The sequence below is a fragment of the Pipra filicauda genome, unplaced genomic scaffold (assembly GCF_003945595.2).
Source record: "Pipra filicauda isolate LSUMZ 115617 unplaced genomic scaffold, ASM394559v2 scaffold616_size215100_pilon, whole genome shotgun sequence".
In the NCBI taxonomy this organism is placed as follows: domain Eukaryota; kingdom Metazoa; phylum Chordata; class Aves; order Passeriformes; family Pipridae; genus Pipra; species Pipra filicauda.
The window spans coordinates 148,744-215,094 of NW_024104772.1; the positions used below are offsets into that span (position 1 = coordinate 148,744).

At 41.7% G+C, this 66,351-nt stretch overlaps 1 protein-coding gene across 3 annotated transcripts; it reads right to left on the reverse strand.

Annotated features, from left to right (window-relative positions):
* Positions 1–11,093: 11,093 nt before the first annotated feature.
* Positions 11,094–36,677, reverse strand: PHF6 (PHD finger protein 6). 3 transcript variants are annotated; one of them, XM_027741473.2, is made up of 11 exons: positions 36,532–36,677; positions 31,471–31,650; positions 31,196–31,297; positions 28,229–28,362; positions 27,877–27,920; positions 18,628–18,791; positions 18,305–18,448; positions 16,990–17,094; positions 15,975–16,108; positions 15,374–15,503; positions 11,094–15,080 (listed from the first exon to the last, which is right to left on the reverse strand). In XM_027741473.2, the coding sequence occupies exons 2-10, from the start codon at positions 31,606–31,608 to the stop codon at positions 15,374–15,376; spliced, it is 1,095 nt and encodes a 364-aa protein (XP_027597274.1). In that variant the 5' UTR covers positions 31,609–31,650; positions 36,532–36,677; the 3' UTR covers positions 11,094–15,080. The 3 variants fall into 3 exon arrangements, with proteins under 3 accessions (XP_027597274.1, XP_027597196.1, XP_027597030.1); XM_027741395.2 differs by having other exon boundaries at positions 11,094–13,781; positions 18,628–18,794; XM_027741229.2 differs by having other exon boundaries at positions 18,628–18,794.
* Between the last annotated feature and the right edge of the window lie 29,674 nt (positions 36,678–66,351).

The following is a 66,351-nucleotide window of genomic DNA, read 5'->3' on the forward strand; positions in this document are numbered from 1 at the left end:
AAGAAATCCAGCTCCCCAGCAAAGGCAGCTGAGGGCATGAGGAAAGTACTTCTAAATACCCAACAGACTGTGGCACTGGTAGGTTCTGGGGTATTGGAGCAGTGCCAGCTGTCAGGGCCCTGGGCAGGGCAGGGCACTCAAACAAGCCGGCAGTGTTGTGTCAGGACAGTTGTGATAACCGTCATGCTCCAGGCCTCCAGCAGCTGATCATTTGCCAGGGTCAAATACACATAAGTCATATATTGTGGGATTTTTCTCCTCTGCTTCTCTTTGCAGGGTTAGTGTGCTCACAGCACATGGCTCTGACATGGTGCAGGGAACCCTTTGCAGAGGCCACTCCACATCTGACAGAGCAGGGAACTGACTTAAAAGTGAGCCTCAGTTGGTGAGAGCTGTGCCTTTTGACCAGGCAAAGACAGTAGTGACAGGTACCACTTTCCCACACACAATGGGACCTCCCTGCATGGGGTGGATAGAAGATCATTTTCCTTTTGCTGTAAGATAAGGCTGAACTGTGCCTGTAGATGCTGTCCATATCTGTAATTGTCTGAATGAAAAATCTGATCCTGAGGTAAAATAACAGGAAAGCATGGAAAGGCCTGGATAACTCCAGTGGTCTCAAATGGGAGAAAGAAAAAAAAAAAGCATTGACTTTTCCTGTAGGTCTGGAGTAAGGACAATGCAACAGTGCAAATGGAAATTCGTGGTTTCTTATACTATGTATCAGCTGAAGACTTTCCCCTTCTTTCTCTAATGGATGGAAACCAAGTTTTATTTTATGCTGCATAAAATCTTTGTGTCAAGAAAAGGATAATAATTCTTAAAATAACTTTATTTATAAAGAGCTGTAGCAATCACCCCAATACACACCTACCATTATTGCTGTTGGCTCAGAAAACACAATGCAATCAATTTAATTGCTCCTTTGTATGAAACAAACAATTTGAGCACATTTTAACTAAGCAAATGGGCATGATCCCTACTGAATGCTGCATTGTTGCAGCAAGGTGTCCAGCTACAGTCTGGGAGGGTTAACTCTGGAGTGGGAGGAAGGAGCCTTTATCAAATTGCCTGGAGCAGCAGAATGAAACGCCCTGCAGCTCAGGGATATCAGGAACACATCATAGCTGGATCATTTCCAGAAGGCCAGGAAGAACAGCAGCTGCCCTGTCAAGTCCAGGGAGAGCCTGACATTAGTGGGCAGTGGGCAGTATCTATCGAGAGACTGCAACCACAGAAGTGTTTCAGGATCCAATTTTATTTTAGTTACTGAAGACATTTCTCATTAATGATCAATATCAATTTCTGCTATTAAAAGTAGCATCCAACAGCATCTTTCTGATGGCAGGGAGGAGTTGTTGGCTTGCCTTCTGTGCAGTTTCTCCCCAGCAGACAAAACCATTAGTCCTGTTTTGCCCTTCTGAGTGAGCAATTTCTTTGTTCCTCCTGCCAAATAGCACATTCCTGGATCCAAAGCATTCCTGGTCTTGCTGGCACCCCGTTATGGAGAGAAAAACAGATTTACAAAAGCAGAAATATTTGCTGATATTACAGGAAGTTGGTTAGCTGAGATCAGCACCAGATTTAGTAGATGACCAGTTTTGTTCTTGCTGGTACAGGGCCACTGAGGTTTGCAGAGCAGGGTGAGGGGGCTCAGAGGTATCTGGGAGCTGCACATTTTCTGGCTAGATGATACATAAGGTGGGAAAGCCAGTGTTCTGATTTCTCTGGTATGCATAGCTTCTTACAAGGCAAAATAATTTAATAAATGTGTTTTGTGTCTGAGTAGATTCTTGATTTCATAATTATTTTGTTCTCTGTTGCCAGCCAGGCGTATCTCAGTGCTCAGGCCCAGTGAACCATGGCCTGTGTGAGCACCAGTTGTAAATAACTTTGTTAACAGACTTTTAGAAACCTTTCCTGGCAACCACATGTTCCCCCCCGTGGTGGGGTACCTGGGGGTAATAACTGAGCAGTCATTCTTTGGAAGCACCTGAAATAGTGTCCTCTGGGTCAGCTCTTCAGGTCAGTGCCCATTCACCAATCCCCCTCTTCCCCCCATTTTTCCCTACCAGCTTTGCCATTGTTGCTGGGTGACTCAGAGGGAATTAGCAGAATTTATCTGCTGTTTTTGTTTCACAAAACAAGTCTTCTAAAAAAGCAAAGAGCACAAAAAATCTTCAGCAGATTAACTACTGAGACCAGCATAACTCCCTTGTGACCAGAAAATTTGTCTGTGGAGACAGAACAGGGAAAAATGGAGAATTCCAGGCACATTAACCCAGTCCTGAGATGAGCACCACCATTTTTAGTCAAGAGGAAAACCAAGAAGGAATGTCTCATTAGATTATATAGAGAGCATTCTCCAAAATGTGAATTTAGCACACAAGCATCCCATCTACTGCATGGCTACAGAGAGATCTCTCCACTCTGACTAGTAATTATAATAGCCTATAATTATTTTTCTAGCCAAATGTTTCAAATGGGAGAGGAAGCCAGATGTACAAAAACATCATTTAAAAAGAGACACACCCTTCCTAAGAAATAGGGAATAGATGTTGTTTGTTGCAAAATACCTATTAAAATAATGTTATTCCTGTTCTCCGTCTTGTTGACTCTTGTAGAAATGTGTCATCAAAGTGATTCTCAGTGGTGACAGTCTCCATGGATTTTGGAAAGTGGTGCCTATCTACGTATTTGTTTCAAGACTGGGATTTCCTGGATGATGAGAGTTTACCAAGATTTCTCTCCCTGCTTGGCTAATAAATGACAATTTACTTACCAAAAGTAAAATAAGCAAAACCTCTGAACCAATGTACTTCTCTGTAGCTGTAGATAACTTCCTTTTTCACTAAAGAGGTTTTCATACTCCAGGACAGGGGTTGGGGGAATTACAGACATTTTGCTCTTTATTCAGTAGCGCAAGGAACGGTCAGTGGCACAAGAATTACACAGTTACTACAAAACACTCTGGTGGTTGCTTATCACAGAATCTCAAGCATCCTGAGAACCACCAGCCTGGATTGCTGCACTTTGGGGCCGGTATTTATGGCATTTATCAGCTTTGGTTTGCAAACATCCGTTGTTCAGAATTATCCCAGTGGTGCCGGCTCAGCAGGACCAGACACGCGACGGCGTCTGTCACAACACCGCGGCGAGGCCGGCGCTTGGCACTCCACACCACAGACACACGGGGTCCTGCCCGGCGGGATTCACCCGGTGCCAGCCGGCTGCTAAGGGCCAGCTCGCCTAAGGGCCTGCAGGAATTTAAACAAGGATTATCTTAAAATGGCAGAAAACAAGCAAAGGCAGATCCCGTCACTGAGGCAGAGCACGGCATAGGCTCAGTGCTGCCAACCCTGAAGCACAGTCCTGTGCCCATGATTTTTAGTAGCCCGAGCCCCATGGCTGTGACTGAGCATGTGGGGTGCCCACCTTCCCCTCAACAGCTCTGAGGTCTGCGCTTGCTCCTCTTCCTGCTCAGCAGGGACCTTGTTCCCTGGGCACAGGAGAGCTGTGGGAAGTGGCTTGGACGGAGAAGGCACACCTGAAATCCAGAGACCCACCCAAAGGACATTGTGTTTGTTTGAACCTGTCCCGACACAAAGGTTGAAGCCTGAGCAACATAACTACCAGAAAGGTATTAAGGTATTTTTCTTTTGGTTGTTTTTTTTTTTTTTTTTTTTGGAAATAGCAGTTTTTCAAGCTCCACTTGACTCACTGAACAATGTGGCCTGATGGAGTCACTGATTGAGTTGGTAAGAAAAGAGGGTTCTTTCAACAAGACCACAGCTCAGTTCCTGCTGCAGAGCTGCCTCCAGAGCTGCTGCACCAACCCTCTGCCGTGTGTGCACCATCCCTGCTGCCACACGAGGGGAACACCAGTGTTATCAGACGCTGTCACATGGTCCTGCAAACCCTGCATGAGGACACAGTAAAGCCCAGCCTGACCTCCTTTCACTCCTCCCACACCTCCATTGACTGCACGCATGGCCCTTCTCACCCCCAAGGAGTCACCTGAGGCCCCCAGCAAGCCCTTGAAACAGCAAAGCAGAACAAAAAGCAGGGCCGAGGCAGTTACAGCAGATTCCTCCCTTCCCTGTGCAGCAAGGAATAGTGAGAGGTACATTTTCTCCATGCCAGTAACAAGGAAACCTCTTCTGCTCCCCTCATTCAGCAATACTCACATCAACAAGATACCTGGGTGACCCAACAGCTTCTGTGTGACACATTTCAGTGCAAACCCCACCAAAATGAATGTGACTGATGGCAGCTACCCTATTGGCTTACTCAAAATTAAACAGCCTCTGGGAGAACAGTAGCAGACATTACCACATCACAACATCCACACGTAGCAAACTCCCAGGGCTACACAGGTGTGAAAGGACCTCTGGGAGATGGGTTGTGCATGGGAAGTTCTCTTGCTAAAGTCAAGCAGCTATTTTAGCTAAAAACTTAGTTAACACAGCCTCAATTTTTTCTGTCACTGCTTAGATGGAAGCTGCTAGTAAGAAACCAAGGGAATGCTGCAGCAGGACTTCAGCTCAGGATATCTGCACTGGAAGGCTGGACAACTCCAAATGCAGATGGTTGGTGCTCACAGGTCTTTCCATTAGGGAAGGGGGATGTGGCATTCCCCCCCTTTCTCAGTTGCTTTCTGAGGAATGAACAGGTTAATCTGCTTCCACCAGGCACCCAAGTGCAGGAGCTGTCTGGAAACCCCAGGAGCATTACTAAAAATATATAAAAGACTCTCTTTGTCACATATCTCAGAAGAGGTGTCTGTACAGATACACACAGGTGACCCAGACACAAGGATTGTTAAAAAAACCCAATAATCTGAGCCCGTTGACACCAGCACAGACAAAGGGACCAGAAGGTGTGAGGACAGAAACTCAAGAGAAGACAGGAGGTGGTGGCAGGGCTGTTTTAGCAACAGGGAGAAGAATGAGGAAGACCAGCAGGATCCCACAGCCAGCAGGCCGATCAGATAACTCCTGATAGAGAAGGCAGCGGATCCAGCTGGCACTGCCTCAATGCAGACTAAGCATCAGGTGTCAGAGCTCACATGCCAAGGCCCTGCCTCCCATGCAGACCCTGGCAGCCATTCAAGTATCTCAGAAATCTTCTCTAGACAGATTACAAGGGAAGCAGAGATGAGACACACACACACAAACCAGGAGGGAGCTGCACTTCAGGACTCCCCTGTCCTTTGCAAAGAAGTCAAGTTGTGTGATATGAGATTGGCAAGATTGTCATTCAGATCCTCAAATATGAAATGCTGTTATAGGAGTAACACTTGATCTGAATCTGGATTTGGGTTAAGGCTGCATGACTGGATGAGATGCCTGGCAAGGACAGAGTTCAGTTGAAGATTGCTTTTAGAACTCAGTTCATATTTAAAAGGGGAAATAAAATAATTTTTAGGGTCCCACGCTAAGAAACCAGGCAGCAGGGAGCTAGAATTCCTCTTTACTGCCTGTTACCCACCCAGAATCATGCTTGACCAAGTGGAAATCCCCTTCAGAAATCTGTCCTCAAAAAGTCCCACAAAACAGGGATGGGAAGGGGGAGAACTCAAAAGGACTCAAAAGGACTGCCAGACCCCATAGCAAGGGGAGAAAACCTTTCTTCTGGGACAGAGAAAACATGACCTCACCTGAACCCTCTCTCCAGATAGCTAGAAAGCTGAAGGTCCCAAAAGAAGAAATAAGCTTGATGCTTTTTAAACCTATCTGTCCGCAGGCACTGACCCGACTTAGCAAACAGTATGTTCAGTTGTTTGTGGAACAGAGTACCTGTAGCTGTAACTGCAGAAATGTAAGATACCATGACGTGCTCAACAGAGATGACAACAGGAGAATTTTGCTTCAAATAACACTTTTTTTGCCAAACCTCTGCTCTTAATTTTATCGCTTACCTGAAATCCACTCCTCAAATTGTAAATCCGTGATATCTGATGGGCTAACACAGGTTTTACACACTGATAGCATCAGGAGTTTTTAAATTTACTAAGGTTTATCAAAGTCTCAGGTTGCTTGGTTTCTTCAGAGCCTGGAAAAGTTTTCCAAAACTCAGTTCCCTGCTGGTGTAAATATTGTTTGGCAGCATCAGAAAGGCTTTCCAAGGGGAAGTGAGACAGACTAGAGCTCCTGTCTCTTTGAACCCCCGCCAAGTGCATCTTAAATTACAAACTTACAGACTAGTGTGGTCCTGCTATTGATGAGAGTTTAAAGAGAATGTAAAGCACAATGACACTGATCTTCTGTTTAATTCCCACACAAACCAGACAATTGGATACAGAAGATTCAAATAAAAACTGAATATTTGACAATACAAAAATGAGAGGGGAAAAAAGCATCTATGCAAAATTACTGCATTCTCAGTGATTCCTGTGAAATAGCTGAAAATTACCCAGAGATTTAATTAGTTTTGGAAAACACACTTCCCGTAAAATCATGATAAGGGAAAATGTGAATCTTGTTATGTCTAAACAATCAACAACTATTGAAACAAAGAAGGAGGAAGCTTGATAGTTACACTGAAACATCAGTCTTCATAGTCAAAGCGTACAAAAGAATGTGGTAATTTATTTTAGGGTGAAACGTCAGCACTAATAAGTAGGTAAAAACACTGGAAACTATGGCAAACCCAAACAACTCACAGGCTTCAAGGCCTGAATGAATCACCTCTGTCATTCAATCCAACTGCCCAGACTCTTGTGTCTTGTGTTTATTCTTTTTTTAAAGTAGTCTCATTTAAGAAACTGACTTTTCAATTTCCATATCGCCACATCAGGATTTAAGATCGTTTAGTTAACAGCCATTTGGAGAGTTTTAAAACCTACTGCAGTTCTTACTCCGCAGGAAAGCACTTTTTGGACGCATCACCTGAGCATTTCAGTTTTAGATTAAAGGCCTCCTCCCTGCTTTGAACTTTGCAGACTTCAGGGATTGCCAGTGCCAGTCTCAACCATGGCTTAGGTGAAAAAATTTGACCTTAGATCCCAAATAAGCTACCTGCACTCTGGAAGAAGCTGAAATTGAGACAACGCAGCAGGGAGTAATAAGATTAAAAGCGTTGCTAACTGTGCTTAACTTCAGTGACTCTTTGTTTTGGAGAGGTATCTGGGCTTAAAACGCTCGGGCAGCTGCACTGGCTGCCTGCCAGAGGGAAGTTCACGGCAAAGCTGTTTGCACAGCATCAGCCTATTTTTAGTCTATGGTTCGGGAGGGAGTTTCTTCCTCCCTCTGCCCCAAGCCTCTGAAATGCTCTCCACTGGCAGGCAGGAGCCTGATGGGAGTCTTTGCACGGGAATATGGAATTTCTTTAGGCCAGCAGTGTGAAATTGGGTCTTGCACGTGTGCCAAGCAACCTGCACGTCTACCCAGGGAATGAAAAGCTGGGCAGCACTAGCCCTGGTTGCTCTCTTCTCAGTTGGAATGTTGTTTTAGGAAAAATAAAAGCAGAGAACTCGGTTTAAACAGAGTAAGATATCATCTCTGGCAAAAATTCAGATAAAGGTTTAAGATTCCTGCCACAGTAATTGGGTAAGAGATCAGGCACTCCAAACTCTCTATCATCCCAGCGCACATACACACACAATTAAGAAGCATCAAGGAGCTGTCTCTATAAAGTACTGCTGTCACTTCGCTTATTCTTACACAACAAAAATGTACATTTAAGGTGTGGGACACATTCTCTTGAAAAGCTGGAATGCTGAAGTCCTCCCAAAAGTTTGAAATGGAAGAGTGGAGAGTGCCTTATGCTGGGCAGTGTCGGAAAGTCCGTACTAACTATGCAGACATGGGCCACTCCACAAGAACGTGCCAGTGTGCCCACATGTTATTACCATAAGTGCTATTTTAAAAGAAGGGATGAAAAAGAAACACATGGCTGTGAGCCTCGAGGCAGCACAGCTTTGCCAGCGCAGTGTTTGCTCCAGAGCAGTTGCGACTCCCTCACAGGCCTTTGTGTGAGAGTGTAAGAGGGCAGGGTATGAGATACGAGCTGGGAGGCACCTGCAGTTGGCCTTATCCTCTGCACCTCCAACCCTCATCTGCACTAGCCCCATATCATGCCCACTGACTCTTCCTTTAAAATCTCAAATTCCAGAGATTACACGAACTGCCAAGGAAGGGTAATCCAGAGCTTCCCTGTTCCTGCTGTCAAGGCCAGCCACCCATTCGGATGTCTCAGCTCAATGTCTCTCTGCTGCAATAGAATCTATTTCTCTCGTTCTACCTGTATCAGAGGGAGAAAATGTTTATTTCCTCCCTTGCAATTATCTCTAACTGGTTTGAAAATGCTTCTACCATTATCTTGAAACAAGCCTGTCACTCCTCTCATTGCTCTTCTCTTGTTATCTTCAGCTGCTCCACATTTTCCACAAAGCCCAATAGATACAGTTGGATACCATGTTCCAAGAAAGGCCTTCTTTCTCCTACTACATAAGGAAGAAGGACCATGCTGTGTATCTTACAGACTACATTCCTGTTCATACATTCCACAACAACATTTGGGTTTTTTTCAGGAACAGGATGCTGTTGAATCATGTTCAGCTGGTGAGTGTCTGTAACCCCAGGAGAACCCCTCTGTCCAACTGCTACCGTAGCAGCCTGTCCTGTCCCATCCTGTATTTGTTCAGGTGATCGTGGCTTCTGCTGAAATGTACAAATATGCATTTGTCAAATCCATTTTAGCTGGATTTACTGAATCACATGCTAACTCTTGAATTTGTCAAGTACACTTTGAATTGTATTTGTCCTCTGCTCAGTCAGTACTTAGCTCAAGACTGGTGCTCTCTAAAATTTAATCACCATAGGCCATCTCTACATTGTTAATGAAAATACCAAATAATCTCCTATCAGAGCGAGACTGCAGAGAATCTCACTCAATATATCCTTGCACTCTGTGAATTACTAATAATTACTCTGAGTAGGGTTTTCCAAATGGGCTTATAACCTCACTTTTAAATTGGTGTCAGTACACATTTCCCCGCTTTCTTATGGAGAGTCACTTAAAGTAAAGCTGTGCCCACTGCTTCTCCTCTGCTCAAGCAGCTTGTTACCTTGCAGTAGACTGACAAGATTTAATCTTTCTTTTAGAAGCTCACCAATAGTTTCCCTCTTCTATTAATTTTCTGGTTTAAACTACTGACCCTGAGTTCTGAGCAGGTGGGAGGAAGCAGGGACAAGCTGAACCTTCAGAGGTTATAGCAACCCCCTCTGGCTCTAATGTTTGGAAGTAATTTAGTAATATGGGGTGATTCATTTAGGCACAGGGACAACTACAGTTGTTGTGCTTGTGCTGCAACCCCTTACACACAGCAGAGTAAGCTGAGCTTGTCTAAGTGAGGACATGAGAGCCCTCAAAGCATTCACTGCTCTGCCCTGATGTCACACAACGCAAGGACAATGAAAGTCTTTTGCTCTTGTGCCTGTGGGTCCTCCCTCCATTGCTTCAAGATTTCAGTGACCAGCTATTCCATCAAACCAGAAGGCTCCTTCACAATATTCCTTCAAAGATCTCAGCTGACTGAATTAAAACACAAAAAACATTCAGCACATAAAGTAAGTATGTGTAATGATTTTCATGGCATCAAAAGTCGTTTGGTCAAACTGCTCCCAGCATCAACTTTGATAATAAAAGTCTTAAATTAACCTCTTCAGGAAATGTTTGCAAAGATGGCTGTGGAATGACAGCATCAATAATTACACTCTGGGGTTGTTCTGTGCAAGGCCAGGAGCCGGACTCAATGATCCTTGTGGGTCCTTTCCAACTCAGGATATTCTGTAATTCTCTAACTTAATCAATAAGACCTGATCATTTGGGAACTTCCTAACTGAACACGATAACTGACAATTTTTTCCTGACACCTAAGTCTGTGCTGACTGCGGAGATGATTGTTCTCAGGTCAGAGTAATTACCTACTATGCTCATTAAATCAAATCCTTGTTTCAGGTGATGACATAATAATAAAATATTCATCGATAGGCCAGTAGTGCCCTTCCTCCTTTGGGGTTTTCCCAGTTCATTTCTTGATACTTTAAAATCACTGAAAGGTATTGCTGTCTACTCAAGGCAGTTACATACTTGGAAAAATTCAGCAATTTCCAAGTGATCCTTTGTTTTGTTAATCTCTTATGCTACATTTCTGTGGTTCTAAAGTGCATCTGGATGCAGCTGTTTGTCTGCAGTGTGACTATTTACACTGTCGTTGAACCCCAGCCAGCAGCTCAGCCCCACACAGCTGCTCACTCACTCCTTTTCCTGGTGGGATGGAGGAGAGAACTAGAAGAGTTAAAGTGAGCAAACTCATGGGTTGAGATAAGGACAGTTCGATGGGGCAGAAAAAGAAGAAAATAATAGTGATGGTGATTATAATGATAAAATAATTACAATACACAAAACAAGTGATGCACAATGCAACTCTCACCACTCGCTGATGGATGCCCAGCCCGTTCCCGAGCAGCGCCCCGGCCACCTCTCCCCCCAGTTTATGCACTGAGCATATGCCATATAGTATGGAATATCCCTTTGGGTCAGCTGTCCTGGCTCCTTGCCCTCCAAGCTTCTTGTATCCTCCAGCTGAAAAGTCCTTGACTTAGTCTAAACACTACTTAGCAACAACCAAACCATCAGCGTTATCGACTGTATTCTTATACTAAATCCAAACCACAGCACTGTGCCAGCTACTACAAGAAAATTAACTCTATCCCAGCTGAAACCAGGACATATGACATACCCTGCATTCCCTTGGTGCCTTAGGTCACTCTTGAAAAAGAAAAAAAAAGGAAAAAAAAAAGAAAAAAGAAAAGAGTTCTTGAAAGGTGAGAAAAGGAACCTTCAGTGAGTCAGTCACTTTGCATTATTAAGCAGTGGTAAATCCAAAGCAGCTTCCCCAGGGCACAGAGTCAGGAACACAAACAGCAGTTACCTCTAAGTTCCATACTGCAAGCATGATGCCTTCTCACCTCTCTCCTGGTAACATCTTCCTGGGCCTGTAACTTCAACAGGAAACGCTGCATTTATGCATTAAAGTGGCAGTTTTAAAAAATTGTACTTTCGGAAAAAGGACAGATATGCAAATATGAAATTCATAACTCATTTATTGAATATATATATGCAAGGATACCAATAAAAAGAAACTAATACTGCAAACTACAACTTTGGAAGTAAAGCCAATATAACAGGAACAAAATATACATAACATTGTAGATAGGAATGCATTTACCCTCTTCCATACATTCCTTGTCTTTACACCTACTGTAAATGTATGCTACAGCAAAATCTGCAAACGTTGGCCTAACCTGAGTGCTTTCTGACAAGTAATAGCTCTCCAGGATTCATTAAGGGCTGAGATGTCACTGCTGACTAATGGCTGTGCATACATATGCATGTATAGGAACTGCTTCACCAAGTATATAAATCAAGGGCTGTGTTCTGTTTTTTCACCTCCATCATTAACACAGTGGAATCTGATTCTGGTGACATGGAAGAAGAGCTACTAATTGCTATCATGTACTTTCAGTTCTCTTCAGATTAATTTCATCTAATGAGGAATAATTTTCTTGTCAATCTGATTCAGCATATTAATATTTCTGGAATGCACTGATTATCACCTGACAGATAAGTCTGATATTTCAAATAGATTATCACCTCTTCATTTTTCACTCTGGTTTAGCATGAAGTTATTTTTCCTATAAGGCAGCAAAAAGAGGCAAACTCTCTTCTATTATACTTTAGGGCCAGATCTGGCAGATTCAATTCACTGTAGATCAGCACAGCTCTTTCTGCCTCAAGATCTGACTTTGTGGAGTGTAGGTGTGACTCCTACTAGAACCTTATCACTGAACCTCCCGTGGATCAACACCTGCTGAAGGAGCAGATGTTTCGATCACCTGATCGATTTCACTGACACCGAACCAGCCTCTCGCCCTTCCCTGGAGTGACAGCACAGCCCACTGCTACAGGGGTTGGGGTGCCTTGGGACTCTGGCATTACACCAGCTGTATCCTTAAGTTACTTGGACAATATCCTTGTGAGGCCTGTCCTTCCTTGGTACAGTCCTTTCCTGGAATAGCACAACCACAGATCTGTTAACAGAGACACAGTGAGTTGGGGAGATCTCCTAATGTAGAGATACAGGGAGCTGGGGAGAAACCTCCCTTCTCAGAGGGTTCCAGGCATCTTAAACAGCACACACTCCTCTTGTGAGCAAAAGAAATGCCCAAAGGCAAAAAATAATAATAACAATAATAAAAAAAATTAAATAAAGTGAAACCAGTTTCGTAAGACAAGTTTTGTTGAATTCACGAGTTCTCTGATTGTGAGATGAAAGCAGAAGGTGCCTATTAAAAAAATTCTCAGTAATTAATTAACTGTATTAATTTAACTAGCTAATTTAAACATACCTAGTTCACCTATAGAGCACTTTCATTACTTCTAACATTTCTGGGAAGGCAGTAGATGCTCCAGAATAATCTTCAATATATGCTTGCAAAGATTACATTGCTTTACCAAAAAAAAAAAACCAAACCCCCAAAAATTCAGACAGACTGTCTGAAATTCCAAGCTAAAATACACATAAAAAGACAGTAATGGCAGTATTTTGTCTTTTTAAAAAATGATGTAAATGTTGTATACTATGATACATTGTCATGCTTTTTAAAACTACAATTAAGGACGTAAGAGATGTACAGTAAATACACTGCTGAGGTACATTTCTTCTAAATATTAACACCACGACAGAATTACTCCCCAGCAGGTGATGCTACTTGGGAACATATAAATACAATTTTTACATTGTAAGGCACTTTTACCCAGCATACATGAGTTGAAGTCAGTTATGACAAAATTGAGGCTTGTAAGAAAAGGTTTTTGCTTTTGACTTTGTTTCCATGAATTCTGAGTTGATGACAGTTCAGTCAGGCCACCTCAGCACACAGAGGTAACAGGGAAACCAGCCACTCGCTTTTCTGCTACCCGAAGGTAAAGTGCTGTTCTGGTTCTTCCAGGCATGGAATGGGGTCATTTATTTCATAGCAGGTGAGTTATTGGACTGAATATTATACTAAGCCACTGACACACAATGAATTAGAGCTCAGTCTCAAGTACAGTCAGTATGCTGGCAGATCTACCCCATGCAAACTTAGTTAAATACAGTAGCTGCAAACAAAGTGCCTTTTTTCCATGGAAGGGCCATGTCCGAGGCACAAATTGAAGTAATTTAAATATTGAAGGATGCTATTTTGCATTCTAAAACTGTTCTGAGTGGCTGAAAAATGTTCATATTCCAGGAGAAACAAAACACCTTGATAGACAATTTCAATAATCGATCTGTCATTGCAATTCAAGTCACGCTTTTAATTTTGAAAGTTACAAATACAAAATAAAAATGATCAATGGCATCATGTTTAGAGCAGTAACTGAATATTTTCTGTACACAGCAATATTTCTTTCCAAATGGCATTATTCTCCAGGAAAGCAAACAGAATTGATTGAATTCTAACAGGTAAAATGTTAGAAATTCCAATATACAGTAATTGAGTCCCTCAAGACATTAAGGGAATGCATAAGAAGACAAATGACACACGTTAAATCTTTTAAAAATACAAGTAAAAAATGCTACAGAAACTCATGTTACAAATAAACTGTTTTTGCAATACCAATCACAGAAGAACTGTAGCAGTTTATAGTCAAATCAGTGTCTTTTGCTTGTTTCCTTCCTTCAAATCCAGAAGTTTTGTTGGGAGTTCAGAGTGAAACAAGTCAAAACCCTAAACAAACAATAAGGTGATGCGGTAGTAACAGACAAACATGTGGACTAGATTCAGCTTTTTGGTTTTATTTAAGTCTGAGGATGTGCTTTACCAGACCAATTGAAGAAGCCAGTACCCATTAGAAATGACAAGGTGTTTTGAAAGCAGTCAGAGGACTGTTCTGTTAGGTTTGGTATAGCCTAGATCTGATCATTCCTTAAAGGAACATCAAATTCTAGCAAGTAGAATTCCATGATGTGATTGTTGACTTGACAGAGAAAGGAAAAATAATGACTAAAACAATAAGGATGATACGCAAAGTTTCTCATATAGTGGTCATAAGATTAAAAAATAAATACCAATCTAGCCAAAAAGGTTGTTTCCTCAATCTTCTTACAGAATATGGGACCTTTATGCATATTCTTGACAAAACATGAAGTGTTCCACACAACAGAGAACACCTGAGGTATGGACGTCAGATATGGTGGCTAAATTCCATAGTGAGTTAAGAGTTGTAACTCTCTGAAATGGTAGAGATTGGGCTGCAAAGTCCAAACATTTGTAAGGTTTTAATCACACTTGGTGAAGTGTTCTTTGTAAATCAGGACACAGAAAGAGGTGGGTCGTTGGGGAAAGAACGAACTACAGCCCTTTGGCATGAGTTCTAAAGCTCACAGCTCAGAACCAACAGCTGCTCAAGTAAATCTCCCGCGAACAATGCCGGGCAGAATGAGCAATCCCAACAGGAACAACCTGAAATGTTCAAGCGTGCCTCGTGTACACCGAGTCCTTTCCTACTGTGCTTCGCAAGCAAAAACAGAGCGCGGCTTTCCCAGGTACGGCCTCCGTAACTTGTGCAGGAAGAAAATGCAAAATCACAAAGTACCAGCTCGTTGCCACCACCAACTTGTCCGTGTTGTTAATTAAACTAGCTAAGACCTTCCCTCATTGCGTGAATCCACTAAACAACTTACACATTCCAAATCTTAAGGTTTTTATTCAGTCCAGAAATATAGATCTTACTTCATTTCAATGTCTGCCTTAACTTTTGACACTGTACATGTTACATATCATTTATATAGTGTTTCATTTTTTTCCAGACACTGCAGACTACAAACTACATAATATTGACATGTAAAACTCTGCCACTTACTGAAGGCTCACACACATGAACGTTTCAGGCAGTTCAATGAAATTTCTAACAGAGTCGGGTAGTAAAAAGTTACTAACCCTTTTCTGATTTTAGAAAACAATTTAAAAGAATTAGTAGTTATGATGTCTTAGCCATTCCCAGTTCTATAACTCTGTCCCTTGAACCTGTTTAAAAAATGATGAAAACAATAGTAAATTTAAAATCGTACAGAAAAGCATTTAGCAGCTCTGACAATACATCTACATTTAGCAATAGAAATGAGGGCCTCCCTTCTTACACTGTTACAAAGTCAGCTGGATTTAAAAAAACAACAAATCCTCCCCATTCTTCTACAGTATGCCAATAAAAAGTACTTCTTTGCATACACTAGATTTAAATACTTCACTGCAATAAACTACATTAAATGTATATTGCGTTTTAGTCTTGGTAACAGATCTGTCAGGAGTAACTTCCATACCTAGTTTCCATTGAGCTGCTGCTGAGGAATGTCATTATGGTCAGTGCCTGATTTGCCACGGCTTTTGCTTTCTCTTTCTTCATCCTCTTCGTCTCTTTCATCATTTCCACTATGGTTTTTACAATAGAGTCTGGCACAATAAAAGAAACAGTGAGGACTTTCACTGAAAATATCCATCAAAACCTGACTTTCCTCTCAATTAGTTTTGAGATGTGCTACAAGTCAGTTGCTAAGTCTTAAGTCATTCATGGTTTTCAGTCAAGCATCAGTTAAACTGAGAACGAAAACAAGGTTCAAGACCAGCCAATAAACTGTGATCAATCCTAGTTTTTCAGAACTGCCACTGCACTGCTCAACGAATGCCCTCTCGTGGGCACAGCATGACAACTCAGCTGCAGTCAACTCAGCACTTCAGAAAGTAGGGGAAGTTAGGGGGTCCAAAAAACGGCCAAAAGTAAGCTACAAACATATCAAGATGGAGGAATCATGCCATAAATTTTCTTGATACAAATTACAGATTAATCAAGGAGGAAAACATACTACAGGTCAATTTTCATATTACAACCCTACTCATAGAGTCAAGAATTACATAGGTCCTTACTTATAAATTCCTCGTGACATATTCTCAATGTATTTAGCTTTGTCTTCTACTCCACAGTGGTAATGGTATGTTTTTATGCAGGCTTTGATTTCACACCCAATAGTAGCACCAGGCTGGCTGCAGAGTGTGCATTTCTGTGCAGGGGAAAGAAGAGAACAGCACTGTTCAGCCCCTCAGTCTCTTGACTCTTAGTATTCAGTTTAGTGTTCTTCATATTTATGGCTACCATTTGGAAACAGAGTAATACCTCTGGCAGATCATCCTTCCAATGAAAAGTTAATCAAAGACATTGTAAACCAGAAACTATAAAATACCAACTTATTAAAATATGAACAGCAAGATTTACCTGCTCATTGCACTGAAAATTGCTACATGATTGCACATGTTTTTGCATTTCCAAGATCATTTTATTGCCACTGAAGTTAATATATTCATATATGAAGAGTCTTAAATTATCTTTTTCAAGGAATAACATTGCTGTTTTTCTCCCTGACACCCCATAAATTTCTTAGCACTTTAAAAACACCCTGAATTTTAATAAAATACAATGTGACATTTTACCAACATCCCCACCTGTAAGACCTTAATAAGTTTTCCTATTAAAACACTCAAACAACTGGAAACACTGTTTTGGTTCCAGTATGTTAGAGAATATGTTCACTGTGAGAACTGCATATTCTCTAAGATTATTTGTAGCTTCACAAGGCACGTTTTCATTAACACGGGTACAAAGCCGTTACTCTCTTATAATTACAGTAAGGTTAACATGAATCATATGATTCTATGGTAATAATTACTATGTACATTGTAATAAAGAACCCCAAATACCACATGCCCAAACACCACTAATTTTAAGGTGATTCCTATCTGGTTGCTCATCCCACAAGTAAAAATATATTTAAATATATTTTTATAAATAAGAAGATGGAAAAGACTGCCTCCTTCCTTTTGTGGAACAGTTACACACACCTTAGCAGAATCACTAACACGTTCATCACATTCTGCAGATACATACCATTCTTTTTCCTCTCTTGATTTCTTGAAGTACAGTTTTGATATCAAAATCACCAAACTCTGCCCGTGAAGTTGTTGTCAGCTGGACAGTGCCAGAAGAGAACAACTGTAAAACAAGCAAGTCAAAATAATTTCAGGTCACCAACATGGCTGAAAATTTTTTTCTGTGCTGGAGTAACATCCTGTTCCATGATCTCAGACAGTATGTGCTTTACCAACAAAGTAGGAAAAAGCCCGTGCTGAGTAATTAGCGTGATGAGGATTCCTTCCGATCTGCGCCTGACTGCTTTAATTTGCCTTGGAGAAATGTATTTTAAAAGACAAAGAAGTAGACAAGCAATAATGACAGGATAAAAACACAAAGTAATAAATGGGCAACATTACCAATTACACTACTCAACTTCCTAGGAATATTCCATTTCCTTCCCCGTGACACATTTATAATTGAGCTTCATGACACGCTGATGACAACATAACTGTCAATATCAGAAAGCCCTGAGGGATGACAATGGAGCACAGAAGCACCACCCCTTCTATCATCACCCTGGCATATTCAGCTAAACTGTCTTAAAACTATAGATCAGGTACACAAATCAGCAAAGAATCCTGTAAGACTCAAGGCTGCTGGCACACACCAGCTCTCTGTTTAGTGAGCCTGGGGATAGGAAGACAATTAATACTCCACAGATTGCCTGTATTATTTATTCATTTTGAGGTATAACAGGAACCACTGAGGTTTGTTACCCAAAGCCCTACATCATTCATACAACAAGTTATAAGAAAGATTGCACTGTCTGCTCACGTTCATTGAAATTAGGTTCTATTCAGGCTGACAGCTCTATAAACATGACCATCTAAGATCAAGGGTTTTCTAGAACCTCCATATCCCACTCTACTTGAGCCTCATAGTCTGAATCCACAGGTCAGAAAACTAATGAATTTCTTCCCAGATTGTGTCTGAATGCCTGTGGAGTAAAGTTATTTTATTTTTGGAGTGGGTTCTTTTAGTTAAAACTGGTTTTTGTTTTCCTTTTTAAAAACTTATATGCATTTAGACGCTAAGGGAGCATTTTTAATAAGCTAAAGAGTCTCCCTGAGCTAATTCCATCTCTTAGCATGAAGCCAACTTTTATCCATATTGCCTGCAGTGAAAATAAATGAATTGCTCACTTTGCAACACTTCAGTGCTTAAAGAGATCATCAGCACACAGACAATACTCGAGCATAATTACATGTGAGGGCACTGTATTAAAATCTAAAATAGCAATTCAGACAAAATTCACAGAATAGACTGGTTAACAACAACACTTACTCACCATGCACTTATAGTGTGCTGCAGCCTTTTTGGCATTAAATATATGAAGCTTTCCTCTAGCTTCATTTTCTTCTTCACCTGCATGACAGAATCCACATTTAGGTTTTGTATCACTGGGGCTGCTTCTGTGGGGAGACCTGTCTCTCTGAAAGAAAAACATTTTACTAAAATATACTGCTGGGTTACAAATAAGGCTGCAATTTCAAAAGCCTGTGGCCACCAGCTGGAGGCTCAGACAATTGCAAATTTTAATAAAAAATTAAATTTGCAGAGAAGAAATATGCAATTCTGTCTTCTAAGAAGTTTAGCATATTTACTGCTTACATAGGAACTGCTTTCTATTTCATCTGTGCCATGTGAGGACGTAGATCTAGTGTCTTCTGATTGCCCTTTTAAATTTGTTTTCCTTGGCTTTCCCTTACGACCCCTCCTTTTTCCTTTGGGAGGTGAAGGCTCCAACTCGTGTTCATTGATACTTTCTTCTAAATCTGCTTTAGAAGTCAGAAAACATCATCAAATAGGATTCTTAAAACTTTTACACAAAACAAATCAAAGCAAAAAAACCCAAACCAAACCAAAAAACCCACAACCCACCAAAATTAGGCAAGAAAAAAACACAACCTGTATTTTCTGTATTACAAACATGCAACTGCAGATCCTGAAAACATGATTTATTTCTTTGTAACAACTCAGTTTTGCATCTTTATAACATAATACGTGAAGGTTTAGCATTTCTTACAGCTTCTACTTTCAGACTCAGAATCTGTCCTCAGATACATATCTTCACCTCTACTGAAAATAAGACTGTTTAAATGAGACTGAAACCAGAAAAATGTTTTCACTCTCAAGATAAGTTTTTAATTTATTAAGATCCATACCCCAATGTAAATCGCTCTTGATATTATGCCAGTGTACCCAAACACCACTGTCCTTGCTTTATTAATTGATGCCTGCTGACTCAAGAAAAAAAAATTCACCCATTTGGCTATAACATTAAGTTCTAAAATGGAAACACATTTTGCCTTCACGAAACAAACCTACAATTTCATTTTGTTACAGTATATTTTTACATCTGCAGCTAAAAGCAGCTGCCAGTTTACAGAAAACCATCCACACTGACAACATCCCAGATTAAGAATTTACAGACCATTAAGAATATAAGAATGTATGTTTTTAAAAGAGACGTACCAAAGAGGTCTGACAAGTTCCTTTGAAAATGTCAGCTCAGCTGTGAATGCTACAGAGCTGTAATCCAGCATTCCAGCAGACTGTCCTTTGGAGAACTCAAGGCTCTATGGATAATACAGATCAATTCTGGAAGCTTAAGACTGCTTCCAATACGATCTAGTTAAGTTATATCTGATAACCAGCTCAATTCAGTCACTAACAACTTTCCTGCTTGCAGGAGCATCCTCTTTTTTTTTTTTTTTTAATATGTAACACCCACCCTGCTCCAAATGCAAAGATATTTCAGCAGATTTATTTATAGAGAAACATGTACAGACCCCGCTGAAGGACTTTTCTTCTCAAAATCCAAACCACAAATATCAGTATGAGCTCCCAAACAGAAGGAAACAGTAATCACAAGGTTTGGAACATCCACTTTATGGACACTGCCATATGGTTTTAGTATCCAGACAGGACATCTTATTTTGAGATGTTGCCTTGCCAGAACTCGTCTTTCTTATCTATTATCACATAAAAACCAGATCACATTTCTATCTCATGGTAACAGCAAAGCAACCACACAAGAGTTTGAGGTCAAAGTCTTGAACATATTCCACAGCCACCAGCTGGGAGCAGAAGACAACTGAAGGCCTGGCCCCAGCCTGGCACACAAGAACATCCCGTTCAGCTCTGTCTACTAATCTAGAATCTGTTGCTAATCCCCAAGAAAGCTACAGATTCAGCTCACTTATTAAGGAAGGAAAGAAGACGAATCCAAATGCAGCACAACAGGCTATACTGAAATTTATACTGAAATATATAATTCTGAACAGGCTATACTGCAAATTATTTTGGTTTAGATTGACAGATTATTCACCTATACACAGATATGCCCACGTTGCTACTAAAATATATCAGTCTGTCTATGACATCCCTACGGTTTAGTATACATAGATGATTCTTTTCTAATTAGATGTCAAAACCACCATTTATTCTACTCTGAAAAACTTTACCGCACGATGACATAAACTATTCTAATGAAACAATACATTTTACATTTTCTTCTCAGAATTTCCTAACTAACATTTCTCATCTATAATCACTTGTTAAATTCCCCAAGCAAGATTATGCAATTTAGATATCAACCTCTCAGACTGCGTATAGCAAATTTTATTGCAACTTGAAACCCTCTTTCAAAGAGAATTCTCTTTTATCTTGTTCCTCATAATATGAACTCTCCACCAATTATTAAATTTGTGAATCTCTGTTGCTATTTTTACACGTACAGAAATCATAGATGGTTATTCTAGAAAAAAAAACTTACAAAAATACGACTATTGAATTCAGCACCCTTTAAATAACATAAGTAAGAAGTTAAAAATATTCCTTCCAAAATAAATCCATGGATTTCCCTACTGTATCAGATAAAGCAAAGTGCAGTCCATGCACCAACAGTCCTTATTTTTAACAAAGCTCCTTATCAATTCTGTCAGCCAAAATGCTTTCAACCTTTCAGGTCACCCTTATTTTCGACACAGCATTAAAGCATGTCCTGAGCAGCCACACTTACAAAAACAGAAGTGAATCATAATTGCTAAAACCCAAAACACACCTTTTTATAAGAAATGTCACAGTCTCCAAATAGAATAAGTTCTTAAGTGCTATGTTTTTAGTCTACAATTATTAGTATATTTAAGATTTGAAAAGTAAAAATGCTGTATTTTTAAAAGATGGTTTCAGTGTAAGATAAAAAAACATCAAGATTGCACAGTTTTCCTCAAAGGAGAACCCCCTTCTGTGCTCAAAACTAGGACTTCCAGAAAAGTTCAGACTTCGTTGAAATCCAGATGCTACACGACCTCTTCACTAAAAATACAATTCCTTGCAGATCTGAGTCTCCTACTACAAGTGACGTGGACCTATAGATTAACACCACCAAAATGGGAGGATCTGCTCTATCACATCTATCCTGCAAGACTGAAACCTCAAAACATTACAGTTTCCCCGGGTTTTATAGCACTATGCACTCACACAACAGACCAGGAAGGGATTGTAACCAGATGTCAAACACACCTGCTTTGGATGGTCTTTATGTTATACAATGTGGTTGGTGCCCTACCCCTCCCCTCAAGCCCACTGCCAGCTTACCCTGTGTCCCTGGCATCTGATGGTTGGGTGTTTCCAACTTCTCATGTCAGCTTGAACTAAGGAAAACACAAACAGTTGTTCAACTCCTCCCTGACCAGGCGTTGTTTTACCACGGGTATCACCCATCCTCTGGATCCCCTGAGATTCCCTAGATATTCTTCAACTGCCCCCCATCCCATATCCCACTACTGCATTGATTTTTAAAATCATCACAATGTTCTCAATATAGCTTTATCTAAAGTCTTCAAAGGAGGTTCCTACGAGCTTCCCTTTGAAGTCCCTAAATGCTAGATCTGAAAAAATGAGCTTAATATACAATATGGCCTGAGAAGGGGAGGTAAGAGTAGAAAACAAGAGGAAACAATCTACATTTTAAAAGGCACTTAAGAATATGATATTGTAAATTCAGATGAGAAAAAAGATGAGCAGCAACGAGCCCCCAGTTTGCATTTTAGAAATCCATGAGCAGTACAAAGTACCAAAGAAAGAAGCCTGGCAAAACACTGTATTACATAAACTGTTAACAGGGAGATTCAGCTTCAGAGAGAAATCTAAAAATTCTCCTTTGATCATGACTAGAAAGAAAAAGGATCGAGATGTTTTGCTGTTTAAAATAAGGCTTGGCAGAGAAGAGCTTGAGATATCACTGATCTATACTGCATCAGCTTGAAATACACATGGAATCACCCTTTTACAAAAGCCGGGTTAAAGAAAAGTAATAAAAGAATTAAGTGATTTAAAGGTTGTGAAAGAACAAATAAAAAGAGGATGAGTACAATAAATACTGCTCTATCACCACCTACATTATCTAACAACAGACTAAGCAAGGTAGAAGCAAAGGGGGCCGAGTTTGCATGAGGAAGATAATAAACAAAACTGACTGGCAAAATTTGCAAGCCAGACTGGACATAAAAAGAAGCCAAAACGTAGAATGTGGAAGTGGCTTAGACATGCTGCTATGTAAATCTGAAATCATATGTGTAGTTAAAGTTTTACAGTGCATTTGGGATAAAAGAGAAACTAAAAATTCAAGGAACAAAATCAGTCTTATTAGATTTGTAGAAGAGAAATGGAATATAATGAAGAAAAAACTACTTCAGCATGTTAAAGTCAGATTTCCTTAAAATACGGCTGAAACCCAATGAACCATGTGTGCCAACACAATTATTTTAAATTGAAAAGAAATGTCAAAAAAACCCAGAGAGCTTTATTGGCCCAGTAATCAATACCAAAAATGTGAATGCATCTATAACCATTAATAAGAACCAGAGATTTGCATAAAAACCCTTGCAAGCAAATACAAAATCAAGTAAACTGATCATGAAATAACAGAAGTTTTTATCAGCAAGTGATGGGAAATTAACAATCAAAATGCTGAATATAATTTTTGGATTTTCTTTTTCAATGGAAAAAGACTAAGTTACACAAAATGTATCTAAACTAAAGCAAGAGTGAAGAGGAAAAAAATTAAATTACCCCTTACATTCCACCAGTGTTTTCCAAAAGCACCAAATACTTCAAGGAACTGATGATTCTTGTCCAAAATTATTTCTGACTGAATAGTATCTATGCTATATGAGGTACTTGAGATTATTTCTTTAAGTACATTTGACATACAAAATGAATGAAATAGCCCTTCATAACAACACAGTCTAAATGCTTTTTCAAGCAAACAAATGGTGGCAAAGACTGAAGACAGACTATACACTTGGCTTTTCTGCACCATCACAAAGCTTCTGACCCCTGGCATGATAAACCTGTTCAGTGTGAGTAGCTGACCAAGTTTCTGTTTGTGTAACACCTGGGAAGGAGAATTGTAACACCACAGGACAGCTCCTCAGACAGGACAAAGCATTCACCACATGATGATGCCTTTCCTTTTCCTTTAGCTGTGTGTTTTTCCATAAGAAAACACAGTTGTGATGCTTCTGCACAAACCTCTGTTAGCCTCTCATGGGACACCACTGATCCGCTGCCTGGACCAAGTGTTTTTGTGGGAACACCAAATATACATTTGATGCCATGTCCAGAGCATTCTCCAGAAGACAGACAAGGAGCAGAGCCAGGGAAGGATATGTCACCATCCATCAGGAGAAATGAAATGACTCCAAACTGCAACGTTACAGAAACTGTTACAGCCGACTGCATTAATGTGAGGAAAGCTTATGCTGGGACCAGTGCTACAGAAAAGGCAACAGGGAACAAACACTGCTTTAAGAATCCAGAGATGAATCAGAATGTTACCAAACTGTAATGCCAAAAGGTTTCAGATGTTTTACCTGCCAAACTCTGGCTTACACAGTGCTTTGAAAAAGTGCTCGGTTCACTACAGATTGCAATGTCTCTAAATAGGTCTCACAGAGAAATATTACCCTGACTCAAACTCACTGAGCAGTATGAGAAGCACAGATTCCATGTTTGATCATTAGAATAACATGAAAGGGATGCTGAGACAGGGAATGTCCTTATTTCCATTGTGGAAACATCATTCTCTGAGGCTTTGAGCACAGCTACAACAGGAATTATGGACATTTTATTTTCTGACCCCACAGTTCTCAAGCATCTGCTTTAAATGTTATGAGCAGAAGTCACATGGCTGTCTTTGTTAGTCTTTGTTTTACCATAAGAATCAAATTACATTCTTATCTTAGCTTATATCTAACTATTCCTGATCAGCTGAATTTGTTTTAAATTCAACACATGGGCCAGGGCAACCCCACCTGCAGGGAAATGAGAGAGACCAGTTCTTTCATTTTTCAACAATTATTTCCAGTACATTGGAATAAATTCCAACAAACAGTTCCAAAACCTTCGTTCAACAATACTCTATTCTTCAAAAAGAATAAATGCAATTGTATCAAACTGAACAGCAATTCAACTAATGGTTAGCTGTGATCTTTTGAAAGCACTGGCACCAACCCGTGTAATCTATTAGGTACTGAAAACTTAGATAGTTTGCCTAAAATTATGAATTAAGGTATTATCTCAAGTTCAGGAAAAGTTATACTGTTAGATTTGTAAACAGCAGGGCAAAAATCTAAATGTCCTTTTTCCAGTTCACGGGGACACAGCACAAAAGAATCACTCTGAAACACACAAAGGAAATGTAGGAGAAATACAATTTTCCTACGTTATGTCACCTGAAGGTCAGGCCATACAGATAAATCAGAAAAACCCAACAATCTCCTGAAAAAGACAATGAATTTAAGAGCACAATACTCTGCTGCCACGTTTCACATTTTTATATTCAACAAAAGCAGAAGGTAATTCAGCAACTCCTCTCAATTAAGGGAAAATTAACTCCCATCACTCATTAATTTTGTCTTGATGAGTAGATACCAAGTCTGATAAATCCTCACCCCATTTGAATTTCATGACACCAATGAATAACATCTCAGAGGTCTTTTTTCTTAGGTTTTAGTGGGTAACTTAATTCCAACATAGGTCCTTCGACTACATTTCCATGCAGCCTCCAGGAATTTTCTTTAACTGTTATTAAATGGTTAACAGATAGTCTTTTTAAACTAGATTTTAGTACACAAGGCAGATCTCAAACAAGTATGACCCCAAAGCATCTATTTGCTAGGGAAGGGAAGGGAAGTGAGAGAAAAATCTCACTGCTATGCAGCAGTGCTGCCTACAGAAAATAAACTGCTCTGGGCTGCACCAAACCAAACACTCCTAAAAACTCTTAGAACATCCACTAACATTAAGTGACATAATAAAAATGCTTGGACTGCAACAATTCAATCTGGATACAGAGAACAAAGAATAAGAACCCAGAGACACTCTAAACTGACCAAGGAAAAAGAAACCCCAACAAAATAATAACAATAAAAAAACCCCAACCACACTGCACCCCAGAGCAGGAGCGGTAAGTTTCCATTAAAAAGGACTGATAGTTCCAGGGCCTCTGTGCACCTACACTGAGCGACAGAACCACGGAAGAGCTGCAACTGTTCTGTTATGAAAACAGTCCTAAGAGCAAAGATTAACGAAAACGAAACTAAAACAAGATTAAAAAAAAAGCCATTACATTAGAATCTAGTTCCCCTGCCTACTCTAGTCACTCTCCTCTGCCAAGTTCTTTCTGGTTTCACACACCACCATTCTTTCACATTTAAATGCCTCCTTGACATTCACATTTTCATCGAGAAACAAACAAAATACATATAGAAAGCTTAATCTCACCATCCAACACCTTCCAGTTGTCATTTCACTGAGCAAACTTCAGCATTTAAATATTAAGAAACGAAATCTCTGAAGTCCCTTCTGAAATTCTGAAAACCACTCTGTATTTTTCTGTCTGCTAAAGGTAATTAGTTTTCAACGTAGCAAAATACCATTGCTATGGAAATAACTTCTAGCATTGTATCAGCAGATGCAATATGTATTTCTACTTTCTATGATTTAAAGGAGGTTTATCATAAAAAAGCCCCAGCTTCTGGGATTATCAAATCCATAACCATAAATAATAACTATTTTATGGGTATAGTTTATCATAAAATGTATAGACTAAAACCAGAACATATTCTTTGGGAAAGAGCACTGGCTGGAATTTCAGTCAAATACTAAATAAAAACCAGAAAACAAAAACGTGAAGTATAGCTAAACATATTTCTAAAAGTGCAAAGCATAACAGAACTAAATATTTTAAAGAAAAAAATGTGCAAAGTTAAATGCTAAATAAGATACTATTGGGTTCTTCATCCTCAGTTTTTCTGAGTGATGTTGTTTATTCCTCCTCTCCTACCTTCAATTCGAGTCTCCTGGGATGAGTTTATTTTAACATTTTAATAAACTGCCATCATCAACATTTAAGAAAGAAAAGCCACTATGCCTCTAGTAATTTTTCCCAGGTCATCCCAGACAAAATATCCATATAAAATTTAAAAGCCTTTGCTGTTAGAAAATGACATGATAAAACTGGAGATAATGGTATCTGAAAACTCTTAAAGGAAAGCACAAGTTCAGATCCTGCAAGGAATTCCAAGCAGAAAAATTCATCCATTGGCTTTGGGCTCCATGCAGAATTGGAGGCATTTTTCAATACACATCAAAAACAGAGCAAGTATAAAAGATTACATTTAAATATCAGTTAAAGAGATTAATCTCTTTGGACTCTCATGTTTTTCATATCCTGTTTCTGCTAACACACAAAACAACCCCCAGAACAAAGAAACGAAGTCACAAACTACAAGATAACATGGTCCCATCTCTTTGGAGAACTAATAAAACACATATATTATTTTTCTTGTTTTAACCTAGTAATAACAAAATCAAGAGAGGTTTATATACAAAGCACATGATAATAATTATATAAGTAGACTAAAAAAAAGAAATTAATTTTAATTTGCGATTTTCTACTGCTTTCAGTATCTTTCTGAACACTGAAGTAGCATCCAAACCTTACCATTAATAGATCTACTACCCATAGCATAAAAAGCAGTAAATTACCTTAAAAATACATTTGGCACAGAGACTGAAGTAATTCATAAAATTTCATGTTCACTAAACAGTCATGTACTCCTCATTAGTTAAGTCTGATGACATTTCAGGTAAAAGCAGTGTAAGAAGTAAACCACCAACTGTTCTCTTACCCAAACTCACATACAGCAGAAAAAAGGAGAAATACCTTAATAAATACACAGTAGCACAACTAGATTGGAATTTTAATAGACCACACATTTATCTACATTTGTGGCATTTCACTACTCTTCTCTGCAAAGATCCACAGCTTTTATGAATGTATCCATACAACCTTTTTTATCAAAACGACTCCGAAATACATCCGTAAGTGAACTGATCACAGGCCTTTTCATTTACTATTGGGTCCTTCTTATTTAAAGAGTTAAACTCTATTTAATAGTTAAAAAAAATAGTGAATATTTAGGAACACTAGCAATAACAAAAATCAGCTGTTACCTGATAAAATATTGCAGATGGTAATATTGTGAATATTTAACTATAAATATAAGCCTGCTTCTTCCCAGAAAGGAATGAATAACTTCTACCCAAACTTCCTTTTTATGGACCATCATATCTTTTGAACATCCTAAAATTTATAGGTTTGGTTTTTCTCCAACCTCAACCACTAGTTTTTAGAGAAAATACAGAAATCAGATGGGCTTCCAAACTCACTGTTTCTCAAAAAAATGTAGTTCTAATTTTTACTGAAAACATTTATATTCTCCAGAAAAATTAAATTTAACCAAATATCTTTCTACAATGGGAAAAATTTATATTGAATAATTTTACCTTCAGAGTTATGCGTAGTTTTCTTGTGTTTTCGACATAAAATCCTATAAACAAAGTAGTTGAAAACTGTCAAGTCAGTCACGATTCACAGATTATTTACTCATCTTTTAAATTTAAATGCCAGTACATTTTTCTCCCACTTGTAAAACTCACTGATATACAAATCTTGCAGTGAAAATATGCTTTTCTAGCACATCACTGTTTTGAATGCCACAATCATCATTAGAAATTTTTGCAACAGTTTTGTTTAGATTCCAAAGTGGGTTGTTTTGCTTTGTTGTTTGTTTGTTTTTAAACAAAGACTGTAAAATTATAAATACAAAATCAGACATAACAAATAAATAATAGTTACATGTAAATGCCTTGTGAAGGTTTCTCTCTTATCTGAGCCTTATCATGCAAAGCACAGTAGTAGTGATATGTCTTGTGACACGTTTTCACATCACAGCCAATGGTTGCTCCGGGACAGTGGCATAAAGAGCACATCTGGAAAGAAAAACGAAGCACAATTCATGTTACTGTTGATTTAGTACTTGGGAGCTCAAAAATAATACCATCACCACTCCTGGTGACAAAATAAATGGACTCACGCACTTAACATTACCCTTCCTGCTCTCAAGTGTTTCTCATAATTTATTTTAAAATCAAGAAATCTGTTGCAATTATGCAGCAGTACAATATACGTCATATGCTGATTATCAATTCAATGAAGAAAATAAGTAATCTGTTTTTGTGGAATGTGCCTGATGAACATGACGCATCTGTTCACCTGAGTATCCTCCTCCCAAGGATTAGTTGTTTGTACCAACCATTTCAGAAAATTGAAAATCATAAACTGTACTTGTTGAATTCTGAATTACATTACGAAGGTAGGAGGAAAAAAAAAAAAAAGACACCATTTGGCAGTGAATCCTGCAGTCAGAAATACTGATGACCTGCAAACTTACCTCAGCATCACCAGCTAACTTTACCCTTTTTTTCTATAGTTATTTCCTTAAGCCCTTTCCAAAACATTGAATTTGGCAAAATATTTGTCAAATACAATGAATTTATTTTCATTAGCCTAATTTTTGCTATTTGTATTGCAGAGAAGATTAAAAGTGAGTCTGATGCTTGACTCTTCTTTCAAAATAATTAATTTTTCTCATATTAGAACACATCATTGCTTAGGATACACCAGCTATCCTGGTCCTGGTACAATTGCTCATGCTCCTTCTACTGTGGTAGGTAAGAAAGTCATTGACAGCATCACAGTATTTTTCTCTGTATTATTTTTTAGTGAGGTAATATTGCCTCAAAACGTCAGAAGTTTCCATTAAATTCACCTCCCAAGACAACTGGAGCTTTTTCTTTGTATCCTGCATGTTGCACATGCCCCCAAAAGGTTACAATTCATTCCAATAAAGCCTAAGTGAGCAATGTAAGATACCTGCTACATACATCTTTGCAGTTACATTTTCTGTCCACAGCACTCGCTCAGTCAAGTTTTTCTCGTTAGTCTCAAATATGCCCCAAAAAAATACCACCAAAGTTACCAAATATACCACCAGCCTGCTTTTCAATTTTAACAAAGTCAACTGAACAGTAAAAATGTCAAAGCCTTGGATCATCTCCATTTACTCCTCTGCAAGCTCTGAAATGGTACAGTTATATACTGTTCCTTAGTTGTTCTCTAATTTGTATGGGTTTTTTATTGCATAAATCTGTTATACATTATGGTTTAACACATAATAATTGCTGATCAAAGTCCTTTATAAAAACCTAGGCTGAAATTATATCCATCCAATCAGTTTTAGTCAGTATCTCGGTTTTTTGAAAGCCAGAAGTGACTAAAATAAATATTTTTTTTTGTGAACGCCACGATGTATCTGTATGAACAAAACAGAAATTTTTATAGTCCTTTACTGGTCTATGTTTCCTGACAGTAATAAAGCATTTATTCCACTGGTACAAGTTGTGCTGTTCAAACGGTCACTGTCATTCATTTCCAAGTTGTATCAGGTACGTGTGAAGTTTGATAAGCTGCAAAACAAGTCCATTCTTTAAAAAAATCAATCCTCCTATGCACAGGTACCAGAAATAATGAAGATATTAGTGCCTTGTAAACCCCAAAAATTCACACTTCCTAAGTTATTATAACTGGCTTATTAAGGATAGAACCTACAACCCTTTCTCAGACAGATCTAGACCACCCTCAGAAGGGCTCCACGTGTCAGTCACTGTCACTCTGATGATGAACAGGTCTCCATTTCCACACCTGGCCAGCAGCACCTCCTCAAGGAGGGTGACCATGGAAATTCTGTCAGAAGACAAATTCAGTCCAAGCTATCAATATATTTATTTAATGCAGTTCACTAAGATATTTTTGCCAAATGTGTTCCCCCATAAAAGACCAGGCTAGACCAAAAGCAGACCTGAGAGGGGGCAGTCGGGCTACTAAAAACATTTACCTTTGAGCTTCCTACACAATGTCAATAAAGACAAACTCCTCCAGAGAGTGATTCAGAGCTGCAGCTTTCTGACAGCCACAGACAGAGATAAGGTACCTAGGAACTAAAATTATCTTTACGTTTTCTCCAAATAGGAAACATCTCAGGACTGTGAATGTACTAGATTTAACTAGATCCAGGTTTTCTGCAAAAAGCTGAACACAGTGCCTGGTTCATACAGCTATCGAGCTCCAGTGATCCATCCAGCTGTTGCATCAGAGAAGGAACATAAAGAGATTCAGAAGCAAAACAGACAGAAACCACCACAGACAGAAAAAGAAACCACCTTTGAAAAACCTTTAAGAGACTGAAGAATGAAGAAGTTTCTTTATGATCTGTACTACCACATTCTTTGGAAATTCCTAATCACAACATGAATGACTTGTGAACAGTTATTTCTCTATGCTTCAGCTCACTACAGCAAATAAGGTTCCATGCGTTGGAAAAAATTCAAATCAAAGAAGCAATGGATGAAATATGTATTTTTTAATAATTACATGACTAAGCTACAATTCTTAGAACAACCTGTTTACATGAGAGCAGAACTTGACCGAAATAAACAAAGTCCTTTTTTATCCATTCCTAAAGACACTTCAAAGGTTGGTAAACTGCCATTTAGATTTCATTTCAATGTAAGGATAATCATGTCTGTTCGTAAATCTGAGACCAATTTCATTTCAACATCTTCTGTAAGCTGTTTTAGAGCTCACACAAAGGTAGCACTTTTAAAAAATAAACACACAGATCTAATACACTTAACAACTTCATTGGAAACTTTAAGGAAGGTATGAAGATATTACCTTCCATTTTCAAGGGCCAAAAACACTTACCAGTTTAGTGCCTCTCTTTATTTCTTTCTGAATATCTTCAATAGAGAATCCACCAAGACTCTCATTATCAGTGTGTGAGGAAACCAGTGCGGACGAGAAGAGCTAAAATGGCAAAGACAGAACTTCTATTTTTAAGGGTGCAAGTCACAGAGAACATTTATAGGTATGAGACCCACAAAAATTTCAAACTGCAGTGGTTAACCGTGTGTGCCAATCCCCATGTGGCTGGGTTTTCCACGGATTTCCCCGGCTCCATCCCTCTCCCGGTCACTCACCATACACTTGTGATGTGCCGCCACCTTCTGGTTCTCCGACATCAGTAACTGCCCACATTCGTTATCTTTATTCGACCGACAGAACCCACACTTCCTTTGTCTGGAGGAGACTTTCTTCTGTCCGACTGAGCTTGTCATGATTTTAAATGACCTTACAATGCCACTGCAATCCTCTCAATGCTACAGGAAAAAGAAGTGCGATCAGCTTGTGAACAAACTAACTTAGTTTTCTAAATTGCTTGGAAGTGATTTGTCGTTTCCCTTCATGCTACATCAATATATCCAGATGAATATGCAACTTTCAGAGGTAGTATTTTTTGCCAAATTTTTATGAAATTGTATTAGCAAGAAAAAACCAGTTCTTTAGGCAAAAAAAGAAAGTTTGAGCTTTAACATAAAACCTTGGATATTAATACAAAACTTACAGGGAAGAGAAGAAATAAGTCAAAAATACAACAAGGGAAACATTATGGAAAAAAGCTACTGCAACTCATTTTTATAGTTATTTATTACAGGAAAGGAATTTGTAGAAAATATATATAATATATTTCTCTCTATATAAAATATATATTTCTCTGCATGCAATGAAATTCATGCTCTGGACTGCTTCAAAAACAGAGGCAAAGAAAAACCCACAAGTCCAGCATGGCCTCAGAACAGGTTTTGGGTGTAAAGGCTCACAGAGTCTCAGGGCAGATGAGTAACGAGTGAAGATGAGCCGATAAAACGTTACTATTTTCAGAATCAGAGATACGTTGTGGCCACTCAAACAGCATTAGGAACAAAATTTTAGAAGCCTGTATGACTAAGGTGCTGCAATGGAAACCTTTCCGTGACCCACAGTTAGTTTGGCAGCACCACACCAGGTTTCAGTGAGCACATGAGAGCTGCTCTTCTCAGCTAAGAAAAGTGACTTAAAATTGAACTCAAAAATGAATCACAAACTTTTCATGTGCTACCAACAATATGTTTTAAAATACAACCCTGAGGTCCCAATGCCCAAATCAGGCAGACACTGCACATTCAAAAGTGAAAATACCCAACGAGTGCATGAGCTGCTTGGCCCAGTATTAAGAAGTTTCTTGGCCCAGTATTAGGAAGTTTGTGTTCATGTGCTTCTATATCTCCCAAGAAATAAAATATTGTGTTCTTCAAATAGACTTTTACTTTGGAGATTTGAGCCTTACTATCAGAATTGGCCACAACTGCAATAAAATCCTCCTCAGCCTTTGTCTTCATTAGACTCAGCCTAGTAAGAAAAGCCAGTGTATGGTTTGATATTTCTGTCGGGAAAAAAAAATAAAATCCAGCTATAAGAACAAACATCTGGACTGGGCTACAATGGCACAGATCTGCATGAAAATGCAGGACTGGTCTCTGGAATTTGCATGGGCAGAGCTGGTGCTCCCCGGTGCTGTCAGAAGCTCATAATGCTGGTATCACTCACTCCTTCTCTAACTGAAAGCAGAGGAGCGTCATTAAGTTTCCGCCGTGTCCCACTGCTGACAGACACTCCTGCTACGTTCTCACTCTTGTGCTTCAACAGATTTTCACACACTGAGTTTTAATTGTTGGCCTCGCAATATTTACTGCAAATCTCCTGCATCAAAAGGTGCCTGTCCTGTCCCCACTGCCTCTGCTTTCCCAACAGCTTCATTTGCTTTCTGTTCCAACTGCAGAGCCCTTCACCCGGCCAGTGACGCACACCGGGGGAAGAATGCAAAGATTTCAGATCTTGCTGATTTGCACAAAAAAGGTGCCAATCTGGATAAACTAGTCACACCCTTTTGCAGTGGCAATAGAGAGTCTTTAAGTGTTAAGCACAAAAGAATTACTATACTATATTCTTCCGAAGAAAAAATAAAACAAGACCATTCTGTAATCCCTTCTGAGGAGAAAGAAGAAATGGGTCCTGAAGGACAGAGATAGATAGACAGATATATAGATAGATAAAAAACAATAGTAAAACTTTGTGTAATTTTTTAAACTTATATAATACTTGGGAGCAGAAAAAGACCTACAAAAGACAAGTAGGAAATAATGTCACAAGGATTTCTTGTTTACAGCTCCCATTCAATAGCTCAATATAAATCACACAGGGATGCACTAGAAATATACCAAGAAACCCATGTAAAATGCAACAAGTTCTGCTTTGGTATAAATAGTGTGGTATCCACAAACAGAGTCATTGGGGTCTACCTGTTTCCTTTTATATTCAGACTATATTATCAAAATATTGACAGCAATGATAGTAGTTCTTAAAAGGAAGATCAGGAATTTCCTCGAACACGTGCACAGGGTCTACTGACTTTCAGAAATAAGAATGACTACTTAAAGAAAGCTACCCTTCAATTTAACAAGCAGTATTTTAGAAAATGAATATAATCTATAGAACACACAAAAATTTATTAAGTGGCTCTCATCATATTTAATTTGTAAGAATAGTAACTTTCCAAGAAAGGGAGTATAAAGAACCTTCTCACGGTTGCTGCTCTACACCTCCCAGTGCACCAACAGGCACGTCACTGCAGCAGCACTAGAACCTGACACAGCCTGACTTCTTCAAGTACTTCTGCATAGTTTTACTTTTTTAATGCTCATGGTGAAGTTAAAAATAATGCCAATCTTTACCTGATGCATGGATGCTGATGTTAAAAAAAAAAAAAAAAAAAAACACGTTTGGAAATACTTTTCAATTATAAATAATTTAACACTTGAAAAATTATTCAAAACTCAAACACACCAAGAAGCATCAGGGTATGCCAAAAAGGAAATTCACATTCTTTTCACCATCAGATTAAATTACTCTGAAAGCATTTTACAAGGATATCTAAAAGTTTTCTTTCCAACCCTGCATTCTTTGCATTTATTTTTTCTGTACCATTGGGTATTTACACTATTTATACATTTCTAAAGGCTGCAGAAAAAAAACTGAGCATGAGAAATACCTGTAGACCTCTCCCTAAATTATACCTTTCTCATAAATGTGAGAAAACGCTATCCTGGGATCACATCTCTTTGCGTCAAAATTCACTTCTCATCCTGCCCTCTTAAAAAAAAAATTCTAAGAAAGATGAACCAAGTTACGCAGCTACAGCCACAAAATTCTGAATATAAAAACACTCAGTTCTGTTCATCTCTCAGGTTAAATCACTCAGAAGCAACTAATCCAGTTTGCCAAGTATCAAGCCACATTTCACTGGAATGAGAAAAAAAATGCAACTTAAAAACAGCTCAGTGTTTCGGTGTTCCACGTTTAAAAGGCCAACAAATGAGTAAGAATTAAAAAAAAAAAAAAAAAAAAGGTGATTAAATCTACTGCTGACATAATCTTGCTTGTTGGCTTTGTCAGAGAAAGTCCTACAGACTGGATCACAGAGAGTGATGTCCTGTGGAATCACTGACTGGGAGATTTTGCACTATCTCCACCAAAATGGAACACACGTGCTACAAAAACACAGATTATTCCATATATGTCAGTTTTCCATGGGTTTGGTCTAAAGAAAGAGAAGTTACATCTACCCTAGAACCACAAAAGAAGAAATTCATTCAGCCATTCTGGACTTAAAAATTTGGATTCATTTGCATTCACATTTCCTATGCCCACTGAAGTGTTCAGTGTGGTGCTTCGCCTCGCAGTACCTTTATTTTATCTTTAAAGCAGCAGGTTTTAAGCCCTCCTGTGACTTCTGTGCTGTTTTACTTACTTCCAGAAAACAGATTTTCCAACATAAAAGTGCAAGTTCAATGACTCTCAGGCACAGGACGCCCTCGGTGCTCCAGACTTTGTTCAGCACCGAGGAACGGAAAGTAACCTGGACTCTAATTTCCATTTATTGCCCAAAAATGTTTCAAGAGCCTGTTTACAGGAGTTTAGGCCCCACCTGTATTTCCTACAAAGGACAGTGACCTGCACACTGCACTTATAGTTTGTTTTGCTGTGTAACCTGTAGGATTCCCAAATTATTATTTATAAAAACTAGAATTTCTATCTGTGAAGAAAATTTCAGACACATAAGGAAAACCTATAAGACCTAAACAAGCTTCATAAAAAATGGCATTGAAGATACTGAAGTGGTTTCCTCAGGAAAAGCTACAGAAAATATTTGCCTTGATTTTTTTCAAGATGCTCACTGGAGTCACTGTTCCATAAACTTCCAAGTGCTTTGCACTTCCAGGGTCGATCACTCCTTGTTGAGGGGTTTATTGTGGAGAAGGCAGTTTGAATCAAGGGAGAGGGGAGGTATCCTGTAGGGGTCTGTAGTTGAGAACCCAAACCACAGGCCCCACAAAAATCTTTATCCAAGAGTTACATTAGCACAGCATCCCACAGCCACTATAAAAAGCAAGAATGGGAATTTATCCATGAGACTTCCTTAAAAAAATAAAAAAAAAGAAAAGAGAAACCAAAGAGGGGGTAAAAGCAGGGGAACGAGGGAAAATCCTCGAAAGCCCAAACTATGAGAGCAGAGCAGGTGACTAAAGATGACAGAGAGAGCCCGCGGTCAGGGAGATCTGGCAGGGAGCATCGAGGGATCTCCAGGAAAGTTTCCATCCTCCCACGGGGAGCGGGAGATGGGCCGATAGCGGCACCTCCGCCGACTCCTCGGAAGACGGACGGGGCAGGACAGGACGGCACCTCCCGGGGCAGCACCGGCGACCCCCCCGCGGGCCCACCCGGGGCCCGACCACCCCCCGGCCGGGGGAGCACCGGGGGCGCGGGGAGGGCGACCCCCCTCCCGATGCCACCATCGGGAAACGGGGCTGCGAGACCCGGGGGGGCGGATCCCCCCGGGCGGGGGGGCCCGGGCCGGGGCGGGCGGAGCGAGCGGCACCGGCGGCGCAGGGGGGCGGCACCGGGGGCAGCCCCGGGGAGGCACTACCGACCGCCGCGACCCTCCGCGAGGCGCAGGGACCGGCCGAGGCCCGGGGAGGAGCGGCGGCTGCGGGCGGGCAGGGCCGCGGGCCGGGGGGCTGCGGGTGGGCCGGGGGCGCCGCGCCTGCCCCGGGCGCGCGGCGCGGTGGCGGGGCGGGCGGGCGGGCGGTGGGTCGGTCACTCACCCGTGCGGCGGGCGCGGCGCGGGCGGAGGCGCCGCTCGGCACGGCCCGTGCCCGCGGAGGGGTCGCTCAGGGCCGCTCGCCCGCCGGGACCGGCGCCTTCATTCGGGGCTCGGGGCTCGGGACGCGCCGCCGCCGCCGCCGCCGAGCGCACGCACGCACGCACGGCACGCACGGGCGGACGCACGCACGCACGGCGCGCGCGGGCCGGCGCGGCGCCCGATTGGCGGGAGCGCGGCCGGGGCGCTGCGATCGGCCTCCTGTGTGCGCACGCGCGCGCCGTTCCCGCTCCCGGTTTCCCGCTCCGCTCCCCGTTTCCCGCTCCGCTCCCGCCGCTTCTCCGCCAAGCCGGGAAACGGAAGCTGGGGGGGTGTGGTGTGTTGTATGGGGAGCGGCGGCTCTGCGCATGCGCAACTGCCTCAGCGCCGCCGCCGCTTCTCCGCGAGCCCGGGCGGGCCCCCCCCCCGACAACGGAGTCTGCGCATGCGCAGCGCCCGCCCCGGCCGTTGGAGCGGGGACGGACGGACAACACGCGCAGCCGCAGTCCCGCGGCGCTGCGCGCGCGTGCGCGGGGTGGGCGGTGCTGCCGCACCGCGGGGTAGCGCGCGAGCCCCCAGAGAACACCCCCCCACACACACACAGACACACACCGGGCCCCTCACGGCGGGTCGGGAACGGGGTCTGCCTGCCACAGAAAAGAAGAAGGCGAAGAATCAAGGTCGGAAGGCACCTTTTAAGATCATCCAGGCCAACCATCCACCCGACACTACCACCGTAACCCCTAAAGCACCAAACCACATCACCCAGTGCCAGATCCAGATGACTTTTAAAAACACCTCTGATTTAGCGAATTTGGGGTTACAGTGGCAGTATTGGGTGGGTGGTTCGGCTTGATGACCTCGAAGGTCTCTTCCAACCTTGACGATTCTGTGGTTCTAAACCACATCACCCAGCGCCAGATTCAGATGCCTCTCAAACACCTTCAGGGGTGGTGACTCCACCACCTCCTTGGGCAGCCCATTCCACTGCCTGGCCACCTGAACAGTGAAAATATTTTTCCGATATCTAATCTGAATCTCCCCTGTCTCAATTTAAGGCCATTTCCTCCGGTCCTCTCACTGCAGGGACAGCAGGAGAGACTGACCGCACCTCCTCTCAGCCTCCCGTCAGAGAGTTGTAGGGAGTGATGAGGTGCCCCCTGAGCCTCCTCGAGACTAAACTCCCCCAGCTCCCTCAGTCGCTCCTCATCAGACTTGTTCTCTAATCCTTCCATGAGCCTTGTCCTTTATATTTTGCACTTAATTAATAAAAAGTCGTAGCTTCATTTAATTCCAGAAATCACTGTGTCTCGAGTAAAACCTCTCCTTGCTCTTTGGTGTTCGTCAGTTTTTACTTATCAGTGAATATTTATTGAATATCAGGTATTGGGAAGGGGGAAATAAAGCCACAAAACAATTGCTTTGGGTTTTGCCTGAAAAAAAACTTTTCCAGTGGTTGTGCTTCCTTCCCAAGACAATAATTTTTGTTTCCCTCTCACAATTTCTTTATCCTCCTTTGGCACAAGGAGCTTTAGGGAAAATACAGCGGTAAAGATAATGGTGATGGTTGTTTGATTTGGCTGAGGTTGAAGTCAGTGCAGTGCAGTGTGTTGCTGAATAGCTCAGGCACCCGCAGAGGTGGGAGGAAAAGCTCTCTGGGGAGAATCCAGTTGATTTCATGCTCAAGTACAAGGCTAAGAGCCAAAGGTGTGGAGTGTGGGATAGAAGTGGCTGCAACACTTTGTGTGTATTATCAGATGATGATTTTTGGTCCTATGTTATTCCTGATTTTCCAAGCACAAATGTATTTTCTTTCCTTTAAAGGAACTTAAAATTAACATAGCCAGTAGCTTAATCCTCTTGCAGCACAGCATCTAAGAGTACTCTGGGGATGCTGCACCTCACAGGAATACTGAGTTCTTACATACTCAGTGTCAATGAGAGGCTCAGCAAGACAGAGCAATTAATGAGTTTTAGAAACAGCACATCCAGCTGACTTCATGTTTTGTCATCGTGATGTTTTACAGCCAGAGATCCCAGGAGTGATGGTCGTGTGCAGCAGTATCACAGATTTGGTTTGAATTCCTAATGCTGGGTTATGACGAGCCAATTGGTTGCAGTGGGCAAATGACAACACAAGGAGGTTCTCACTTTATGCTAAAATGTTTTGACCAAATTGGCAAGGAGCCCACAGGCATTAACCACCGCAGGAGCTTTCAGAACTCCTCAGTGCCTTGGGCTTGTTGAGCTCATCACCCACAAACTCAATTATTTACTTTCTTCCATTTCAAGAGAACAAGAAATATCATAATCAAGAATCTAAAAAGACCAAAGTTACAAAGCAGAGATTGTCATTTGTTCACAGACACAGCAATAACCCAGTTGCTTTATAGACCTCAGACTTTTACAGAAACCACTCCCCTTTCATCAGAGACATGATCAGCTTTGTCAATTTTCTGCAGCCCAGCTGTAGTGCAGTCCAATTTACAGTGACTTCAGTGTGTGCAGCTACTTTTTTTTAGTTAAAATGCTGGGAAATAGAACCTCATTTATTTCTCACAAAGCAGTGCCTGATTAAAACAAACCCGCAAACATTATACGAGGTCTGTAAGAACAAACTGCAGGGAGCTAATTAAGAAAAGTCATTTTAGAAACAGGTTGAATCCCCCCCCAAAAAAGTCTATAGCTACTGTATTTCTGGTATATGATTTAAGTACAATCCAAACAGATGCAGTCAGTCAAATCTTGCCTTTTCTACAGTCTTGGTTTAGGTACAAGATGTAGCTGAAATTAAATAAGGTGAGACCCACACCAGCTCTGCAGGAGCCAAGGGCAGACAAACAGCTCAGCCAAAACCCAGCTACTCACTCAAATATCCCTCATATTCCCTCTATTTGGACAGTGCTTCACACCTTATGAAAAAATGCAACGTGGGCACAGGATAAGATTCCAAGACAAGCACTGACAACTTGGCTTTAAGGAGATTCACAAAAAACTGATTGCAAGGGTTCAGGAGAGAAATCAAAACAATAAGAAAACCAATAATGAACAGAAAGTGTCTTGGGAAAAGAGAGCACAGAATGGCCATCCTGATGCTTATCAGGAGGAAAACAACAAAAGAAACCAAGCCAACAAAACTTCTCATAATTTTGTGAATGGCCTTTCAAATGTAGTTTAAAAATTATAATGAGTTATGTTGAGTGTGTGTCCTAGTTGGAACCCAATATGGACATCAAAGGCCTGTGCCAAGGGAATTTGTGTCCCTCAAGCTTTGAGCTCTACCCCAAAACACCATAGGCAAACAAATCCCATCTCTGCTTTAATTCTCCAACAGCAGCTCAGATTTAAGCTCTGAAATAATTCTCAGCCAAATATGTATTAGATACTTAATTCACTTGCTTGGGTTTTGTACAACATTGTTGATGTTATTTCTTTTCATTCTCAAAGCAGCTACAAAATGTCCAGATGTTAAATCTAAAGTGGAGCAAAACAAGCCCCCATAAATTCACTTCAAAAGAACAAATGTTGCCAATGGTGACGGAAACCTTAATTATTTTACTACTGATTATTTTAGCATAAAGATGTGTATAAGGTAAACATTCCCAATCCTGAAGCAGCTCTTTCATCTTCCACAATTACAAAATACAGAGGTTCCTCACTATAATTGATATTAATTGAGGTAAAAGCACAGTGTCAGACGATGCTCCAGTACAGCAGAGTGTTGGCTCGACGAGGTACCAGAGTGTGCACTGTGGTGTGTGTCCAGGAGGACACTGTTTTGGTGTTCAGTCACCTCAATAGCTGTATGTGCCACACTTACACTGTTCTCCTGTTGTTCTGGGGTAAATACTCTGTTAATTCACAAACAGATGCTTTCCTCAGCCTAAGTTCAGGTTGGTCTCTCTTGATGTTTCTCATGGTATTGTTGTACCCATAATCAGGGTCTCATGTCACTCCATCTCACTACTCTTTTTCCTCTGTTTTATCCATGTAGGTGGCAAAGACTTGTGAGCAGGGGTTGTTTCTTTCTACAGGCTTATACAGCAGCCAGTATTACAGCATCCTGATATCTCCTAGGGCCTCTAGCTGCTGTGTTATACAAGTATTTAGAGATAATATTTTCAATTACTAGATTTCTTACCTGTACTATTTCTTACCACATGTACCATGGTGTCTTGCAGAGTTAAGGCTCATACAAACAACTCAGTCGGTCCTGCTCCTGCAGAATTCACAAACTAATTCTTAAATGAGATAAGCATTGCAAATCAGTTATGTTACAATTACAAAGATAAAACGCCAACAAGAAGTAAGAGTTTTCCACCATTTATGAGGTGGGAAATATAAATCATTGTTCAGATTCTTTCTTCTTTTGGAAAAGGAGAGAACTATAATAAACATGAATGCTGTGCATATGGCTGAACCAGGTGGACTTCACTGCTAATATCAAGAACATTGGATTTTGTATTCTTTTATTTCCAAAAGTAATAGAACAATTTCAAACAAATCTGAAGAGGATTAATACAAATCATACTTGTTTGGATTTATGATGTAGTTAATGCAGACTGCACTCTCATTTTAAATACACAACAGATGTTTGTGGTTACAGTAACTGGAACATGGAAAGCATTGAGGCTAGAGGTATAAAGAAGATAAATTTAAAAATCAGTGAAGGATACTAGAACTGTTTGAGTTCTAGTATTTTAACAAGATTTTTTTTCTGCTAAGATAGAAATAGCTAATGCTACTCTCACTTAAATAACTATTTCTAAGTTTCTGAATTAAACCAGTCAGAAGCACTGGGTGTTCTGGGGGCCATTGTCAGAGCTATTGTTTTGAGCCATCTGTGGCTTATGGAAAACATCTTCTCCTCATTTGAATTCAATATATTGTTAAAACCATCAGCACTTCCTTAAAAATAAATCAATTTCAGCTTGTACACCTCAGTTTTCTATTTAGGAAAGGATTTCTCAGCTATGGATTTAATACACCCTTGAGTTTTTTTTAAGTGCCAGAATGATGCAGAATATGTTCTTTTAGTTAGACAAAAAAGATACCTTAGACCAGCAGTCCTTGAAGTTTCTGGATGAACAAACACTGTTCACTTCTTAATATGTTAGAGATCACTATCAGATGTATCTGAAACCACTGGCTTGTGAGTACCAGCAAGAGCTTTGCAGACTGTCCTCTGGAAATACCTGCATGAGACAGGGTAAACTGCAAAGTGTGTGTAAAACACGGGTGTTAGAGTGACATTCAGAGTGAAGACATTCAGAGAACAGCCCACAGTTTTGGTCAAACACCATCAAAAGAGTTGAATATTCTATGTGTGTGATTTGGGACTTCACTCTTGTCTGTGTGAATTTGGGTCCCTCTGACTCCCAGAGCAGATGGGAGTGATCACCCGTATCTTTATTAACGGGGAGGGTGGTTGTAAGGGGACAGATTTTAGTTTTCAATCAGCTCAGCAATTTGGTTTGACTGATTTCAGGGAATGACAACGCATGACTGGGGAGGGAACTCACTTCCACTGGCAGCACAGTACTGGCTGGGATTGACAGGACTGAGGGAAGGTATTTTTTCAGGCTACTTTTTAAAGTACAGTAGAACAATTTTGGTGTACGACCCAGGACAGTCTGTTGTCTGGAAACCCACCTGGCCACACAAGGTAACTTTCTGGGAGCCCCAAGCATTCCCTGTGAGAGAGGTGAGATGTCTAATTATTCACAAAATATCAGTAATCAACACCCCACTACCTCCCACATAACACCCACCCATGACCGACTTGTTGCCAGACCTTGTCCCAGAGCTGCTGGCTTTGAGCTCAGCTGAGACAAACCACCCTGCAGAGCTCTCATTGCTTCACACCCGAGCAACACTGTCTGTTTGAATGGTGTGGAGCAGCCAGGCAGAAAATCTGTAAACAAAACACATGCTCTGTCATTGTGTTTTATTGCAATTTTCATGGTTTTCTGAACAAAAATTGTGGACTTTTCAGCAAATTACATTAGCACTGCTGCCAAGTCTTTGTGGATTGCTGTTAGATACCTGGCCAGCAGCACGGAGGCATCTCACTGTTGTCCAAAGTGCTTTCCCATTTCCAGTACTCATGAAGGGTTGTCAATTGACAATGTGTATTGCCTTCATACTCTTGTATCATTTTGGAGAGGATAAAATTTAGTTATCACAAGAACTGCCTGACAGGAGTCCAGCCCTCTGACAGGTCTAGCAAAGGCTGTAAAAATAAGAGGATCTGTGTGGGGACTAAAACTCACCAGGATTTTACATATCCCATCAAACAGTTCTTGCCAGTTTTTAGCTCATCACTTCATGGAAATGCACTGCAGTTAGCAGCAACCTATTACATTCAAGTTTAAAAAACAAAAAGCAATTCTCAGTGCAAATAGACTGTGAAGTATATTTGAAGAGCAATGTAACAATTGCCAATTATATTTTAAGAGCTCTGTTTTAACAGTGACTATGACACTAACAATACCACATTTGGGACACTGGGATTATTTCTAGCCTACAGACTGCAGTAAGCTCTAATAAGACTACATAAAGTCATTACCTGGAGTACCATTTACCATGGTTTCACTTGTCAGAAGTCAAGAAATGGATAGTATTTTAAAAACCTATCAGATTTTGCCAGTGTACACTGCCTGCTTCCATGGATTGAACCTGAGGATGAATTCTCAGAAATAACCCAGGATTATGAAAAACATGTGCTAATCAGATTAAGTGCAGTGTTGGACATTTCACTTTAAAATGTAAACCATACCTTAAACTCACTAAAACTGCTATAATGCTGAAATTGTGTTTATCTCCCCTTCTTTCTGTAGCTCACTTGTTGACATCCTCTACACTACAAAATAGTGGGAATAAATCCCCAAAAGCATTTAAACCCCAGAAAGCCCCCAAATCAATCACTCCGAAGAGACTTTAAATGAAATTCGGCCATAAACCTTCAGGTTTCTCCTTCCAGAACAGGAAGAAGGTGCAATACTGTGCAACATTCTGCATGTGGGAGCAAGGACCCCAAGGACTGAAATCAGCATATGGCAACGAGGGAGTTTTACTGCAGGGGAGGGGAGAATTCGGCCGGGTTCACGACGGGAGTCTGGCAGATTAGTTTTCATTTGTTTTAGCTTCAAGTCAAACGTGCTTCTAAATCATCACAGAGAGAGATGAATGCAGTTGTGATTGTGTGTTTGGGAGGCAGAGGAAGAGGGAGAAGATTGGCAGCAAGATTGCCCTTGGCCACAAACGCCGTTTTGCTTTACAAAAGCAGAGATGAATACTGAGCTGTGCAGCGCTCAGCCCTATGCAGAGCAGCCCGGAAAAGACAAGCCTCAGACGCAGGACATGACAAAGGCCAAAGAAAGCTGCTTCAGCCTCTGAACTGGATGCTTCTGCTTAAAATATCCCAAACAATTCTACAATATCTCCCTCACCTACACTTACCCAGCTCCAGACTCGACTGTAGTACAGCTGTAACAAAACCAAACGAACAAACTAAAACTTTGAACCAGTGCAATTCATTTTACTTTCTTGCACCCATTGTTGGTTCTCTCAATTTGCTTTTACCCAGTTGATTTTCCAGTTTGAATATCCCATCCCCCTGCCCTCCTCCCATAAAATACAACTTCTAGTTATAGGGTAATTTTGTCTTATTGCTTCTTATAACTTGATTTTTTTAAGCTGGCTATTGTTTAATTACTACTTTGAAGTCAATTTAGCAGAGGAAAAATCCCTAGTTTAAGGTGGCTTTTTGCATCCCCACCAAGCTATTCAGCAGGGCATTCATCCAGGATACAAAACTGGGCTGAAGCTTTAGGAGCTGAATGGATCACTCCAGTAGAGATTTAATTTCCATGAAATTCCTCCATGAAAATCCACTCACTCCTCTTAGATCTGACAGACAGGCAAAGACCAGCCACTACCTTTGAACTGAGTAATTTTTAAGTGCATCCCACCCCTCTTTGCCCCCCATGTAAATATGAATTGCTGGGGCTCGAAGCTCCCCGGTAGACTTTAAACCATTCACAGCGTGCGGGGAGGCGGGGGAAGCAAAGACAAGCACATGACTCCTTGATGACTAAACTTAGGGTGGTTCGATGAATTACCCCAGGAGCGCTCTGCTGCCGGCTCTGTCCCGCCGCGGCTGAATGCGGGGATGTTCCCGCAAGGGCAGCGGAGCCACCGGCTCCCCCCGCGTCTGCAGGGACACGGTCCGCAGAAACCTGGGGAATCCGCTGCCCCGGGCAGAGACGGTCCCCTGTGTGACAGCACCTGGAATTGCCCCGCCCGCCTGATGTGCCATTTCATTACCGGGGTGTCTGCAATTACAAACGAAAGTTCTCCCCCGCGGTGCCGCCGAGGGCGCGTTGGTTCCCGTTCCCGGCGGGAGAAGCCGCCGTGAGCTGGTGTGCGACCCGAGTGCCGCCAGTCCCGGTCTTGTGCGAGCCTTTCCTTGCTCCCTTCCCAGCGGGAATCACCCTCAGCCCCGGCCGTGGGAGGTGCGGAGCCTCCGCGGGGCACCGGAGCGGCTCTGGGGGCCCCGCCCGAACCCCCTGCACCCGCTCCCCGGGAAAACCCCTCGGATCCAGGACGTTTCAGAACGCAGCCGAGTGTCCGAAACGGCTGCCGATTCCCCCCTCCCCCCGCCTCTTTCCATCCCACTGCAGTTCAGGACTTCCTTCCACTCGTGTGTCTCAGAAAACATTCACCCCGAAGTCACCAAGTGCATCACTTAATGGTTGGGCCAAAACATGGTTTTATAACTATTTCTAAAGCTTTAATATTCTAGGCAGGCAAGATTTTTCAACATTTAGATCATTTCTAACAGCTTCCAGCTCGCTCCTTATTTTCCCGAGTGTTGCTGCTTTCTCATCTCTCTATGCAAACCCAACTCCCGAGCCCCGGCTGCTGTTTTCACTTTGCTCGGACTCTCGCTGTCAATCTTGGCTGTTTAAATTTCAGTTCATAGTTAAGTGCTGCTTCTCTTGCCTGGAGCAACTCTTCATGTTCTGAAGTTTCCTGATTTTTTCCCTTAAGCCTTGTTTTAAAACATCAAGCTCGAAATCTTTCCCGAATCTTGCCCTTTGACTCTGCTGTAATCGGGGAGTTCCGCAGTGAACCCCATTTTTCCTTTTCCCTTTCCTGCTCCCCCTTCCCGGGGTTCCACGCGGGGCTGTGAGCGAGCTCCGGCGGCTCCCGGGCATTTCTCGCCGCAAAGCTGCGGATGCCTTTGCATTCCAGGCACAATGACCCTCTGTTCCCTAGAAGCTTTCTTCAGCTCCAACATCTAAATCACCAGCCCCACAGCAGGCAGAATCCCCGGGTCTTTCCTCCTTCGAAATGTTTATCTTTGCACCTCCTAACTCAGGTTCATATGGTCCAACAAGTTGTTTGGGAACCTCATCTTTTCATTTTGAACCCTTTTTCCTCTGGAATTTTTGCAATTGCCGCATTGTAGAGGTTTAGGGTTTTTTTTCCCCACTGTCTCTTCACTCTCTTTAAAGCTAATTTTTCAAACATCAGTGATTCAGATTGATTGGCTTGACTAAAAAAAGTCCTGAGCACTGAAACGAGGAGAAAGTAACTCCTCCCAGTGTTTTCTCTCCATTCCTAAGGTTTGTTTCCTATCACGTGCTGGGAAAAAAAAAAAAAGGTTTGAACAATATAATTTCACTTTGATGTAAATCCTGATTGTTTTTATTGTAGAAAGGTTTAAAACTTTGAATACCTTTCCTTAGCAGTTCTCACATAAGGAAACACAGATCCAGGTGGTTTTATTCAGCATAAGTAGGGATCTTACAACACACCAACTAAACATACAGGAGCTCAGCTGTATTTTAGCTGCTGGTGTGATATTAAAGTTGTTGCTCTATTAGTTTGTTGGAGGAAACATATACTTTTAAAAACTGAATAAATGTGTATAGTTCCTGTATTTAGCAAAACTTATTTTTAAAATAAAGTGAGTTTTATAGGACCTATGTTTGAGACATTTACATTTATGGATTACAAACTATATTTGTTGTAAACTCACTTCATTTAATCGCATCACCACTCAAACTCCTCAGAGTCCTTACTTTGTTTTAACATTTGCATTGGGATCTGAATATATGAAACATGGCTGCGGTTTAGGCACTAAGTGTTATTTGAGAACTGTGGAGGTGTCAGACCTCATTACACTGAATTACTAGAAAGCTTTGCAGAGTATAGACAGGCAATATAGGCTGCCTCTGGTAACCCTGACAATTGCCCTTTAATCCTGACCTACAAGATTCCTGATATTCCAGTCATAGTCCACTCTTTGCATACTGAGCAGGGACACATTTAAACAGAAACAAACTCCTGTAGGAACCGCAAGTGTGTCTCCAAATCCCTATCAACTAAAACTAAATCAGGGCATGAACCAAAACTTCCAGGAGTAAAAAATTTGAAATATATTATTATCCTATTTACTCAGTTATTTGTTCAGGTACGTGTTATTGCACCGTAACTGCTGAACTGAGGAAATGAAACCCAGTTTACTTACTGTTAAAAACAGAAAAGTAACAAATTTTATCTGGATTTACATTAAAATCTCGTAAAGACAACTGCAAGAAGTGAAATATATTGAGAAAAGATCATGGTAAAAGTTTTTTCTCAGAATTGGATAGTCCATAATTAAAAATATATAAGTATTTTAAGAAGTATAAATGAGTTATGAACAAAATTTTTGACACAGGCTTTATATTTCTGGATGAAGAAAGGTAATAACTAAATAATAGCAGTAATATTTCACTTAACCAAAATCAAACAATTGTACAGTAGTGAGTTCAGAGATGCTTTATTACATGTTGAGGTACTCCCACATGGTATAGGTATGAGTAAATTGAAATACAAATGCTGCAGAAAGGATGTCTTCTACTTCAGTTTCCATATAAACTTCTCACTGACATGAGAGGAGGATCAGTGTAAATTGGAGGCAGTTTGAAGTCCTGAATTTCTGTCTCAGTTGACTGAGGATTAATAAGCAAGGATGTCTTCCTCCTCTGTGGGATTTTGATCCTCCTGATCCAGCAGTGCAGTTGTTTCAGCCCAGGTTCTAACAAGCAGGTACCTCCATCTCAGAGGTCAGCACCACGCTGGGGTCAGAGACTAAATTAATCTGGAGAGGAGTCTGAAGTCATACAGGCAAGGATCTGATTGATGATAAGAGAATGGCAACTTGCCCTGAAGCTGTCCTGGAACACGAGTGATGTGCACTACACATAACAGAAACCTGCAGCCTGTTCTGCTCTGAGGAGCAGTCCAGGGCTCCTATAAGGGAATTTGCAAAAGTGAAGCATTCATGGAACAGGTTAGAAACAAAACCACATCTGGATAAAGGAAAAAGGAAAAAGAAGAAAAGGAGCGAGACAGGATGAAAGAGAAGGAAAAGAAAAAGACAGCAAGAGGAAGGAAGGAAGGAAGGAAGGAAGGAAGGAAGGAAGGAAGGAAGGAAGGAAGGGAAGGAAGGGAAGGAAGGAAAAAGAGAATGTAAATACTATTATTTTTCCATTATAATGTTAAGTTTTGAGTCATTCCAACTGTGTATGCCAGAACTTAGCTCCAAACTTTGGAAACATAGGATTTCTGATCACATTACCAATGAACACAATTAGCCATGACACATTTGTTTTACAATAAAAGTAGGATGAGATCCAATAAACAAAGCAAATAAACAAAGTAAAACAAAATGACCAATTTGCATTGAGTCAGACACTGAAAGGTTAAATTTTCAAATGTGGTTGCAGCATAGTGTAAGCAAAAGGAGCACTTCTAATTTCCTCACACCATCCTCAGCTGAACTTTTCTGCATCCTTGTTCAGAGTCCATCCATTGCTTCATGCTGCAATGAGCCAGAATAGTAACTCTGGATCTCAAAACTTTGGATACCTGTCACATAAATCACTCTTGAGCATGTAGGTGAGACAGAGTACAGTGTGATCTACGAAATTATTTGTGCCAATGTAATTGCCTGATAAATCAATTAAAAATTAAATAGTAACAGAGGAGTTATCAAAACACTACTCCCAGAGGAGTACAGGTACTCTGTGCAGGTTGCTCCTCTTCCATTACAGAGGTAAATTATACAAATTCAAAGCAACAGACATAACTTAAAACTACTTTTGGAGCTGCCCACATTCAAGCAGCAGTTCTCCAGCCATATGCTGATGAGAAGCTCTGTAGTTGCAACAATTTTGGTCACAACCTTAATCTTTGGGACTGGCAGCCTGTTCTCTTCATCTTGCCCTAAAAGTGGGCTTTCTTACATGGTATATATTAGACCTCTGAGCTAAACTGGGAACTAAGGGGCACAGGAGAGGAGGGAAGGAGAAATTCATCAAGTTTCCTGCTGCAGCCGGATCTCAGAGGAAGCTGTTGTTTCCTGCAGCTCTGGTAAGGGAGCCCTACAAGCTAGATGGAGATTTGCTTCAAGAAACATCTATTTAGGTAAGTCAAAAGCTGGGTAGGAGCAAGCAAAGAGCAGTGCTAAACAAGGCTGGAAAGAACACCACCAGTCACAGAATCATAGAATGATTTGGTCCGGAAGAAACGTTAATGATCCAACATCCCTGCTATGGAAAGGGACAGTCCTGACAAAAAAACCAGAAGACACCAGATCTACCACTGCTACATAGTGGCATTTCCCTGTATGGTCTCAGGACAGACAATCTCATCATCACCTTACAAGAACACGGTGCACCCACAGTCAAGCCCTGTATTTGTGGAATCTCCTCTTCCAGCCTAATGACAAGCACAGTGTGGAAGGGAATGAAGGGGATCTAGACCTCTCTAACAACCAGTAACTCTTTGAGACCTGGGTAAGTTTGTCCTACACATCCATGTACATTATTTACATAATTTTTCTTAATGAGGACTAGAGGGTGTGCAATTCTGTCCTTAGATCTACAGGGTCAGCAATCTTTGGCAGAGGACTGAGATAACAATCTGGTGGCAGCATTGTCTTCAAACACCCTTCCTGGATCTGGAAAAGAGTATTTGTAAATGGCACAAGATTTCCAAACACACAGTAGTAATGAATACATAATGTTACAATTTGAGGAGGGTAACAGCCCAGTTTCCAAGGGACCAGGTAAAAGATGGCAATGAGGTCAGCAAGAAAGAGTGACCTCAGGACTAAAGCCACCGGGTCCCACAGGAGGAGGGTGGTTGTCATTCTTCCAGTCAGGAAGAATCCACCAGTACCCAGACCGATGGTTGTGTGGTGTGAAAACGCAGAGCAGATCATCATCAATTTACTCTGAAAGCTTTAGAAAAGAGTTGTTCATCATTTCAGTTTCTGGATTTCATGAAGTGTGAGACTGTCTTATGCATTTGCACCTGCAACAGAACCACCCACAAAAACCCCAGAAGAAAAAAATCTTATTGCAGGAGGAGGAGGAACTGCCTGAGGACATAGAAAAAATTTCCAGTTGTTTTCATCTTCCTTCTGTTAACTCTTCTGTAATGCACAATTTCTCTCTGCACCATGACCCATGTACAAGACCCTTCTGCAAGGTGCTAAGACATTGCAAGTGATGCACCTGGCTGTCAGTAAAACTAGTAAAAATTATGTGAATCACAACCACTTTCTCTTGGAGTTTTAGGTAGCACAATGGCACATCTGGGTTCTTCCCAGATAAAATGCAAGAGGTTATGAATTATCAAGTCACAGTCTTTTGAAACACAATTAGAAATCTTTTTTAAACATTATAACCTAACTAGTTCTATTGAAATTTCATCTGAGACCAAATATATTTCAATATTAGCATACACAAATTATGTGTATGCTAATTTCACTGTAGATGTTAGTCACCAGCAGGTGACTTGAGCAAGGACCAAACCTTTATTGGAATAAGATTTCCCTCTCAAGTCTTTCAGGATCTGTCCATGGATGGACAGATTAATTAAATTAATTAATTATTAAATGGAGGCACTGAACAAAACAGAAATGAACCATTTTTAGCCCCAAAGCATATTTTTTTGTCTCATATTAGCTTCTGTTTGTTTTATGAAATCTTGCTTTAAATTATTTTTCAGGCTGCTGCAGACGCTGGGCTGAGATGAGCGTGTGGACGTGGCAAGCTGAGTTTAGGAAAACTGAGTGGTCAAACAGGACAGGACAGGTTGGAGCAGCCATGAACTGCTGCTTCACTGAAAGTTAAACCTTCGCTCACTAAATGTCAGAGCCCCCAGCTGCAAAGGAAATTATCTTCTCATAGCATAAATGAGTGTGATCTGTACATCCAACCAGAGAAAATACATCCAGTATTAAACATCAGCAAATCTGGTCTACTAATCTAGTAGTGACTCTCCAGACTGGATTAGATACAGCCAATTTGAGCATTCCAGTGGCTGATAGATAAACTGGTTTCATTTAATTCTGGTAAATTGGAAATACCTTCTATTTCCAAGGCAACAACATATCTGAACAACATGAATAAAAATGTGTTCTGGCCATGGAATACTTGACAGGGTCTATTCTTCCAATTTCCAGGTGCCCTCCATCTGCTCTTAGAAAAATCAGTGCTGCACCTTGAGAATACAGGGTTGAATTCTTGGAAAGGAGAGGCACTACAGGAGATTCAGAAAATATCTTTAAAAATATTCTCTTGTTTTTCAGGCAAGAAATGGGAGGCTTTGGTATACATTTCAGTATAAAACCCATTAATTTACAAACTGTAGTGTTTATGTGGGAAAATGCATCCTGCTCTTCTGTAAGCAGAATTTCTTTATCTTGACAGATTCTTTTCAAAAAAAAGTGAGTGGAATCATGGAAGACTCTGCCTGCCTCATGGGAATTTGGCTGAAAAGGGAAGATGAGAATGTGTGGCAATCCACTGAGAAGTGCCATGAACTTTTCCAAATTAACTATTTTAAGTTCACAAACATCTTTTTTGAATTTTTTTTTTTAATTAGGAAACTAAATAGAGCAACACTTGCTCAAAGATAACAGACTTTTCAAGGAACACCTTTCTTTGGGAAATAACTAATTTTCTGTCTTTAAAGGGTGGGATCAGCCTGACTCCTCAAGCACAGAGGAGTCTGACGCAGCAGTCTCCAGCGCTTGGCATCAATAAATAAATCTGGTGTCTTATCTCAGCCTCCAGTGCTGGGGAATGACTCTCCACTCTTCCAGCTCGTTTCCCCCCAGTATGCAACCTCATGTTTGATCACTTCGCCATCCCTTACAGCCCTGCTCCAGCTTTTCTCCAGCTTTTTCCAGCTTTTCCACCCTGCAGCTTCTATGGCTCTTGCCAGGACCCTGGAAGCCACGTCAGACTGTGTAGATGTGCACAGAGGAGGAAGAGCAACTGCCCCTGTTCCTCTTGTACAGAGCTGACTTTATCCAGGGCATGACACTGTCAAGCCCCAAATTCCAACAATTAGGTGCTGGGCTGCATCTCCTTAAGAGCTCTCTTGTGTCAGAAACATAGAAAAGCTGAAGCAGGGATGGGAGTGTGCTGTGGGGATGTTAAAGGAATAGACTATTGCATATAACAAAATGTATTTAGTATAACTAATTTTATTTTAGGAAGGAAGTAGGCATATTTAGGGCTATTTATTCCTTTCTTGACAAATTTCAAAGGTGGGCTATTAAGTTTCCTGTCTGAAATTCAGTTTTCATTAGTCTTTTTGAAAGGGTAAAGGGACCTTAAATGAACCATGATTAAACTGAAAGAGATAATAAGACAATAATTAGATGATAAAGATAATATTTCGTTAGCGTTTCTCAATTGTTACAAATATACAGTGAAGCCCTTTTAAAAAGACAGTACAAAATTAATTAACCAGTTTAATTTTAGGTAGCTATCAAAATAATGTTGAATTTTTGTTGTTTGGTGATCACTGTTTGAATACTAAGAGGTACTCCAGGACTAATGCTGTGACTTTATAAATAGATATTTATAAATCTTTGGATATTAAACAATGTGTTTATTAGCACCTTCTCTCTTGAATTGCAATCTTAACTGTAATTTAATAAATCCTGCAACTTGAGTTCTGCTACACAAAATACCCTCCATGCCTTAACCAACTTTAGGGTCCTTTAACTGCCTTTTTATACAGAATTTTAGGCTAGGAGGAACAAAAGGATGCACTTTTCACGACCCTGGAACCCTGTGACCACTGGGAAATCAAAAGGGTGGTGACACGAAGGAAAACTATTGTCCACAAAAATAAGCTCTTCAAGGGGCACCAGGAATGCACAATAAAATCCCAGTTTCCTTTGTGTAGCTGTTTATGCCTATGGCTTGCATCATCCAGAGCTCAAGAAAAGATTTAAACTAAAAAGGAATTCAGGTTTCTAAGAGAAATCCATATTCTTCTAAAAAAAAGCCCACCAAACTATGTGAAAAAGAATCTTTTAAGAATTTGTCATCTCTTCACAATAAAATATGTAACTCTGAGGTAATGAAAATCCTCCAGCCTGCTCTGTGGGAATCAGAGAGATAGATCTAAAAAGTGATTCCAGCAAGTAGAAGCAGATGGGAAAATAACCTGATTTGTCAGGACTGGAAGATTTAGTGAATTTGTTGCCTTCTATCATTACTAGAACGTAGCAGCATGTAAGAGCTTAATTAGAGAATGAGCTCTACTTTGACCTGAAAACATTTCAAGTAAAAGAGAAAAAAAAAAAAAAGGACTGGTCTTAAATTCTTAATTAAGCAAAACTGCAATTGAAGATAGTAGACTTTTTTCCCCCAGAAGACTGAAAAGCATGGAAAACCAGCATACAAAAAATACAGAAAATAAAATTATGTGTGAGTCTCATGTTTTACTCTCTGAAAATAATTTATTGTGTCAGATTTTGTTATACAAAATTTTTAAAAGTTATTTTTGTTACAGTCTTATTTAAAGACTTTTTCTAATTCAACTTGAAATCAGTGAAGAGAAAAAATTCCATTGACTTTAATAAGCTTTGTCAGGAAATTGCCTGGTAATTTATGCAGAACATTATAATTAAATTTTCTTCTGATAAAATTGTTTAATAAAAATGTGTAAAATACGCAGTTACCACACTTTTGTTTGTGTTTAAATGTTACTCAGGGATTTGCAGAGCAAAGTGAAAGTGATGTGTGACTGGAGCAAGTTTAGGCAATGAAAATGGTCAGATACTGCTTGTAAGCAAAAGTGAAATCAACTGATTTTTCTCATTTCTCCTTAGAAACTTTCAAAAAAAAAAAAAAGGCAGTTCAAAAAGCTGTAGCTTTAACAGCTTGAAATTATATCAGGAAAGTGAAAAAGTTTTTTTTAAAGGAAGTTTTTTTTAAATTGTATGATTTAACAATTAAGCTGACTGTGAGAATTTATTTGTAGGGAATTATGCTAAAAGTAGACACATTTTATGTTGCAACTCTTTGCCACCTCTGCAGAAACATGTAAAACAATCACTTTTGAAAAAGAAAATCAAACTGTCCTGAGAGCAATAAATTTTAGGTTGCTAATGCATGTGATCTTTTTAACAATCATTTTTGGTTGTAGGTTTTATAGTGAGGATGCAGGATACGATCCTCCTAAAACTGAGCATGCACAAGCTGGGAGAAACAGCAGGACAAAGCCACAGCCTCCCAGACATGTTGAAACCCTCACCAAGAGCCCAAACCTACCAGTGACCTCTGGAGCCCTGGGGCACCTCATGCCGCCTGCAGCACTTTGGAGACAAACTGTACTTATCCCTGGTCAGGTTTTCAAACAGTTTGTGAAGTGATTTACTGTATTTCCTACAGAACAGAAAATAATTTATCTGTAATTCTGGGTAATCTTGTAACCGAAAGTAAAGAAGTGAAACATTCTTAAAGGTTGATGCATTTTTTTTCACATTTAATCAAAACTTGCTGTTACAGGGGTTGAAAGGAGACAGCAAACACAGACAAGTCTCAAACGGGAAAATTATAGTAGAATTCATATTATTCTCCCTTAATCTTCAGTCTTCATAAAATTTCGTGCTTTCTGGTTAGTACAGAGAAGAACTATTTACCTTCTGGGCAGGCAAAGCACCATCACAAACTGCAGTGATGCCACAAGCCATGGCAGTCACGGGCATTTTTTAATGCAATGCTCATCAGGCGGAATTTAAGAGAAGAGGATCCACCTAAATGAGTAATGTAGAAAGGAAAAGTCAAGCTAAATCAAAATAAACAAAATAGAAAGGCATATTGTCTTAATGTTTTACACTACAATATGTGTAAGGTACAATACATCTGATACATTCAATGTTTAAATTATACAGAGGTTTGTGTGGAAAACACTGTTTCAGAATCTGCATTTCAGTTTTACATGGGAACACATAAAGTAAAATACATATGTGCTGAGCATACTCTTGTATTTTGTCTTCAAATCTTTTATCTTCTTATCTTTTTTAAAGCAGAACAGCCAAAATCTAACACAGAGGTAGATAGCAGAAAATATCCTTTAAATCACTAAACAGAGACCTTTTTTCTGCCTTTTTATACAAAATTCTGGGTCCGTTATAACAAAAGGATGCACTTTGCACGACCTTGAGAGCCTGTGACCATTGGGAAATCAAAAGGGTAGTGACACTAAGGAAAACTATTGTCCAGAAAAATAAGCCTCTCCAAGGGGCACCAGGAATCCACAATAAAATCCCTGTTTCCAAGAAAATTCAGGCATTTCCATCAAAAAAGACTGGTAAGATAAATAGAATGTCCTCATAAGCCACAGATTCTTAATAATACAAAATGTCTAAGTCCATGGTAAACAAAGCCCCAACGAAAACTAACATCTCCTAACTCAGGCTTCTCGAGACCCAGGTCATGACCCAGCGCCTTGTCACAAGGTACCTCAAAAGCATTTCTGAGCTGAAATTGCAGGGAATTTGTTTTGCATAACATATATATCAGTAAGAGTTTCACTCCTCGCAGAGCTCATAAAACTCCTACAACTGTCTCCTCGCTGATGGATGTGATTTCAGGGTTAATAATGATCGCTGCCGTTATCTCTTAAGGATTTCAGTTTCCATGTGAACACATGCTGATCTGAAAGAACCCCCAGCATGCTAGTTGCTTTCTTGCTGTCTGCCCTTAAATTTTGTGCGTTTTGGGGGATTTTTATCCCCAAATTTTTCAATTAATCCATTTTGAGACTTTAAAAATCAATAGTAAATGCATTTTGCTTTACGTTTTGCATTTTGCTATATAATTCTGTATTAAGACTCTTAATTTTTCAATTACTTTTTTTGGACTTGATTCTCTTCAGTTTCTTCTAATGATTGCAAGGGAGAAAAAACCCACTTGTGATAGATTCCAACCTCAAAATGTAGTATTTTGTAACAAATAAAGTGACTATGTCGTTTGCAGAACATCTGGTTTTAGGTTGAGCCCTGCCTGTAGCACTAAGCTCACCTGGTTCCATCTTAATCCTGTAGGAGGCAGAAGCCAACAAATCTTTCACCATTTTATGGTGTTTGAAGGCATTTTTGCTATCAAATGCCTCAGTTTTGCTAGTCAACACTTGCAAGAATTAATTGAACAAGGAAAGTTACACATATTGATTTTTTTGGTTGATATTACTTTTGAAAGGCTCATCCTGCAAATATTTAGATGCATGAGTAAATTTGCTCACATAAATAAACCTACTTGTATGTTTAGGTGTTTGCAGAACTGACCTATAATTTCCATAAAGAAAACAACGCATGATTTTTCTCTAAGAGTTGATAAAAAAGCATATGTAATGGGGGTATGTGAGAACAAGATGATCCATTTATTAACTCAGATCAGTAGAAATCCTTAAGAGTTACTGCCTCCAAGAATTTCTACCCTTCTGTTGTAATTTCAGCTTTTATTCCTGCAAATAACTGGTGGGGAATATTATTAAGAGTAAAATGTAATAAGTTTCAAGGGCTGAATCATAATAATCAGAGTGTTTTCACTAATTTTTCCAAAGCTGACTAACTCTGTGATGTAAACTGCAAATCTGCCTCCGCTGGTTGTATATGGCTCACGTTTAACCAGAAAATAATTTCATGTAACGAGCTGTGCAGTAAAGAGTTCTTAAACGTTAACAGAACCTGGTGTCCTGAGATAGGTGATTTACATGGAAAAATACCTTTTGTCCACATCAGTTCCATGTTCTTTGTGGGTTAATGAAATTACGGCACAGAAACGTTGCTTTTAAAATAGACTTAATAGGTTCATTTATACAGCAGGATTTATGCAAATAAGGGGAAGAGGGGTCTTCCCAGAGCACACAGCCCTAATTTCGAGGCAAAGACTATGCCGGGAGGGATGATTTTTTGCACATCTCATGAGGCAGGAGTTGGTCTGCTCTTGCTGGAAAGCGGCGGGAGGCAGCAGTGGCAGGACGAACGGAAGGCGCTGTGTCTGCCTGCGGATCGCCAGGGCTGGAAGCCAATCTCATTAGCTGTGCAGAGGAGCTTTTCCTGCGGTGCCGGATCCTGGACTGCTATCGGATCCTGGTCTCCATCGCATCCTGTGCTGCCATCGCATCCCGCGCTGCCATCGCCACCGCAGAGATGCTGCTGCGCATCCCGGCTGACAGCGGTCCCCACATCCAGCTGCTTCCCCAGCGCCTCTGGCTTCACCCCAAACGTCCCGCTCTCTCTCTGTTATTAAAGCGAGGGGATATTATTCAGGCTTTGGGGATAGTTTTGTTTTCTTTCTCAGGGCTGTACTTCATCCTGTTTGCAGCCTGGGGGCAGAGCCACACCGGCTGGTGCTGGCAGCCGGGAAAAGCCGCTTTCCGGAGGGTTTCGCGGCTGGGACAGGTTCTGGAGGGGGAATAACACCCCCTTCACTAGGTTAGACATTTAGTTGCCACACTCTGGGGCAGAAAGGAGCTTCCCTCCCAGAAATGAAACTATTTTTGCCCCCAAACACCACCTTTGTATCTTTGTGTGTGAACTCCAGCCTGTATCCATCCTCAGCCTTATTTCCTGGCTGGGCTGGATCTGTGGACTTTATTACTCCAAAAAAGCACATTTTCCCACTATGCTGAGATCCTTCTGTTAAGGTTTGCTTACCTCCTGTCATGCTGTTCTTTTCCAGCAGAATATTTTGAGCTTGTGGTAACAGGATCATCCTTTTCGTGTGTATAGCCCAAATTGTGTTAAACTACTGCTAATATATTTTATCTTCTTAGTAGGCATCTGGAGCACACACGGCACATGCACTGGAGAAAAGCATTGCCTTGGGATGAGAGGTGAGAATCTGTGTTATGCCTCTAGACACAGAGCTGGGAACATATAGCAGGTTTAAGCTGTTTTTATGCCCTTCTAATCCTGAGCTGCTCTGCAGCCTGGAGCAGACATCCTAGAGTTTAGTCAGCCTGAGGTCTCAATGTGTTTTAACTACCCTGTGAACTCAGCTGTCCCCTGAATTTCCAAAATGCTACTGTGAGAGACAACAGCCTCTGAGATGCACCTTCCAGTGTTGTTCAGCTCCTGCACAATTATTTGGAAGGGAAATCACTGAATGGAAACTTTGACAAGCTGCATAATGAAATACCTCCCCCAAATGGATGTAAAAACTACTTCACACTGTCCTGATTCAAGGAGTTCGTCCTAGCTGGTAGGATTTTGAATTTAATGGCCACATACACTGATTTCTGCCTAGGACATCTGCTTCCATGCAGTCAACGCTCTTGGATTCGTGCTGAACATTGCTGCTCTGGAAGCACTGTCTGATGTTGCACAGAAGAAAAGGGCCTCAGGAATGCTCTGGGTGCTGGGTGAAGCACAAGTGTCCTGCCAATTGCAGGTGGTTTAAAAAAAAAAAAAAGAGGAATCTTAGCATTTCCTATTGCCTGCAACTGTCGGAATTCAACAGTGGCAAAACGGACCAGCTGGTTTTTCTGCTGTTCATGGTGATACAGTGTCTGTGTAAACTGCCAGATTTCTCACATGTACAATTCCCAAACCTCTGCCTCTTCTTAGAGGCTGCCTGACAGAAATAGCTCCCAAAATCTCATACCTGCTTGACCCCCTTGAGTCCATATGAGCTGATCAATAGGAGGTACATGCATTCCCTTACCTGAGAAGGAATATTTGGATAGAGAGCAACACACAGACCACAGGACACAATGGAAACACGAGGACAAGCTCTGGTCTCTGGGTCTTCTCATCAGGTCCTTACATCAAATATTGATAATATATGTGGATTGCAGACAAAAATGTTGCCAGTGCTGTACTGCATCCTGCAGTAACAGGGTTACTGAGCTCAACAAAATATGAATTTTCTGTGTAACCTGTAGTCAAACAGTAATTTATTGACTCATTTCTAAAATGACATGTGGTACAAGGGAAGTATATTTTGGAAGGCGATGTCTCATCTAGAAATGACTTGAGCTTATTTTTAAGTTTACACATAGAGAAGAGGTTTCATCAGTCCTGGTTTTTTTGCACTGCCCTGAAGGAGGAGTTCAGAGTGTGCAGAGAGATGGGACCAATTCTTCCTGCCCTGCACCTATGGATGGGCTGCACCTTCAGCAGGATCCCTCATGTCCCTATACCCATGTGGTATAGGGCCCTATCCTGTACCACGAGGGTCATTTAGTTATGCAAGTAGCTGCCTTTCAATTTGACAATTTATATCCAGATTTCAGGATTTAATCCACCTGAAATGGGAAAGCAACAGATGAAGGAATCAGAGCTGTGAAGGATGAGTTCATTTAACTTCCCATGATGTCAGTGAAGGTGGAAGCAAAGCACAGAATAAAGCCCTATAGAAACTGCATAAAAGAGCTGCACAGAAATGTAGTTTCAGCCCGTTATACAGTAATATGAACACAAAATAAATTAAAAGGATTAGAAAGCTAAATGCATAATTTAATATACTTAGCTATCAAGCTGTGAAGATAAATGAGACAGAGCTTTCATTTTTTACATTAAAATTTTGTTTTAATAAACATGTTTATAATAAACTGTCAACTTATCCTAAAAGGATAAGTTTGAGACATTAGTATGCAGAAGTTCTTTACAGCATATCAGAGATACAGCAAATGTTGCATTATTTATCACAGCAATCAATACTATAAAAATAGCTAAAATTAGACATGAAGTCCATGCCATTAGTGTACATTTGTTTCTTATTTTACATGTAGATTGGTCTTATTTAGAAGAGAGTTTAGTGTTTTTATAAGCATATTGCACTTAAGTAAAATGCAAGGTAACATAGCTTATTTGTATCTTATTTCTCTATGTTAGATAGTTTTACAAAAGAAGCAAATAGAAATTAAAAGTAAATGCCAGTTTCAAATGTTTTACTAATACAATGACAAAAGTGGGAAATCTTTTTTAATAAAACCTCTTCAATCAGTAATTTTTCATGACAAGTGCAAACACAGCAACGATTCAGAAAACTAATATTGAATTAAATTTTTCACTGACAGTGAGGAAAAAATGGCACTGTAATCTCAAAGTATCTCTTTCCATTCTGTCCTCATAAGAGGAAAATAATTTTCATTCTACATCTTTTTCAGCTGAGTGCTTTAAAACAAAGACAGTTCAGCAGCAAATGACAGGTAATTCAAAGTTACATGAAAAATCCAAAGTGTGCAGAAGACAAATGAAGACAGATCTTTAAGGAATTCCACTGCTGCAAAGATTTACCAGAGTTGTGACTGTGTGAGAATTCACAGAAAGAGTTTGCAGCCTCTGTCTTATCAGGACTCTGCAGTTAACGATTAAAATGTTTTCTCTTAAATATTCCTTTGGTTTTTTGTTTCTTTCTTAAGATTACCTGATCTCTCAATACATTTTCTTCCAAAAGTATAAAAAGACTCCAGACCTGGCTATAAAATAGGGTTTTGGACACTGATTTCATGCTGGTGTTCTACAAGTTTAGTAGAAGATCATCTTCAGACTTACAACTATTCTCAAAGCTTTGAGAACTAACTTAGATTTTAGTAATCTGAGAGAAATCTTTCCATACAGCAACTGATATACGTCTTTGGATAGTTTGTTTTGAAAAATAATTTTTTGTTTCACAAAGATTCATCCCTCTTGGTTGTTTCTGATTTCCTTTTATGCATTTGGATAGTTCAGCACAATCCACTGTGCTTTCTCCAGTATGTAAAAGGTCACATAATAGTTCTCATTCTGGAAGGGAACAGAAGGGGAGGAGACAGTCTAAGGTAAGCCCTGACCATAGTTGTTATAGTATGAATGAATCAGTAACCAAGAAGAGATAGAACAGAATTATCTGTAGCTCTGAGAAGTGTAGTGAAAGAAACTGAAATATCCTCTCAGCATTATGTATGCTCCTGATTCCATTACAGGAAAAAAAATACAAATTTCTGCATATTTGTTATAGGGGTGAGATATATATTTTCACAATACATTCTGAAAGTGATTTTCAGTAATTTAAAAAAAAAAAAATTATCTCATCTCTGTGGAGAGATTGCACCTCACTTAGTTTTCCTAACAGTTCTCTCAACCTGGAACAAAACCTTCCCACAGTTAAGTAATGTGTTTTACAAGCACCACCTTGCAATCTATAAATCACAGTGTGCTTGAAAAAGGCCATCAAAACTCTCTGCTCAGCTAACATGGCAGGTGACTGCTTTCGCTAGACAATACCCTTTAAAATATTAAGAAAAGTTCCAGCACTTTTTTTTTTTGACCATTACTTTTTTTAGCAACTGATGTATTTGCAGATGCCAAGACTCTCTTCCAGGATACACAAAAACACAAGTCAAAGGTCAGCAGGAGGATTTAAAAATACCGTTTAATCTTATCTGTGCAACACTTCACGTAGACTTATTTCACCATCTTCAGGCTCTCTTTGTTGAAAGACTAATTTATTTCTGAACTCACAGAAAAGAGATAATCAATTTGCGGTGTGCACTGAGTAAAAGTTGCTTCACTTACATGTAACTTTATTGACATATAAGATTTCAATATGCTTATGATGCAAATTTTTATATTAAATAATTAAAAATTAATGCACAGCATATGAATTTTTTTTATATAGAGAAGAAAGTTTTCTAGCACTGGGTCACGTCTAGTGCTTATTTGCTGCTAGTTTTGTTTTGTTTGTAGAAAGTTTTGTTTTACAGAGTTAGACACGAAGTATCTTTTATTTGGGAATGTTTTCTATCCTGTTGTGCCTAAATGAGTTACTGGGACACTTTTGTGTTTTTCATTGTTCTGTCGATTTCTGTTCTGTTTCTGCAGGAGTGTTGGTAATAAATTCACACCCCCATGCTAAACTACTGACTTCAGCGTTGAGCATTTTGCTCTCTTTTAGCATTCGTGGCTCGGGATCTCTGAAACGCACTTTGCCTAATCCGGGAGAAAATTTAAATTTCGAATTTTACCTCCGTCCTCCATTACACACAACCTCCCTGCAGCTCCAAATCAGTAAATTCCATATCCATCCTGGGCACTACAACAGAAAGTTTGCAAGGAGCAACCCGGGCCGAGGATTTCCCACTGATAACGAAGAAACAAATTGCAGTTTTTCTGGAGCAGATGATGAAGGAGCCCTCGGAGCGGTTCAGCCCTCCCGTCCTGACATGGTGGCTTTGTCTGAGGCCTCACACGCGCCCACACGCAGGAGCCCGGCACGACTCGCCCCTTCCAACCTGCAAGAACCGGGGCTGCAGAATTTCAGGAAAAAAAAAAGAAAAAAAAAAGACAAAATGAAAGGAAAAGAAAAAAAAAAAAGAAATCAAACAGTAGTAAATACAGGCGGGACAGAAGCCCCTTTTCTCGTTGCATGAGGAAAGCAGCCCTGATAGATTATTGCCCGGTTTCCATGGGGACATTTTGTTCCCACTCCAGATACCGGGGTGAAACGAGGCACCTCGGGCTTTCCCACATAGCGGCCGGAGGGAGAGGGGCAAAACTTTGTTATCGATCGATTTTTTTTTTTTTTTTTCCTAAAGATCATTACTCCTAATCCTCGAGCAGCCACTGGCAGGACACAATTAACACATTTTTAGCATTCCTGCGAGGGCCGCCGGCCGAGGCGGGACAGCCACCCTGCGCTGGGGTCCCCAACAGTGCCCGGGGTGCGGTGAGACCCCTCGGGGCGCGCCTTGGGGGGGGTTCAGGTGTAACGAGGCCCTTGGGATGCACCTTTGGGGTGCCCAGGTGCTGGAAGGCCATTGGAGGGCAGGCGTGGGGAGCACTGTGTAAGCCAAACTGGGCCAGGGCAGAACACGCCACATCATTTCGGGGCTTTTCGCCCCAAAACGGCCAAAGTTTCTACCCATCGCTGCCCCGGTGGCCCTGAGTGACCGCGGCCACGTGTTTCGTGTTCCAGGAGCGAAGGGCGCAGCCCCCGCCGTGCCCGGGCCCCCCGGGGCAGCCCCCGCACCGGCGGAGCGCCCCAAAGACCCCGCACTGCTCTTCCCTCCGAGCCCCGCGGCCCGCCCGTCCCGGCCCTTCCCAGGGTCTCCTCCATGGCCGCCCCCCCGGCGGGAGGAAGGGGCGCCCGGGGGCGGCTCCCATTGGCCGGGCAGCGGCGGCCGCAGCTGCAGGACACAATTAATTATGCTAATGGCGCGGGGAGCGGATGTGCTCGCTTCCCCCGAGCCCTCTCCCCGTTTTTGGCTGGCCGGGCGGGAGGAGCCGCCCTGGCCCGATCACATGATATTGTCTTCGCGCCACTTTCGTAAAACCCTTTTTATTCCAGGGCTCAGCTCGGCTCCAAGGTACCGTGTTTATCTTCCCCCTTTCCCTGCCTTCTCCTTCGCGCTCCTTTTTTTTTTTTGTTTTCCCTCTCCAAAGCCGGTGCGAGCCCCCAAGAGCGCTCCCCGCTTTGCACCTTTTTAATTATTTTATTTATTTTATTGTTTTTCTTTTTTTCACCCCTCTCCCTCTCTCTCTTCCCCCGATCCCTCCCGCGCCCCGCCGCAATCTGTGCCGTGCTGCCCGTGCTGCCCGCGGCGGGGGGACGCGCACCGTGGCGGGCACCCGCGACCCCCGGCTCGGTGCGGGGCGTGCGGGGGGATGAGGGGGGGGCGGCAGCGCCGTGCGGGGCGCGGGGGCCGCCGCCCACCTGTAGGAGTGCGCGGGGTTCGCTCCGCGTCCCGCGTGGGCCCGCGGCTCCCCCGCACCGCGCTGTCCCCCAGGGCGGCCCTCCTCCCCAGCCTGCGGCTCCAACAATGGCCCGCGGTGGGGGGGGGGAAGGCGGCGGCAGCGGGAGAGGCCGAAACTCAGGGCTGCGGAGCGGGGTGATTTGGAGGAGGGTGGGAGGGTGTCGGAGAAGGGTTTTTTTGGAGGGGGGGGTCCCCGCGTGTTTCCCCCCGCGCACGGTGTGGGGGGTGTGTGCGGGGGTGTCTCGCGCCGCCCCCGCGTGGCCGGTGCGCGGGGGCGGGGGGTGTGTGCGGGGGGGGGGGAGGGGGCGCGCGCGCGGCGAGCACATGGCGGCGGTGGCGAAGGGGGGGGCGGTCTAGTAGTGTAGGTGCGCGGCGCGCACGCGCGGCGGGCGCGGTGCGTGCTGGGGGTTGTAGTGCGGCGGGGGGGCGGGCCGGCGGTGCGCGCGCGCCCTCACCCGCCCGCCCGCGCGCGCGGAGGGGGCGGTCGGGCGCGAGCCGCACCACGCGCTCGGCGGAGCCGCCGCCGTCGGGGGGACCCGCGAGAGCCGCGCGCGCACCCGCGGGGGCCCCGCGCAGGCAGGACCGGGAGGGGGGGAACGGGACGGGAGAGGGGACGGGCAGCGGCGGGACACGGCGGCGGGAGGCGGCCGCGCTGGCCCCGTCGGTCCGGGACAAAGGGGCCGCCCGCGGCCGCGCGGAGCCGCCCTCGGCGAACCTTGGCGCGGCGCTCGCAGCTCCCCCCTGCCCCGGGAGCGCGGGGCGGGCCGGGGTCCGTCGCGGCGGCGGCGGTTCCTTGGGGGGGGCGGGCGGGCGGGTTGGCGCGTTTTTGGGGCTTTGAATGGAGGACTGCATTTCCCACCGTGCTTTGTTCCGGCCGCGCGCGCCCCCCGGACGGGGCGGGCAGCACGTGGCGGGGAGCCCCGAACCCCCTCCCGGGACGGGACCGGGCCGAGCCCGCACCGGGGCACCCCCCCCCGGTGAGAGCGCCTGTGCCCAGTGCCGAGCGCTGCCCCCGGGGATGCTCCGATGGCGCCCGGGGATGGGGGGGCGCCGCGCACGTGGCGAGCGGGGCCGAGTAATCCCCGTGCCCGCCCCCCCGAGCAGATGGTCAGTGCCGGGAGATAACGGCGGCACGGGGGGTGATAATGGCCCGCGGGGGTGGGGGCCCTCCCCGGCAGAGCCCCCGCCGCCAGCACCCGGAGCGGCTCCGCTTCGGTGGGAGCTCGTCGGGGGGCCCGGCCCCGCTGCCCCCGGGCATCCCCGGCCAGAGCCTTCCCACCCCCGCAGGTTTGTAAGGCCGGGTCCTGGCAGCGTGGCTGCGGAGGGAAATTTAAATTTGTTAATATACAGGTTATTTTCTCCCTCCCTCCGTGTGGAGGGTCCGTGGCTTTTGTGCAGCGCCGCAGCTCGTGGCATCATCTGGAGTACAGATACTCCATTATCTGATGTGGAGGGTGCGGGATCATGTGTCAGAACTTTTCTTGCGCTACTGGGGGGGGCAAATGTTTGGTGGTCGGGTGATGCAAGATCCTCAGTGAAGCTCCGGGAGAAAGGTCAACTAAAATGTCTCTCGTGCTGTAGTAACCACGAGGGCAGGAAACTGGGATGTTTTGATACCTACTACGGTGCTTTGTAACTGCCATTAAACACTGGAGGAAGCCATTTTTACCTTAATTCAAGTGAAAATGAGCTGCAAACTCTTCCTTGTGTGGCACGCTCTCAGTTAAGCTGCCTTCTCAAAACTCTGAACCTATTTCTGCTCTATACTTTAACAAGAAAAATCTTTCCTAAGTAGTGAAAGTGTAAAGTAGCAAATCCATATCTGTGTTATGCAACGTTAATATTGGTTTTCTCTCTTGGCAGGTATTGTTGGCTCCTGTGCTTCAGTCAAGACACTTCTGTGCTGCTTTAGCTGCGCTGAAACAAGACCTTTAAATAGAAGAATTTGTATCTGGTGACGGGCCTTGAGTTGTGCAAAAGTGCTTACAGTGCAGGTAGAGTTTAGGATCTACTGCAGTTTAAGCACTTCTGGCATTACTGTGGCGATTCCATGACTGGCAGGGCACGGACAGGACCAGGATTGTTGTTCTGCTGCATTAGAGCCACGTTACAAATGGTTCTTGTGTTAAGGTGCATCTAGTGCAGTTAGTGAAGTAGCGTAGAATCTACTGCCCTAAATGCTCCTTCTGGCACAAGCTGCTGCCTGCACGTCCAAAAAAACTGCATCCATCTGGCTTTAGCTCAGCAATTATCATTTTAGTTAAAGCTTTTTTTCCATTGAAGGCAATTGCTCGGGAAGTAGTTTTGTCCTAGCAGTATCAAAGTGCTCATAGTGCAGGTAGCTTTGAATTGAACCTACTGTAATGTGGGCACTTACAGTACTGCTAGATAAAGTGCATCCTAGCTAGTGCCAGTTGCTGGAGAAGATGGTGCTGATTACAGTCAGTTTTGCAGGTTTGCATCCCAGCTTACTAAAATTGCTGTGCAAATCCATGCAAAACTGACTGTGGTGGTGGTGAATCTGGTGAATAAGGGGTTTTCAAGTTTGTTAGTTGGTTGGTTTTTTTTTTTTTTATTCCTCTATTTTTTTTTCATGAAAGATCTGAAGATGCCTTGCGCTGGTTTCTCCATGGGTGGGGATTTGTTGCATTACTTGTAGCTATGTGTAGAGTATTGCACTTGTCCCGGCCTGTGGAGGAAAGGAGGACTTGTCTTCAGGCTGCACTGC

What these genes read in the sequence shown, in the direction of transcription:
- PHF6 (XM_027741395.2), bottom strand. Translation starts at nt 31,608, where the DNA reads ATGACAAGCTCAGTCGGACAGAAGAAAGTCTCCTCCAGACAAAGGAAG. An exon ending in TAAAGAGAGGCACTAAACTG is followed by an intron (nt 28,363 to 31,195) that starts GTAAGTGTTTTT and finishes TTTTCTTTCCAG; the next exon opens with ATGTGCTCTTTATGCCACTG. An exon ending in CCTTCACAAGGCATTTACAT is followed by an intron (nt 27,921 to 28,228) that starts GTAACTATTATT and finishes CTTTGTTTATAG; the next exon opens with GATTTTATGTCGAAAACACA.